The following is a 72,089-nucleotide window of genomic DNA, read 5'->3' as shown; positions in this document are numbered from 1 at the left end:
CTAACAATTCCAAAAAACTACTTATACACAGTGTAAGGGGATAAAGAATATATACATAAGGATATATGAATGAGTGATGGTACAGAGCAGCATAGGCAAGATACAGTAGATGATATCGAGTACAGTATATACATATGAGATGAGTATGTAAACCAAGTGGCATAGTTAAAGTGGCTAGTGATACATGTATTACATAAGGATGCAGTCGATGATATAGAGTACAGTATATACGTATACATATGAGATGAATAATGTAGGGTAAGTAACATTATATAAGGTAGCATTGTTTAAAGTGGCTAGTGATATATTTACATCATTTCCCATCAATTCCCATTATTAAAGTGGCTGGAGTTGAGTCAGTGTCATTGACAGTGTGTTGGCAGCAGCCACTCAATGTTAGTGGTGGCTGTTTAACAGTCTGATGGCCTTGAGATAGAAGCTGTTTTTCAGTCTCTCGGTCCCAGCTTTGATGCACCTGTACTGACCTCGCCTTCTGGATGATAGCGGGGTGAACAGGCAGTGGCTCGGGTGGTTGATGTCCTTGATGATCTTTATGGCCTTCCTGTAGCATCGGGTGGTGTAGGTGTCCTGGAGGGCAGGTAGTTTGCCCCCGGTGATGCGTTGTGCAGACCTCACTACCCTCTGGAGAGCCTTACGGTTGAGGGCGGTGCAGTTGCCATACCAGGCGGTGATACAGCCCGCCAGGATGCTCTCAATTGTGCATCTGTAGAAGTTTGTGAGTGCTTTTGGTGACAAGCCGAATTTCTTCAGCCTCCTGAGGTTGAAGAGGCGCTGCTGCGCCTTTTTCACGATGCTGTCTGTGTGAGTGGACCAATTCAGTTTGTCTGTGATGTGTATGCCGAGGAACTTAAAACTTGCTACCCTCTCCACTACTGTTCCATCGATGTGGATAGGGGGGGTGTTCCCTCTGCTGTTTCCTGAAGTCCACAATCATCTCCTTAGTTTTGTTGACGTTGAGTGTGAGGTTATTTTCCTGACACCACACTCCGAGGGCCCTCACCTCCTCCCTGTAGGCCATCTCGTCGTTGTTGGTAATCAAGCCTATCACTGTTGTGTCGTCCGCAAACTTGATGATTGAGTTGGAGGCGTGCGTGGCCACGCAGTCGTGGGTGAACAGGGAGTACAGGAGAGGGCTCAGAACGCACCCTTGTGGGGCCCCAGTGTTGAGGATCAGCGGCGAGGAGATGTTGTTGCCTACCCTCACCACCTGGGGGCGGCCCGTCAGGAAGTCCAGTACCCAGTTGCACAGGGCGGGGTCGAGACCCAGGGTCTCGAGCTTGATGACGAGCTTGGAGGGTACTATGGTGTTGAATGCCGAGCTGTAGTCGATGAACAGCATTCTCACATAGGTATTCCTCTTGTCCAGATGGGTTAGGGCAGTGTGCAGTGTGGTTGAGATTGCATCGTCTGTGGACCTATTTGGGCGGTAAGCAAATTGGAGTGGGTCTAGGGTGTCAGGTAGGGTGGAGGTGATATGGTCCTTGACTAGTCTCTCAAAGCACTTCATGATGACGGATGTGAGTGCTACGGGGCGGTAGTCGTTTAGCTCAGTTACCTTTGCTTTCTTGGGAACAGGAACAATGGTGGCCCTCTTGAAGCATGTGGGAACAGCAGACTGGTATAGGGATTGATTGAATATGTCCGTAAACACACCGGCCAACTGGTCTGCGCATGCTCTGAGGGCGCGGCTGGGGATGCCGTCTGGGCCTGCAGCCTTGCGAGGGTTAACACGTTTAAATGTCTTACTCACCTCGGCTGCAGTGAAGGAGAGACCGCATGTTTTCGTTGCAGGCCGTGTCAGTGGCACTGTATTGTCCTCAAAGCGGGCAAAAAAGTTATTTAGTCTGCCTGGGAGCAAGACATCCTGGTCCGTGACTGGGCTGGATTTCTTCCTGTAGTCCGTGATTGACTGTAGACCCTGCCACATGCCTCTTGTGTCTGAGCCGTCGAATTGAGATTCTACTTTGTCTCTGTACTGGCGCTTAGCTTGTTTGATAGCCTTGGGGAGGGAATAGCTGCACTGTTTGTATTCGGTCATGTTACCAGACACCTTGCCCTGATTAAAAGCAGTGGTTCGCGCTTTCAGTTTCACACGAATGCTGCCATCAATCCACGGTTTCTGGTTAGGGAATGTTTTAATCGTTGCTATGGGAACGACATCTTCAACGCACGTTCTAATGAACTCGCACACCGAATCAGCGTATTCGTCAATATTGTTATCTGACGCAATACGAAACATCTCCCAGTCCACGTGATGGAAGCAGTCTTGGAGTGTGGAGTCAGCTTGGTCGGACCAGCGTTGGACAGACCTCAGCGTGGGAGCCTCATGTTTTAGTTTCTGTCTGTAGGCAGGGATCAACAAAATGGAGTCGTGGTCAGCTTTTCCGAAAGGGGGGCGGGGCAGGGCCTTATATGCGTCGCGGAAGTTAGAGTAACAATGATCCAAGGTCTTTCCACCCCTGGTTGCGCAATCGATATGCTGATAAAATTTAGGGAGTCTTGTTTTCAGATTAGCCTTGTTAAAATCCCCAGCTACAATGAATGCAGCCTCCGGATAAGTCGTTTCCAGTTTGCAGAGAGTTAAATAAAGTTTGTTCAGAGCCATCGATGTGTCTGCTTGGGGGGGGATATATACGGCTGTGATTATAATCGAAGAGAATTCTCTTGGTAGATAATGCGGTCTACATTTGATTGTGAGGAATTCTAAAGTGTGAAGGATTAAAATATCAGGTGAACAGAAGGATTTGAGTTCCTGTATGTTTCTTTCATCACACCATGTCACGTTGGCCATAAGGCATACGCCCCCGCCCCTCTTCTTACCAGAAAGATGTTTGTTTCTGTCAGCGCGATGCGTGGAGAAACCCGTTGGCTGCACCGCTTCGGATAGCGTCTCTCCAGTGAGCCATGTTTCAGTGAAACAAAGAACGTTACAGTCTCTGATGTCCCTCTGGAATGCTACCCTTGCTCGGATTTCATCAGCCTTGTTGTCAAGAGACTGGACATTGGCAAGAAGAATGCTAGGGAGTGGTGCACGGTGTGCCCGTCTCCGGAGTCTGACCAGAAGACCGCCTCGTTTCCCTCTTTTTCGGAGTCGTTTTTTTGGGTCGCTGCATAGGATCCACTCCGTTGTCCTGTTTGTAAGGCAGAACACAGGATCCGCATCGCGAAAAACATATTCTTGGTCGTACTGATGGTGAGTTGACGCTGATCTTATATTCAGTAGTTCTTCTCGACTGTATGTAATGAAACCTAAGATGACCTGGGGTACTAATGTAAGAAATAACACGTAAAAAAACAAAAAACTGCATAGTTTCCTAGGAACGCGAAGCGAGGCGGCCATCTCTGTCGGCGCCGGAAGTCAGACTTGGTGTGTGTGTGGTTAATTCTTTACCCAAAAGTAAATGTGCTGAACATCTTTTTTAACACAATTCAATGACCCCAGCCGAGATTGGTTCTGTTGTAATTTACAAACGTACAAAACTGACATAGGAACAGACAGCATTGAGTAGCTGACCATTGAGTGATGTACACTTCTGTGCCTTTTAGTCCTATACGTCCTATACAAAGAGATACACTGGTACACTGGAAACATTGTGTACAGCCAGGAGTTGGAACCGGTTCAGGGAACAGAACTGAAAACCAGAAAATAAATACATTTTTCAAGGAACAGAATCAGAACTGGGAACGAAGATGATCTATACTGTTCCGGAACAGAACCATTATTTTAAAAACATGGGAACTGGTTAATAACGTTATTTTACGTTACAGGGGTTTCTTTCCAGTCACTCACGTGACAAAGCGTCTCTGCAAAGCCCTAACTCTGTCACTCAGAAACGTATTCCAGTGTCTGCCTGCCAGCTGCAAATCTTTGCCAGTGTGTGTACGTGTGTAGGCTATCTGCCCCTCCCCCTCTGAAGCATAGGCTACTGTAGCCTACTGACGTTACAAGTGTGATTCAGAAATTAGGGAGAGAGATTTTGAATTGGAGAAGAATGGATGAACCTTTTCAATGCTAGTTAAGGATACTATAGGTATCGCTTTTCACATTGGATTTATTAACAAAAACGTAAGACGTTTTTATTTTAATTCTGGTGCCGCTCTGCACACAGAAGCTTGTTAGCTAACTAGCTATCTAGTTCTGGTCCAATGTTAAGCCAACTCTCTGAAGTTCAAAGACATTCAAAGTTCCTTCATAGAAACCACTCCTCCGTAGGTATAGTTCTGTGTGACTAATTCAGATAGCGCATGTCATAACAAGATCCCCACCACTTCAAGCCACTCCTCCTCCTCCCCCCTCTCTCTCTCTCTCTCTCTCCCACCCTAAACTTGTCTGTACAATGCATGTAAACAACTATAGCTTGCCTGCTTCTCTGCGTCATAGCAAGCTGCTCTATCCTCACTGATTGGTGAAGTCATTTAATATCGAGACAATTTTTTTTTAAATAATTATTTCAGAGGTTTTAAAAAGGAACAGAAAAGAATTATATAAACCATTATTTGGAGGGATTTGAACCAGCTCATAACTTTATGTTGCTGGTCAGAACAGTGGAACGGAACAAAATAAATATGTTTCTGTTCAGAACAAAACGATTGGAAAATAATTTCACTTCCAACCCGTGTGTACAGCTAGTAATAGTTTTTTCAAACATTGTTAGCGACTGGATATTTCTAGACTGAAAACTCAAAGCCCAGGAGAAAAGGGAACTCTGTCAAAAAGGACACACATTCTGTGGCTATTTCACTTTGTAACTGAAATCATAGAGGACCCAAATGGCTCTAAAAATATCAATATCCACACCACCACTAACATATACATGTGAAAAGAAAATATGGAAATTCATTTGATTTAAAAGGCAATTTTCCAGAGTTCATTAGGTGGAAATGAAGCAGCGTGTCCAGAAATTGTGCATGCATGTTAGGACTGCAAAACAAAGGAAATGGGTTATGAAAAACGACTTATTTCTATTCCTGCATGGTAATGTGATTCTTTACAATTTATATTGGATCAACACGTCCACCTTGCATTGTGTGTCACATCTTTAATTTTACGTTTATGGAAATGAACTCTAGATAGAAAATGTGTCTAATTACAAAACAGATGGGCTTGCCTGTGGTCATACACCTCTCTCTCTCTCTCTCTCTCTCTCTCTCTCTCTCTCTCTCACACTCTCTCTCTCTCTCTCTCTCACTCACCTTCCTCTCTCTCTGGATGAAATTACCCATTTGCTTGGGTCTTCTAATTACAAACAATTTGTAAGCATGTGTCGGGCATATTTTACACTTGGCCCCAAGCCCCAACCATACAGACTATATAAACACAGCCACAGCAGGGAGAGGGAGACATCACATATTGTACTGTAACATGAAAGAAATCATATACACACATCCCCCCCAGTTCAGGTGTTGGGTATAGAAACATGAAAATGTTAATGATATATGCAACACAGATATGCTCCCAAAGATGATTTATTGGTGAGATGCTCAAGATATTTACACGGTTTCCAACCTCCCTGGGATCTTTGTTAGGACAAGTATCTGGCATACAGATATGCCATACTCTCACATACAGTGTATTCAGAAAGTATTCAGACCCCTTCACTTTTTCCTCATTTTGTTACGCTACAGCCATATTCTAAAATGGATTCAATTAAAACTTTCCTCACCAACGTACACACAATAACCCATATTGACAAAGCGAGAACGGGTTTTAGAAATTATTGCAAATTTATAGATAATAAAAAACAGAAATAGGACATCTACATAAGTATTCAGACCCTTTACTCAGAACTTTGTTGAAGCACCTTTGGCAGAGATTACAGTCTTGAGTCTTCTTGGGTATGACACTACAAGCTTGGCACACCCTATATTTGGGGAGTTTCTCCCATTCTTTTCTGCAGATCCTCTCAAGCTCTGTCAGGTTGGATGGGGAGTGTTGCTACGCAGCTATTTTCAGGTCTCTCCAGAGATGTTCTATCGGGTTAAAGTGCGGGCTCTTGCTGGGCCACTCAAGGACATGCAGAGACTTGTCCCGAAGCCACTCTTACGTTGGCTGTGTGCTTAGGGTAGTTGTCCTGTTGGAAGGTGAACCGTCACCCAGTCTGAGGTCCGGGGCACACTGGAGCAGGTTTTCACAAAGGATCTCTCTGTACTTTGCTCCGTTCATCTTTCCCTCAACCCTGACTAGTCTCCCAGTCCCTGACACTGAAAAACATCCCCACAGCATGATGCTGCCACCACCATGCTTCACTGTAGGGATGGTAACAGGTTTCCTCCAGACGTGTCGCTTGGCATTCAGGCCGCAGAGTTCAATCTTGGTTTCATCAGACCAGAGAATCTTGTTTATCGTGGTCTGAGAGGCTTTAGGTGCCTTTTGGGAAACTCCAAGCGGGCTGTCGTGTGTTTTTTTACTGAGGAGTGGCTTCCGTCTGGCCATTCTACTACAAAGACCTGATTGGTGGAGGGCTGCAGAGATGGTTGTCCTTCTGGAAGTTTTTCACATCTCCACAGAGGAACTCTGGAGCTCTGTCAGAGTGACCATCGGGTTCTTGGTCACCTCCCCGACCATGGCTCTTCTCCTCTGATTGCTCAGTTTGGCTGGGCGGCCAGCTCTAGGATCAGTCTTGGTGGTTCCAAATTTATTCCATGTAAGAATGATGGAGGCCACTGTGTTCTTGTGGACCTTGAATGGTGCAGAAATGTTTTGGTACTCTCCCCCAGATCTGTGCCTTGACATAATCCTGTCTCAGAGCTCTAATGACAAGTATTTAAACCCTTTGCTATGAGACTCGAAATTGAGCTCAGGTGCATCCTGTTCCCATTGATCATCCTTGAGATGTTTCTACAACTTGATTGGAGTCCACCTCTGGTAAATTCAATTGATTGGACATGATTTGGAAAGGCACACACCTGTCTATATAAGATCCCACAGTTGACAGTGCATGTCAGAGAAAAAACCAAGCCAAGAGTTCAAAGAAATTATGTAAATAAGGGATTTCTGTTTTTTATTTTTAATACATTTGCAAAAAAATCTCTTTGTCATAATGGGGTATTGTGTGTAGATTGATGAGTATTGTTTATTTAATATATTTTAGAACAAGGCTGTAACGTAACAAAATTTGGAAAAGGGTTAACCCTCACAAGACTGCTGGTCCAGACCATCAGAGCATGCGCAGACCAGCTGGCTGGAGTGTTTACGGACATATTCAATCTCTCCCTAACCCAGTCTGTTGTTCCCACTTGTTTCAAAATGTCCACCATTGTTCCTATACCCAAGAAAGCAAAGGTAACTGAACTATATTGCCACATAGCACTCATTTCTGTCATCATGAAGTGCTTTGAGAGGCCTTACCTGATACCTTACCTGACACCCTAGACCCACCCTAATTTGCATACCGCCCCAACAGATCCACAGATGCTGCAATCGCCATTGCACTGCACACTTCCCTATCCCATCTGGACAAGAAGAATACCTATGTGAGAATGCTGTTCATTGACTATAGCGCAGCCTTCAACACCATAGTACCCTCCAAGCTCATCACTAAGCTCGTGGGCCTGGGTTTGAACCCGCCCTGTGCAATTGTGTCCTGGACTTTGTCGTGGAAATGTCCTCTATTTACCAAATCATGAGCGCAAACCACAACACAAGTCAGAGTTAGTTATCAAAGTCCATCTTTAATTATATGAGCTCTATCACAACCCTGTGACTGTCAGATCAATTCAGTGTCTATCAATGAATTCTCTGAGAGCCCCCTCTACATTGCAACTGAGATCCTTTAATAGCAAAGATCCACCCCCCCTAGATGACATGACAAACCACAGGTCTTAGGAACTTACACAGAGAAAATACTTTACTTCAGAGAGGAGTATCCCCTAGCCAGACAGAGTTGGCTATAAATTATCCTTCAGTTTGGTCTCCTAAACAAAGCTCTTATTTCGTCCTTGATACAAAATGGTACCAAGACATTACCCCCACCCTATGATATATATCAAATTGTCATTTAGATACAACCAATCCTCCATATCAACAGGCATATATCAAATCCATCCTATCTTGACAAGATCACAGAGACACACTGACTGGCACGCAGACATTGTGGAGCCAAGAGATACTGTACACGCTTGACCTCTCCCCTCTCTCCGGCCCAAACAACTTAGTCTTGACATAGAACAGATACTGCAACCCCGCCACAGTATTATACAACAATAACATTCTGATGAGAAGTAACTTACAAACATATGATGAATATAAAACATCTTACCTGTGTTACCACCTAATTCTGATTATTCCCCAACATTCCCCTCTCAAGGGACTCAGTCCCTTCTGAAGAATCAGAATAGTAACATGGCACCTTACTAACAGTAGTTGCAGAGTATATAATACAATTAAAAAAGTCCATAATCAAAATGTAAAGATAATAAAGAATCAAATCCCTTCAATGTAATTATTCACCCTTCAGAAACTGAGTTTCTGGGCCGCCCCCAGGTGGTGAAGGTAGGAAACAACACCTCCACTACGCTGATCCTCAACACTGGGGCCTCACAAGAGTGTGTTCTCAGCCCCCTCCTCTACTCCCTGTTCACTCAGGACTGCGTGGCCACACGCATGCCTCCAACTCAATCATCAAGTTTGCAGACAACACAACTGTAGTAGGCCTGATTACCAACAGTGACGAAACAGCCTACAGGTAGGAGGTGAAGGCCCTGGCAGATTGGTGCCAAGAAAATAAAATCTCCCTCAACGTCAACAAAACAAAGTAGCTGATCGTGGACTTCAGGAGACAGCAGAGGGAGCACCCCTCTATCCACATCAACGGGCCGCAGTGGAGAAGGTGAAAAGCTTCAAGTTCCTCGGTGTACACATCACTGACAATCTGAAATGGTCCACCCACACAGACAGTGTGGTGAAGAAGGCGCATAGCACCTCTTTAACCTCAGGAGGCTGAAGAAATTCATCTAGACCCTCACAAACTTTTACAGATGTACAATTGAGAGCATCCTGTCGGCCTGTATCACCGCCTGATACGGCAACTGCACCGGCCGCAACCGCAGGGCTCTCCAGAGGGTGGTGAGAGAGAATACAGTAGACGGCCTAGTCAAACGTGTGATTTATGACCCTATGTCATGGGTTACGTGTGTATGCCAATATATGGGCATCCTGTCAGGACATCCTGGCGGGAAATTATCACGTGCTCTAGGGAGTGCCCATATATGGGCATCCTGTCAGGACCGTTCTCACGCCTTAGAGTGTTAATTTATGCTTATAGTGCATCTATTCCTTTGAAGCTGTAGAGTTAGTGTTTATTTAACAAGATAGTGCATCTGTATATGTTAAAGAATGTGTTTGCAGTTGATCTATCCTGGGGTGTGCGTGCGTGCGTTCATGTGTGCGTGTGTGTGTGCGTGTGTGTGTGTATGTGTGTGTGTGTGAGGGGGGTGTGTGTGTCTGTGTGTGAGGGGTATGTTTGTGTGTGTGTGTTTGTGTGGCTGGGTGTGTGTGTGTGTATGTCTCTGCAGGGGTGTTTGAAACAATGTGTTTTTATCTAAACAATTCAACAATAGGAGGGCATATATACATAACGATACCCAAACAACAGGTGATTTTTCCTAGGTTGGGGATCAAAAAAAGAAGGTTTATACCCCTTACAACCCAAAGGAGAGCTGCTCTCCAGGGGGGGTGTAACGAATCTCTTCGTCATCTGAGGAGGAGTAGGAAGGATCGGACCAATATGCAGCGTGGTAAGTGTCCATGTTAATCTATTAGACTGAACACACAAAACAAAATAACAAAGTGAATGGAAGAAACGAAACAGTTCTGTCAGGTGAATACACAAAACAGAAAACAACTACCCACAACCCATAGTGGGAAGACAGGCTGCCTAAGTATGGTTCTCAATCAGAGACAACGATTGACAGCTGCCTCTGATTGGGAACCATACCAGGCCAAACCCATAGAAATACAAACATAGAACAAAACATAGAATACCCACCCACATCACACCCTGACCAAACTAAAAATAGAAACATACAAAGCAATCTACGGTCAGGGCGTGACAGTACCCCCCCCCCCCCCAAAGGTGTGGACTCCGGCCGCAAAACCTAAACCCATAGCGGAGGGGCTGGGTGGGCATCTGTCCGTGGTGGCGGCTCTGGCTCGGGACGTGGACCCCACTCCACCATAGCCTTGGCCCACTTAAGTGGCGCCTTTGGAGCGGCGACCCTCGCCGCCGACCTCAGACTGGGGACCCTTGCAGCAGGCAAGCGCTGGACAGGAGGGAGAGACTCTGGCAGCTCCTGACTGATGGGCGGCTCTGGCAGCTCCTGACTGACGGGCGGCTCTGGCAGCTCCTGACTGACGGGCGGCTCTGGAAGCGCTGGACAGGAGGGAGACTCTGGAAGCGCTGGACAGGAGGGAGACTCTGAAAGTGCTGGACAGGAGGGAGACTCTGGAAGCGCTGGACAGGAGGGAGACTCTGGAAGCGCTGGACAGGAGGGAGACTCTGGAAGCGCTGGACAGGAGGGAGCACCTGGAGGGAGGTTACGGAGAGACAGCCTGGTGCGTGGGGCTGCCACAGGAGGCCTGGTGCATGGTGGAGGCACCGGATGGACCGGACCGTGGAGGCGCACTGGAGGTCTAGAGCACCGAACCTGCACAACCTGTCCTGGCTCAATGCCCACTCTAGCCCGGCCGATACGAGGAGCTGCGATGTAGCGCACCGGGCTATGTGTGCGCACTGGGGACACCATGCGCCTCACCACATAACATGGTGCCTGCCCGGTCAACCTCTCTCCACGGTAAGCACGGGGAGTTGGCTCAGGTCTCCTACCTGACTTAGCCACACTCCCTGTGTGACCCCCCCAATAACTTTTTGGGGCTGCCTCTCGTGCCTGTTGCGCTGCCGTGCTAACTCCTCATAATGCAGCCGCTTGGCTTTGGCTGCCTCCAGCTCTGCCTTGGGGCGGTGATATTCCCCAGCCTGTGCCCAGGGTCCCCTACCGTCCAAAATCTCCTCCCATGTCCAGGAGTCCAGAACCCTCTGCTCCTGGTTACCACGCTGCTTGGTGCAGTTGAATATTCAACTCACCTTCAAAAAGCTCCATGAGGAAGGAAGGATTCACAGATGATCTTTTTGGCTGTTGTGTCTTCACGCTGTTCCGTGCTGATGGCTGGTGTTTTGATTTAGGATAAGGCCGTTCGTACAGAAATGGTAGAATAGCGTCTGTTTCATCTGCTCCTCCGAAGTCCTTCAGAGTCCATAATGCATCATGTTTCATTTTGGAGGGGCTGTCCTCTGAAAACACAATATTAACTTTTTAAAATAGGGTACACACTTTTTGTTTTTAATGTATAAATATTATTATGGATTTTATTTTTGGACTTACGTCGAAAATAGCGTGAAGGGGACAGGCTACGTAAAGGACCTGGCGCTGTTTGCTTCTGAGAACCCTCATCTAATGTTGGCTGATCCAAATCAATTATTCCCGCTAGCAGATTTGTATCCTATATACGTTTTGAATTTTCCAAATCATTTATATATAATATATTTTATATATTTACATGAAACATATACATTTTAACTTGTAAAAATATGTGCAATTGTCATAAATACACTGCTCAAAAAAATAAAGGGAACACTAATATAACACATCCTAGATCTGAATGAATGAAATGACAACAAAATCACGCAAAAATTATCAATGGAAATCAAATTTATCAACTCATGGAGGTCTGGATTTGGAATCACACTCAAAATTAAAGTGGAAAACCACACTACAGGCTGATCCAACTTTGATGTAATGTCCTTAAAACAAGTCAAAATGAGTCTCAGTAGTGTGTGTGGCCTCCACGTGCTTGTATGACCTCCCTACAATGCCTGGGCATGCTCCTGATGAGGTGGTGGATGGTCTCCTGAGGGATCTCCTCCCAGACCTGGACTAAAGCTTCCACCAACTCCTGGACACTCTGTGGTGCAACGTGGCGTTGGTGGATGGAGCGAGACATGATTTCTCAGATCTGCTCAATTGGATTCAGGTCTGGGGAACGTCCATAGCATCAAAGCCTTTCTCTTGCAGGAACTGCTGACACACTCCAGCCACATGAGGTCTAGCATTGACTTGCATTAGGAAGAACCCAGGGCCAACCGCACCAGCATATGGTCTCACAAGGGGTCTGAGGATCTCATATCGGTACCTAATGGCAGTCAGGCTACCTCTGGCGAGCACATGGAGGGCTGTGCGGCCCCCCAACAAAATGCCACCCCACACCATGACTGACCCACCGCCAAACCGGTCATGCTGGAGGATGTTGCAGGCAGCAGAACATTCTCCACGGCGTCTCCAGACTGTCACGTCTGTCACATGTGCTCAGTGTGAACCTGCTTTCATCTGTGAAGAGCACAGGGCGCCAGTGGTGAAATTGCCAATCTTCCAATCTGTTCTCTGGCAAATGAAAAACGTCCTGCACGGTGTTGGGCTGTAAGCACAACCCCCACCTGTGGACGTCGGGCCCTCATACCACCCTCATGGAGTCTGTTTCTGACCGTTTGAGCAGACACATGCACATTTGTGGCCTGCTGGAGGTCATTTTGCAGGGCTCTGGCAGTGCTCCTCCTGCTCCTCCTTGCACAAAGGCGGAGGTAGCTGTCCTGCTGCTAGGTTGTTGCCCTCCTACGGCCTCCTCCACGTCTCCTGATGTACTGGCCTGTCTCCTGGTAGCGCCTCCATGCTCTGGACACTACGCTGACAGACACAGTAAACCTTCTTGCCACAGCTCGCATTGATGTGCCATCCTGGATGAGCTGCACTACCTGAGCCACTTGTGTGGGTTGTAGACTCCGTCTCATGCTACCACTAGAGTGAAAGCACCGCCAGCATTCAAAAGTGACCAAAACATCAGCCAGGAAGCATAGGAACTGAGAAGTGGTCTGTGGTTCCCACCTGCAGAACCACTCCTTTATCGGGGGTGTCTTGCTAATTGCCTATAATTTCCACCTCTTGTCTATTCCATTTGCACAACAGCATGTGAAATGTATTGTCAATCAGTGTTGCTTCCTAAGTGGACAGTTTGATTTCACAGTGTGATTGACTTGGAGTTACATTGTGTTGTTTAAGTGTTCCCTTTATTTTTTTGAGCAGTGTACATTCCTGAACAATCGATGTCCACCCGTTTTAGAATATCTGTAAAAATATATATAACACCGGTTTAATATTAGAGAGAGAGAGATAGTGCCCAACAGGGCATTATTTTCGTAAGATCCAAACAAATCCCAGAAAATACCTAACGCACCCCAAAATCGATTGTATTAATATCCTCACCTTCAAAATGATCCATCTGTATAGGCTTGCAGAAACGCAGGAAAAGAGTTTTCATCAGGACCTCTGTCCTGACCGAGCCAAAGTATGGAATGAATTTATAGAGTGTGAGGGGAAGTTCAGTGTTTTTCGGGCGACATCCTCTATGCAAAAATAAACCGATAGTAAAGGGGTTGTTTAGAAAATAAACATTGTTTTTCAGTAAAAAGCACACCTTGGGGGGGGGGGGGGGTCTGTCTAGACCTGTTATATGCAGGGATGGCGGCAATGCCTTTTTCTTCCTACATCCTTGGGGGATATAACGCCTGCTGTTTTTGGGGACACCCAGTGTGCATAATGAACCGTTAGTACCAGTGTTGATTAGAAATAACATTGTTTTTAAACGTTAGGGGGTGTCTAGACCGTTTATATTGTGGCTGTGGGGTTTGACTTTGAGCCCCCATTCTCTGGGGGGGAAATAATTTAGGATTTGAAAGGCTTGTGTGTTAAGGACACAAAAGTAGTAGTTCCAAACACTGCATGCTGACACACAACCTCGAAAAACCCATTGTTTTTTAAACACACACACATACATGCCCGCACACACGCGCACACCCATCTTTCCTGAAAGCTTTTGTCTCAGACATCCAGGGAGAGAGGGAGCGTGATATTCCAGGCGTTAAAGGTGAGATACATTTTTAAAACCCTTGATTTAATTCTAAAAATGTAGTACAGACCTTTTAAAACATGCTATAATTCTTCTGACTATTCCTTTCTTACAGAGAAAGGGGCCGGCTATAGGGTTAGCTCTGACATCCATCCGTTTCCAATTCACCATCGTCAAGACAGGCTCTCTTGCTCGCTAGATATCCCGCACATTCCACGTTCCGGAAGCTTTCATTCCATGGATAGATCATACGTCCTGCATGTAGACCCTGGGTATGTCTTAAGGATAGAAGCACCCAGCAACGTAATTGGATTTTGGAAAAGATTGTCCAGCTTGGTTAGGAATACATGACAATCATCACCACTTAAAGCTAAAGACATGCATAAAATAGTTCACATCCTTGCCGGCTTTGGAAAATACAAATGAACTAACAGATTTTGTAGCATTTGAACTATATTTGACATGTTACTGTGGTCTTTTCTTAAGTCAAAAAACATCTGTGTAAAGTGTACACTTTTGTTTCACAATAGATATGTTTAAGACCACCAAGAAACACCTGATTTAGGCCACTGCATTAATTATTAAGTTGGGTAGAAAATGAATCTGTTTAAGTCATAAGTAAAGGGCACAACTTAAAGAGTACAATTACCCTTTCAAAAAGAGGATGGCATGATTGACTGTGACAGCCACCCCCTGGAGAGCAGCTCTCCTTTGGGTTGTCAAGGGTATAAACTTATTTTTCTTTTGATCCCCAACCTAGGAAAAATCACCTGTTGTTTGGGTATCGTTATGTATATATGCCCTCCTATTGTTGAATTGTTTAGATAAAAACAGAGACATACACACACACACACACACACACACACACACACACACACACACACACACACACACACACACACACACACACACACCCAGCCACACACACACACACCCAGCCACACACACAAACACCCAGCCACACACACACACACCCAGCCACACACACACACACCCAGCCACACACACACACACACACCCCTCACACACACACACACACCCCTCACACACACACACACACCCCTCACACACACACCCCCCTCACACACCCAGCCACACACACACACACCCCTCACACACACACACACCCCTCACACACACACACACACCCCTCACACACACACACCCCTCACACACACACACACACACACACCCCTCACACACACCACCCGGAAAAAAACATTGTTTTGAAACACAATTGCATCCACACACAGACACGCACGCACACCCCAGGATAGATCAGCTGCAAACACATGCTTTAACATATACAGATGCACTATCTTGTTAAATAAACACTAACTCTAAAGCGTGACAGCTTCAAAGGAATAGATGCACTATATGCATAAATTAACACTCTAAGGCGTGAGAACGGACGACAGGATGTCCTGACAGGATGCCCATATATGGGCATACACACGTGACCCATGACATAGGGTCATAAATCACACGTTTGACGTGTGCCGTCTACTGTATTCTCTCTGTGGTGCGGTCTGCCCAACGCATCACAGAGGGAATTACTGGGCTCCCGAGTGGTGAAGCGGTCTAAGGCAGTGCATCTCAGTGCTGTAGGTGTCACTACAACCCCTGATTCAAATCCAGGCTGTATCACATCTGGCTCTGATCGGGAGTCCCATAGGGCTGTGCACAATTGGCCCAGTGTTGTCCAGGTTAGGCCGGGGTAGGCCACATTTTGTAAATAAGAATTTGTTCTTAACTGACTTGCCTAGTTAAATAAAGGTTAAGTGAAAATGTACAAAAATACTGCCAGCCCTCCAGGACACCTACAGCAAATTTTATTTTTATTTATTTATTTAACCTTTATTTAACCAGGTAGGCAAGTTGAGAACAAGTACTCATTTACAATTGCGTCCTGGCCAAGATAAAGCAAAGCAGTTCGACAGATACAACGACACAGAGTTACACATGGAGTAAAACAAACATACAGTCAATAATACAGTATAAACAAGTTTATATACGATGTGAGCAAATGAGGTGAGATAAGGGAGGTAAAGGCAAAAAAAGGCCATGGTGGCAAAGTAAATACAATATAGCAAGTAAAACACTGGAATGATAGATTTGAAGTGGAAGAATGTGCCAAGTAGAAATAAAAATAATGGGGTGCAAAGGAGCAAAATAAATAAATAAATTAAATATAGTAGGGAAAGAGGTAGTTGTTTGGGCTAAATTATAGGTGGGCTATGTACAGGTGCAGTAATCTGTGAGCTGCTCTGACAGTTGGTGCTTAAAGCTAGTGAGGGAGATAAGTGTTTCCAGTTTCAGAGATTTTTGTAGTTCGTTCCAGTCATTGGCAGCAGAGAACTGGAAGGAGGCGGCCAAAGAAATAATTGGTTTTGGGGGTGACCAGAGAGATATACCTGCTGGAGCGCGTGCTACAGGTGGGTGATGCTATGGTGACCAGCAAGCTGAGATAAGGGGGGACTTTACCTAGCAGGGTCTTGTAGATGACATGGAGCCAGTGGGTTTGGCGACGAGTATGAAGCGAGGGCCAGCCAACGAGAGCGTACAGGTTGCAATGGTGGGTAGTATATGGGGCTTTGGTGACAAAACGAATTGCACTGTGATAGACTGCATCCAATTTGTTGAGTAGGGTATTGGAGGCTATTTTGTAAATGACATCGCCAAAGTCGAGGATTGGTAGGATGGTCAGTTTTACAAGGGTATGTTTGGCAGCATGAGTGAAGGATGCTTTGTTGCGAAATAGGAAGCCAATTCTAGATTTAACTTTGGATTGGAGATGTTTGATATGGGTCTGGAAGGAGAGTTTACAGTCTAACCAGACACCTAGGTATTTGTAGTTGTCCACGTATTCTAAGTCAGAGCCAAATAATGTCACAGGAAGGCCAAAACGCATCAAGGAACATCAACCACCCGAGCCACGGCCTGTTGACCCCGCTATCATCCAGAAGGCGAGGTCAGTACAGGTGCATCAAAGCTGGGACCGAGAGACTGAAAAACAGCATCTATCTCAAGACCATCAGACTGTTAAATAGCCATCACTAGGCGGCTTCCATCTGGTTACTCAACCCTGCACCTTAGAGGCTGCTGCCCCATATACATAGACTTGGAATCACTGGTCACTTTAATAATGGAACACTGGTCACTTTAATAATGGAACACTGGTCACTTTAATAATGGAACACTGGTCACTTTAATAATGTTTACAGACTGTTTCATTCATTTCCTATGTATATACTGTACTCTACTGTATTTTAGTCAGTGCCACTCAGAAATTGCTTGTCCTGATATTTATATATTTCTTAATTCTATCCTTTTACTTTTAGATGTGTGTGTATTGTTGTGAATTGTTAGATACATACTGCACTGTTGGAGCTAGAAACACAAGCATTTTGATACAGCCGCAATAACATCTGCTAAATATGTTTAGGTGACCAATAAAATTTTATTTTATTTTTGATTTGATATGCTGAAACAGAAAAGGGCCTTGTACAAACTGTTGCCACTGAATTTTCTAGAATGTCACTGTACGCTGTAGTGTTAAGATTTCCCTTCACTGGAACTAAGGAGCCTAGCCTGTACCATGAAAAACAGCCCCAGACCATTATTCCTCCTCCACCAAACTTTACAGTTGGCACTATGCATTGGGGCAGGTTCTCCTGGCATCCACCAAACCCAGATTCGTCTGTTTGACTGCCAGATGCTGAAGTTTGATTCATCACTCCCGAGAACGCGTTTCCACTGCTCCAGTCCAATGGTGTCGAGCTTTACACCCCTCCAGCCGACGCTTGGCATTGCGCATGATGATCTTAGCCTTGTGTGTGGCTACTTGGCCATGGAAACCCATTTCATGAAGCTCCCAATGAACAGTTCTTCTGCTGACGTTGCTTCCAGAGGCAGTTTAGAACTTGGTAGTAGAACTTAGTAGAACTTGAGTGTTGCAACTGAGGACAGATGATTTGTACGTGCTATGCGCTTCAGCACTAGGCGGTCCCATTCTGTGAGCTTGTGTGGCCTACCACTTCACGGCTGAGCCGTTGTTGCTCCTAGACATTTCCACTTCACAATAACAGCACTTACAGTTGACCGGGGCAACTCTCGCAGGGCAGAAATTGGACGAACTGACTTGTTGGAAAGGTGGCATCCTATGACGGTGCCACGTTAAAAGTCATTGAACTCTTCGGTAAGACCATCCAACTGCAAATGTTTGTCTATGGAGATTGCATTGCTGTGTCCTTAATATTATGCACCTGTCAGCAACGGGTGTGGCTGAAATAGCCGAATCCACTCATTTCAAAGGGTGTCCACATACTTTTGTATATATAGTGTATTTTACCCTAGCCCAGCCCTAATCTTTCTACTGACTCAGTGTGGTCTGGTCTGAGGTGTTCAAGGTCACGCTGCTCGCTAATATAAACAGACCACAGGCAGGAGCCGCAGGAACCGTAGGGCTGAACTCTGATCTCTGGGTGATAGGTCGGCCTAATTGACACCTGGAGAGGCCTGTGGAGAGCTGAGCTATGTTCTGTTGAGTCAGATAGAGTCCTCCTGACATTAGGGCATCTTTCTCACCCTCCCTCATCCATCTCTTTTACCCTGCCCCTGAGCTTGATTTAATGATGCTTTGCTTTATCTTGGCCAGGTCGCAGTTGTAAATGAGAACTTGTTCTCAACTGACCTACCTGGTTAAATAAAGGTGAAATAAATATGTACTTCACACCATCCACAGCTCCACACCTGAATGGTGTCCACCTCCTTGCTGTCATGGCACTTTTCCAAGTCTGAGAGGTGTTTGGAGAAACAATCTTGAAGGACACAGAGGTGCTGAATGGTGGAAAACCTTGGTCGTGTGGTGTTGCCATGTTCTGCAGAATCACTTCTTGTCATCTGAAAAAGGACAAGAGGGAAGAGACACCTAAAGCCATTGTGACAGTCTTGGAGAGAAGCAGACATACTATTAACTAACCTAAAGGAGTGAGACACAATACATAATTCGACTACATCTTAAATCTAAACAACACTGCATCCCAGTTTGAATACCTTAAAGTTTCATAGTTCATTCTATCCCTCTACTTGGGCTATGTGGCATTGATGAACACAATACTGAAGAAAGAGACAATTTATTTTTATTTAACCTTTATTTTACTAGGCAAGTCAATTAAGAACAAATTCTTAATTACGATGGCCGCGTACCCCGGCCAAACCCAGACGAAGCTGGGTCAATTGTGCGCCGCCCTATGGGACTCCCAATCCCGGCCGGTTGTGATACAGCCTGGATTCAAAACAGGGTGTCTCTAGTGACGCCGCAGGTCTGATTCAACTAATCATGATTCTAAATGTATTTGAATCAGGTGTGCTAGTCTTGAAGTGGAAGAAATTCCTGCCCACGCACTGATTGAGCAAGGTTGTTCAATGGCAGATGGTCACCCCTGGTGTTGGGCCTGGTTGAATTGAAACAAGGGGATTGATTGAATAGTAGCGCCATCTAGTGGAATCAGTTGGTGACACATCTAACATTCTCACAAACTGAATACCAAGATGCGTTTCCACCAAATGGACTTGTTGAGGATGACGTAGTGACGTGGTACACATAAAAATATTTTTTGCGCTTAAATTCCCATGTAGCGAATAAAAAATACAAGTTAAATGGGTTGCCATCGACTTTTCAACTCTACTGATGCTTTAGCCACAAGATATTGCGTTAAATAGCGAATATGCCCACTCTGGCATTGGTACGTGCGCTCTAGCCAACCGTTTGCATATACAGTGCGGGTATAGCCTACATTAAGAGATTATTATGGACAAAAGAACGAGATTATGTGTATTTGTCAAACGGCAGCCAAGCATCGATCATCATGTCACCAGAATAAAACTATATTTATTGGAAAGTAGACCATCACGTTGCACTTTCACCACCCTGTGAAGTGGGAAGACCATACAACATACAAGTTTACTTTGACATGATGGTTATCATATCAATATTTGCGCATAAAAGGGTTTCCCACTGCAATTTCTTGCATAATTAATTTGATCAACACAAAAAGATCCCACCTTGACTATCTTATTTTGTTTTGTTGACATTTGGAAGGTTTACCAACAAATATGCTTTCCACCAGTCCTGCCATTACATTTTTTATCAGACATGTAGGTTACTTTACTCGCGTAAAAAGGTTGGATGGAAACCTGGTTAATAAACCTGGTTAATCCACAGAGTAACATGCGTATATTATCTTTATGCAGATTTTAGAATATTCGCATGAAAATCTGTCGCCAATTTGATGGAAACCTAGCTACTGCCAGGAGACAATTCAAAGCAGTGAAAACAGTATTTCAAGTTTTATTAGCACATGCACAGGATACAACAGTACAGTGAAATACTTCACGTGCTCTTCTCCAATAATGCACAATAGAGATAGTAATATAAGAAATAAAACACTTGAAGTGCGAGAGAAAAAAACCCTAAAAGAAACACGTGAATTAAGTTATATACAGGTCTTATAGACAGGTTCGTGCAGTGCCAGTACCTTGATACCAATGTGCTGTACTGGAGTGATCGCAGGATAAAACACGACCATGAAATGAAAGTCGTCAGGGGGCATCTTTGGTTTTAGAAGTGGGGGGGCATAATTATTATTATTTAATATATTTATTTGTATTTAAATATATATTTTTTTATCCAGTCGGATAATCACTCCAAACACCCTACCCGACCTCTCGGAGACGTCTGCATGGTCCTAAAGCACACAGTTGCCTCGTTTTGTATCACATTGCAATGATAAAACTAGGGGGGACCAAAATGCAATTTCAGAATGTGTGTGGGGACATGTCCACCCCGTCCCCAGTGAAAGTTGCGCCCCTTTTAATCGTTATAAACAATATATATAGTGTCAACTAATGGTAATATTAATCACTATAATCAATTAATTACGGCATGAGCGTATGTGTTGGGTGCATTGTAAAGAGTGAGTGTATACTGTATGTGAGGTGTCAGTAGTGACTGGGTGAGCATGGGTGCATGACTGTGTGTGTATGTGAGTACGAGTGAATGTGAAGAGTGTCAGTGTAAGTGTGTGTGGATGAGTTGTAGAGACCTGAGAATGGGCATAAAGAGTCTGTGCAGGTAGTCAGTGAGGATAGTCTGTGGGAGAGAGGGGGGGCAGTGGTAATTATCTTTTCAACAGTTTCCAGTTTCCTTTCTCAGACACCGCCTGGCATGAATGTGTTGGATGGCTTGGACCTCGCCCCCAGTGATGCGCTGGGCCGTCTGCACCACCCTTTGTAGGGCCTTGCGGTCGCTGGTAGAACAGTTGCCATAGCAGGCGGTGATACAACCTGCATCGATGGTACACCGGTAAAAGCTCCTGAGGATCTGAGGCCAAATCTCTTTAATCTCCTGAGGGGAAGGAGGCGTTGTCGTGCCTTCTTCACGACAGTGCTGGTGTGAGAGGACCATGTTAAGTCCTCAGTGATATGGACGCCGAAGAACTTGAAGCTCTCGACCCTCTTCACTGTGGCCCCGTCGATGTGGATGGGGTTGTGCACCCCCCAATGTTTCCTGTAGTCCACGATCAGCTCCTCGGTCTTGCTGACGATGAGGGATAGATTGTTGTCCTGACACCACACTGTCACATCTCTGACCTCCTCCCTGTAGGCCGACTCATTGCCGTCAGTTGCAGTAATAGTGTGTCGGTAGAATCACTGGGGAAGCCAGAAAAAAGGCCATATTACAATCAATGTGTTGTGATAATTGTGTTGTTTGCTCTATAAACGATTAGTTAATTTGCCTTGTGCCCATGATATATAGGCCTAAAGGCAGAGACAATAAGAAGACACAGTGGCAGAATAAATTCAACCACACCTTCGTTTCATCACAAAACCGGAGAGCAACCTCTGTCTGGTGAAGTCCACAAAGCACATTGTGTGTAACACAGTTACACGATCTGTAGCATGGTCAAGCAAGTTAATGTTTCCGGAACACTAAGCAACTATTGATTTAGAACCATGAAGAGTTACTGCAAGTCGCAAAGTATACAGGAGCTGCAGCCACTATTCCAGCACCATTTCAACTTTACAGTTTTTTTCGATTGCTAAACGACAGTGGGCACAACTGGAGTCACATGTGCAAAACTCTAACTACAGTCTGCACTACCAACAGTCACCTGAGCTAAACAGTTCACATCACCTGCAAAACTCATTCCAAGCAACACAACTCTTAACACATGGCTCAAAACACGCTCAGTGCAGCCAAACACTATGCACAACCCTCACTGAGATAACACACACTGTCACTCAGAACACACTGAGAGTCAAAACACTAGCATCACCAATACAGAAAATACTAACTTTTCATCTTTACAGTTTGAACCATTTCAGTGACTTCATACAAAGTCATATTTTCTTCAAAGAAAAGAGTGACATTCTTTCACATGATTTATTAAATTTTTTAGAACATAACAATTCTTTAAGGTAAATGAAAATTTGCAGTTTGCTTCAATAGTCTGTAGTAATTTACGGAATTACAGTAATGAGAAAAAAAAGGTAGAAACTAAAAGTACATACTGTAATTCGAACAAATAATTGAGGGGCTAATCCTGCCTCTCTCTAGCATCAGGCCACAGGTTTTCTTCAACATCACATCTAATGTTTTCTCTTGCCATGCACCTGGGGAAGAACCTTCTGGAGTGCCTTATCCATCCCTGGCAGTCCTCTGGACTCGTGTCCTCACATCCGGCACGCATGGCTTCCAAAAGAGACATTTGGTCATGTGGGTGGTGACCAAACACTTTCCACCTCCAGGCAGAGAAACTCCTCTATTGGGTTGAGGAAGGGTGAATATGCAGGCAGGTACAAAACCATAAATCTGTGATGTGCTGCAAACCAATCTGTGACAGCTGCAGAGTGGTGAAAAGCAACGTTATCGCAAACTATGACAAAAACTTGGGGGTTTCTTACTGGCTCCCCCTGTTCTGCTGGCACTAGCTGAGCATAGAGCTGTTCTAGGAAAGCTATAAGCCTTTCTGTGTTGTGTGGGCCAATGAGTGGTGTGTTGAGAAGCAAACCATCATTGGCCAATGCAGCACACATGGTGATATTTCCCCCCCTTTGGCCTGGAACCTCCACAGTGGCCCTTTGACCTATAACATTCCTTCCTCTGCGCCGTGTTTTGGCAAGGTTAAATCCAGCTTCATCGATAAATACAAATGAATGTGGTCTTTCTAGTGCTTCCACCTCCATTACTCTCTGAAAAACAGTAAGTGCACAGTTTTACTGTAGAAATGCTAGTGTTTTTTTTTTATTGTAAATATTTTGTATAGCTGTGTACGTAACCTCAGACGTCTTACCTGGACATAGTGGTATCTTTGCTCTTTTACCCGTTCACTGTTTCTCTCGAACGGTACAGTGTATAACTGTTTATTGTAACTTGGTGTTTCTTTAGGACTCGAGCAATAGTTGTTGTGCTGACAGAATTAACATTTTCAAATATATCATTATCAGCCAGCACTCTATCTTGAATCTCCCGCAGATTTATTGCATTGTTGACAACAACCATGTCAACAATAGCATTTTCCTGCGCATCTAAAAATATTTTTCCACTTCCCCCTGTTGGGGGCAGCCTTTGGGTCCTGTTGTAAAAATATATTTTACAGTCAAACTTACTGTAATATATATCTGTGTAAATATTCTATAATTGCAATACAAAATAGATTCCTGTAATGTTTTCATTTACTGTAAGGATGTAACTCTCACCTGTTTGCATGATGGAAAATTCGCAGTACAGATGCCACTGTGGATCTTTGCAGATTGGGTTGCACCCTCAACCCTGCCTCTCTCAATGAGAGACCATGGTTCACGACATGGTCTATAAGTGTAGCCCTTATTTCATCTGAAATAACAGCTCTTTGTCTTCTTTGTCTTCCTCCACGCATCCGCCCTCTCCCTGCCACCCTTCTCCCTCCACGAACCCATCTTCCTTGTTCCATTTCCAAAATGAGTCTTTCTGAGCTCTACCTATATATACTGTAATATGTGTGTGTGTTCACTAACAAGTCTAAAACAAGACACCTGCTTAGCCTTTCAGCTGAAATTGCAATCAGCAGTGTTTGAAAGGCACAAGGCTGAAATCTATTCCGTTTTGAATGTGTGGTTCACAGTTTTGACAGCAGTGTGTTAGCATTTGAACAAAGTGCTGTAAATCCACAGTGTTGTGCAGGTTGTGGTTAAAGTCATGGGATAAGTGTGTAGAGTTTTGAAAACTGTGTTCAAGCTATGAAAAACGAACTAGAGTTTGGTCCACATGAACTGCTGCTGTGCAGACTGTAGTTAGAGTTTTGCACATGTGACTCCAGTTGTGTCCACTGTCGTTTAGCAATCGGAAAAAACTGTAATGTTTCCGGAACACACCGGAAAGCAGCCTCTGTCTGGTGAAGTCCACAAAGCATATTGTGTGTAACACAGTTACACGATCTGTAGCATGGTCAAGCAAGTTAATGTTTCCGGAACACACCGGAGAGCAGCCTCTGTCCGGTGAAGTCCACAAAGCCCATTGTGTGTAACACAGTTACACGATCTGTAGCATGGTCAAGCAAGTTAATGTTTCCGGAACACTAAGCAACTATTGATTTAGAACCATGAAGAGTTACTGCAAGTCGCAAAGTATACAGGAGCTGCAGCCACTATTCCAGCACCATTTCAATTTCAACATTTCAGCATCATCAAACCACCTATGCTCAGTCTAATACAGTGACAACTAAAAGATACCAAAAACAATTTAGTCCAATCAACGTAAACTAAATATGATGTGGCTATCCATGTTTCTGATTTCTCTGTCTGTGTGTGTGTGTGTGTGTGTGTGTGTGTGTGTGTGTGTGTGTGTGTGTGTGTGTGTGTGTGTGTGTGTGTGTGTGCGAGTTGAAAGAACATATTAACTCACCCTAATTGAAGAGAAATGCCAATGCCATCCTCCTCTCTTTCATGTCGACAAAACGCTTGAATTTTTTTGCCTAACTTCCTTTCATGGACAACGTTGGCTAGTTAACATTAGCCTTCTACATCTAGCTACATATTTCTACAAAAAGATCTAGCTGCATAACTTCCATCCTCTCATGCCTCTCAGGATCAGAATCGTTGGCCAGTACGGAGAATTAAGTAAAACCAGAAGTCCAAATCGCTATCTCCATCCATGGCTAATTTAGGAAAGGGACCATTTTTGCTAGCTAGTCACTGGAGGACAACAGCACAACAAGATGCAACAAGTCAAATTGTTTCTGTCATTTACGTATGCTCTCGATGTGATTTGATAGGACTGATGCCAAATCCAACCTAGCTTCCCTTGACACTTATTTTTGGTGCACCAGGACCATTCCCAGTTGAGCTCACTCCGCTTAGCTCAACGTTGATTGGTTATTATTTTTTTACTTTTTCTTATCGAGGGAGGCCAAATGCTTGCTGGCTTCCTTTGCATTCAATGCAAGGCTACAATGCCATACTCTTTTGGATCAGACAACATCAGATAGATGGCCTACATATACAGAGGGGGCGCTGTTTCGTTTGCTCGGATGCTTTCTCAGGTGAGATACATTCAGCCTCTTGCAAAATGAAGGAAAATGATGAAACACAGAGAGACAAAAGATACATTATTTATATGTTTAAAAAAAACTTCTTGGTGAATTTTTGGGAGAAGCCTGGGTTCTCTTGGCATCCATAAATACATGCCACTGGTCAGATATCGGGCCAACCACCACCGTGTAGTCAACAAACTTGATGATGGAGTCGGAGTAGTAGCGGGTAAACAGGAATTACAGGAGGGGGCTAAGCACACATCCCCTGCAGGGGTCCCTGTGTTGAGGAGGGATGTTCCTTACCCTGCCAAGTCAACCAGCGTTTCTCTTAGCTCCTATTTTTCCCAGTCTCTGTTTTTTTCCCTCCTGTCCTGACGCTGTATCCGCCTGCCTGACCACTCTGCCTGTACTGTACGGGATCTTCCTGTCTGGGTTGGCGCCCCCCTTTGGGTTGTGCCGTGGCGGAGATCTTTGTGGGCTATACTCGGCCTTGTCTCAGGATGGTAAGTTGGTGGTTGAAGATATCCCTCTAGTGGTGTGGGGGCTGTTCTTTGGCAAAGTGGGTGGGGTTATAGCCTTCCTGTTTGGATGTGGCCACAGTTTCTCCTGACCCCTCCTGTCTCAGCCTCCAGTATTTATGCTGCAGTAGTTTATGTGTCGGGGGCTAGGGTCAGTTTGTTATATCTGGAGTTCTTCTCCTGTCTTATCCGGTGTCCTGTGTGAATTTAAGTATGCTCTCTCTAATTCTCTCTTACTTTCTCTCTCTCGGAGGACCTGAACCCTAGGACCATGCCTCAGGACTACCTGGCATGATGACTCCTTGCTGTCCCCAGTCCACCTGGCCGTGCTGCTGCTCCAGTTTCAACTATTCTGCCTGCGGCTATGGAATCCTGACCTGTTCACCGGACTTGCTACCTGTCCCAGACCTGCTGTTTTCAACTCTCTAGAGACAGCAGGAGTGGTAGAGATCTTAATGATCAGCTATGAAAAGCCAACTGACATTTACTCCTGAGGTGCTGACTTGCTGCACCTTCGACAACTACTGTGATTATTATTATTTGACCGTGCTGGTCATTTATGAACATTTGAACATCTTGGCCATGTTCCGTTATAATCTCCACCCGGCACAGCCAGAAGAGGACTGGCCACCCCTCATAGCCTGGTTCCTCTCTAGGTTTCTTCCTGGGTTTTGGCCTTTCTAGGGAGTTTTTCCTAGCCACCGTGCTTCTAAACCTGCATTGCTTGCTGTTTGGGGTTTTAGGCTGGGTTTCTGTACAGCACTTTGAGATATCAGCTGATGTACAATGGGCTATATAAATACATTTTATTTTATTTTATTTTATTCTTGTCACGAATCCCGCTTCCTGAGTCTGTGTTTGCCTGTGTTTCTGTCCTGGAGTGTGTTTCCGGTGTCCTGGAACGCATCCTGTCTGGTTGCCGGGCAAATTAGCTTGTTGGGAGATCGATGTTCACCCGCACCTGTATCCCATCAGTAATCTGCACACCTGTCCTGATCATCACCTCTCCCCTTCAAAAGCTCTGACCTGACATCCATTCCCTGCCAGATCGTTAGCCATGAACAGTATGTTGTGCCATAGTATCAGCCTCAAGTTGGATAGAATTTGTTTTGTTGTTTTGTACGTTTTGCTTGCCTTCAACTTACCTCCGTTTGTTCTGTCTTCAGTTACTCACCCGGATCATTTACCCCATTCCCGCCTGGTCATCGGAGGATTCCGCTTCCCCATTGGATCCACCTATTTACTCCCATCAACTCACCACCGCTGCCCGCTACGCCACCTGGATGTATCTACCCACTCACATTCACTTGTAAATAAATACTCACCTTCTTCCTACTCTCCTTGTCCTGGTCTGCTTCTGGGTTCGATTTTGAAGAAACGTGACAATTCTGACCTCGAGCCTGCCTATCTCCTTGTACTGTTTGGACTCTGACCTGGTTTATGAACTTTCGCTTGTCCCCGACCTGCCTTACAGTCTCTTGGGGTATGTCTCTATAAGCTTGGCACATCTAGCCACTGGGATTTTTGCCCATTCTTCAAGGCAAAACTGCTCCAGCTCCTTCAAGTTGGATGGGTTCTGCTGGTGTAGAACAACCACATATTCTCAATTGGATTGAAGTCTGAGTTTTGACTAGGCCATTCCAAGACATTTAAATGTTTCCCCTTAAACCACTCAAGTGTTGCTTCAGCAGTATGCTTAGGGTTATTGTCCTGCTGGAAGGTCTCAAATCTCTTGAAGACTGAAACAGGTTTCCCTCAAGAATTTCCCTGTATTTAGTGCCATCCATCATTCCTTCAATTCTGACCAGTTTCCCAGTCCCTGCCAATGAAAAACATACCCACAGCATGATGCTGCCACGACCATGCTTCACTGTGGGGATGGTGTTCTCTGGGTGATGAGAGGTGTGGGGTTTGCACCAGACATAGCGGTTTCCTTGATGTCCAAGAAGCTCAATTCTACCAGAGTACCATCTTCCATATGTTTGGAGAGTCTCCCACATGCCTGTTGGCGAACACCAAACGTGTTTGCTTATTTTTTTCTTTAAGCAATGGCTTTTTTCTGGCCCACTCTTCCATAAAGCCCAGCTCTGTGGAGTGTAAGGCTTAAAGTGGTCCTATGGACAGATACTCCAATCTCCTCTGTGGAGCTTTGCAGCTCCTTCAGGGTTATCTTTGGTCTCTTTGTTGCCTCTCTGATTAATGCCCTCCTTGCCTGGTATGTGAGTTTTGGTTGGCGGCCCTCTCTTGGCAGGTTTGTTGTGGTGCCATATTCTTTCCATTTTTTAATAATGGATTTAATGGTGCTCCATGGGATGTTCAAAGTTTCTGATATGTTTTTATAACCCAACCCTGATCTGTTTGGAGAGCTCCTTGGTCTTCATGGTGCCCCTTGCTTAGTGATGTTGCAGAATCTGGGGCCTTTCAGAACAGGTGTGTATATATACAGAGATCATGTGACAGATCATGAGACACAGATTGCACACACTTTATTTAACTAATTATGTGACTTCTGGAGGTAATTGGTTGCAGCAGATCTTATTTAGGGGCTTCATAGCAAAGGGGGTGAATACACGCACCACTTTTCCCTTTATTATTTTGTCGAATTCTTTGAAACAAGTCATTTTTTAAATTTCCCTTCACCAATTTGGACTAGTTTCTGTATGTCCATTACATAAAATCCAAATAAAAATCTATTTAAATTACAGGTTGTAATGCAACAAAGTAGGAAAAATGTGTGAATACTTTTGCAAGGCACTGAAGGTATTCCTCTTTTCTCAGTGGGAGAGGGCAATGTGGAGTGAAATTGAGATTGCATCATCTGTGGATCTGTTGGGGCGGTAGGCAAATGGGAGTGGGTCCAGGTTGTCTGGGATAATGGAGTTGATGTGTGCCATGACCAGCCTTTCAAAGCACTTCATTATTACAGATGGGTGCTACAGGGTGATAGTCATTGTGGCAGGATGCATTAGATTTTTTATAAACAGTAATGACGGTAGTCAGCTTGAAATGTGGGGATTACAGACTGGGACAAGGAGAGGTTGAACATGTCAGTGAAGAGGCCTGCCAGCTGGCCCGCCTTATTCCTGTATTGTCTTTTCACATATCCCTAACTGGGCAGTCACTGACAGTGCCATCTACAGGAAAACACTGGAATTACTTGAACATTCAGTGCAGAACAAGGAAAGGCCCTCAACTTGAGAAAGGTAACCTAAAGAAAATAATTTCAGCATAAGAATTGTAAATCAATTCAACCACTGGTGGCATAGACACTTATCCTTTCCTATATTTGACTTGTTCTCATCTTCCGATAGCTTCCGAAGACGGTTCTTTAACCGAGCTGTCTCCTGCAAAATATGTTTATCTTCTTGCTTAGTAGGACTACAGCAACTGCAATGAGAAAGCATTAAAGGGCCAATCTGCAGAGGGATGGGGCTTGAGAACTATAACCAAATCATAGACAGAGCTATGGATGCAAGGACCGACCATCCATAAGATCAAAATTATAGTTTGAATCATGTTTTGAAGAATTTCAGTCTTTGTTGACATTGACTTTGTTTACAAGCATTTGGGTATGACAGTTGAACTAAGCTCATGAAGCATGTACACGTTCTATTATTCTAGAATCAATGGCTATATAGGACAATCATTCATTTAACAGTCCAAACATTTATTTAGCAATTGCAGATTGCCCCTTTAACCCCTTACACTACATGACCAAAAGTATTTGGACACCTACTCATCAACCATCTCATTCCAAATCACAGGCATTCATATGGAGTTGGTCCTCCCTTTGCTCCTACAACAGCCTCCACTCTTCTGGGAAGGCTTTCCACTAGATGTTGGAAAATCGCTGCTATAACAGCCTCCACTCTTCTGGGAAGGCTTTCCACTAGATGTTGCAATATTTCTGCATGGACTTGCTTCCATTCAGCTACAAGAGCATAGTGATGTCGGGCACTGAATTTGGGCCATTAGGCCTGGCTCACAGTCCGTGTTCCAATTCATCACAAAGGTGTTCGATGAGGTTTAGGTCAGGGCTCTGTGCAGCCCAGTCAACTTCTTCCACACCGATCTCGACAAACCATTTCTGTATGCAACTCACTTTGTGCCCAGGGGCATTGTCATGCTGAAACAGGGAAGGGCCTAAAGAATTTCTACTTATGAGCTGTTCACATTTTTCCCACAAGGGGTCAGACTTTCCCATATCAATAACACAGCACCAATGTCATCCCAAGTATTGCCTATAGAGGAAGTTCGCCTCCCATTCATCAAACTCCTTTTATTCACATTGACAAAAGAGACATCAAATGAAGAGGCATGGGAAAAAGCAACAATGCATTTCAGGGCCCAGTCACTTGCTAATATATGCAAAGGCAGAATTAAGCAAGTGTAAGGGCTTTGTGTGTGTGTGTGTGTGCGTGCGTGTGTGTGTGCGTGCGTGCGTGTGTGTGCTTTTTCCTCCTTCACTACATGACAGTAACCCAAACTCCAAATTACCCAAGAAATCCCTTCAGGGCGATGTAACTGTAAAACCGGACAGCTATACAGCTATTCTATTTCATGTTCATGCCCTATGTTCTCTATTTACAGAATATAACTCCGGATATAGTATATGTGACACAGATTGGTTTCACATTAAATATTGAGGAAAGCAATAGTCATAAAGCTTTTCCATGTCCCCAATAGCAAATGGAAAATGTGTTTCTGAGCCTTTACATCCCTCTATTTCTGTCTCACTGGGACCCCAAAATGACGCCCCCCAAAAATGAATCCCAAATTACCTGTCTCATCCATGGGTGCGCACCCTTTCCCACCCAAATCAAAAGGGGGAAGTCACTAGAGGTCATGTCTGGGCACCCCCCAGGAGAATAGTAGGGTCTCTGTCTGCCCCCCCTCCCCTCCCGACTCTCCAACGGTTCTCTATAGTCCCTATAGCAACAGCCAGGGCAGTGAGAAGGCCCCAGACTGGGGCGTCCGACCAGATGCCCATAATTAATGTTATTATACCGAGGTGTCAGCCAGCCCTGCCAGTTTCCCTTCCATAGAGGCAGACACTCTCCCAGACCTGTCAGGACCCTGTACGGCTGGGTGAAAAAATGACCGGCCAGCGGAGGGTGGGGGTGTGAAAAATGACTGTCCAGTGCCTCACTGCCTGGGGCGACACTACTATAGAACATGCATGGAGTAGCTGCAGCGGTTATGATAGTAATGCTCCAGGGCAATGGTTCCAAAACCATTTCACCTTTTTAGTGCTGTGATCCGCTTACAACCTTTACATTTTTCATGTGACCCGCCATTTAGTCTTAATAATGACTGTAGCCATAACCCAGTCCTGAGTCACAACCCAGTAGGAAATGGACACCACCTACACACCAATGGGGCCCGACTCACCATTTAGTCTTAATAATGACTGTAGCCATAACCCAGTCCTGAGTCACAACCCAGTAGGAAATGGATACCACCTACACACCAATGGGGCCCGACTCACCATTTAGTCTTAATAATGACTGTAGCCATAACCCAGTCCTGAGTCACAACCCAGTAGGAAATGGACACCACCTACACACCAATGGGGCCCGACTCACCATTTAGTCTTAATAATGACTGTAGCCATAACCCAGTCCTGAGTCACAACCTAGTAGGAAATGGACACCACCTACACACCAATGGGGCCCGACTCACCATTTAGTCTTAATAATGACTGTAGCCATAACCCAGTCCTGAGTCACAACCCAGTAGGAAATGGACACCACCTGCACACCAATGGTGCCCGACTCACCATTTAGTCTTAATAATGACTGTAGCCATAACCCAGTCCTGAGTCACAACCCAGTAGGAAATGGATACCACCTACACACCAATGGGGCCCGACTCACCATTTAGTCTTAATAATGACTGTAGCCATAACCCAGTCCTGAGTCACAACCCAGTAGGAAATGGACACCACCTACACACCAATGGGGCCCGACTCACCATTTAGTCTTAATAATGACTGTAGCCATAACCCAGTCCTGAGTCACAACCTAGTAGGAAATGGACACCACCTACACACCAATGGGGCCCGACTCACCATTTAGTCTTAATAATGACTGTAGCCATAACCCAGTCCTGAGTCACAACCCAGTAGGAAATGGACACCACCTACACACCAATGGGGCCCGACCCACCATTTTGTCTTAATACTGACTGTAGCCATAACCCAGTCCTGTGTCACAACCCAGTAGGAAATGGACACCAACTGCACACCAATGGGGCCCGACTCACCATTTAGTCTTAATAATGACTGTAGCCATAACCCAGTCCTGAGTCACAACCTAGTAGGAAATGGACACCACCTACACACCAATGGGGCCCGACCCACCATTTAGTCTTAATAATGACTGTAGCCATAACCCAGTCCTGAGTCACAACCCAGTAGGAAATGGACACCACCTACACACCAATGGGGCCCGACTCACCATTTAGTCTTAATAATGACTGTAGCCATAATCCAGTCCTGAGTCACAACCCAGTAGGAAATGGACACCACCTACACACCAATGGGGCCCGACCCACCATTTAGTCTTAATAATGACTGTAGCCATAACCCAGTCCTGAGTCACAACCCAGTAGGAAATGGACACCACCTACACACCAATGGGGCCCGACTCACCATTTAGTCTTAATAATGACTGTAGCCATAACCCAGTCCTGAGTCACAACCTAGTAGGAAATGGACACCACCTACACACCAATGGGGCCCGACTCACCATTTAGTCTTAATAATGACTGTAGCCATAACCCAGTCCTGAGTCACAACCCAGTAGGAAATGGACACCACCTACACACCAATGGGGCCCGACCCACCATTTTGTCTTAATACTGACTGTAGCCATAACCCAGTCCTGAGTCACAACCCAGTAGGAAATGGACACCACCTGCACACCAATGGGGCCCGACTCACCATTTAGTCTTAATAATGACTGTAGCCATAACCCAGTCCTGAGTCACAACCTAGTAGGAAATGGACACCACCTACACACCAATGGGGCCCGACCCACCATTTAGTCTTAATAATGACTGTAGCCATAACCCAGTCCTGAGTCACAACCCAGTAGGAAATGGACACCACCTACACACCAATGGGGCCCGACTCACCATTTAGTCTTAATAATGACTGTAGCCATAATCCAGTCCTGAGTCACAACCCAGTAGGAAATGGACACCACCTACACACCAATGGGGCCCGACCCACCATTTAGTCTTAATAATGACTGTAGCCATAACCCAGTCCTGAGTCACAACCCAGTAGGAAATGGACACCACCTACACACCAATGGGGCCCGACCCACCATTTAGTCTTAATAATGACTGTAGTCATAACCCAGTCCTGAGTCACAACCCAGTAGGAAATGGACACAACCTGCACACCAATGGGGCCCGACTCACCATTTAGTCTTAATAATGACTGTAGCCATAACCCAGTCCTGAGTCACACACAACCCAGTAGGAAATGGACACCACCTACACACCAATGGGGCCCGACCCACCATTTAGTCTTAATAATGACTGTAGCCATAATCCAGTCCTGAGTCACAACCCAGTAGGAAATGGACACCACCTACACACCAATGGGGCCCGACCCACCATTTAGTCTTAATAATGACTGTAGCCATAATCCAGTCCTGAGTCACAACCCAGTAGGAAATGGACACCACCTACACACCAATGGGGCCCAACTCACCATTTAGTCTTAATAATGACTGTAGCCATAACCCATTCCTGAGTCACAACCCAGTAGGAAATGGACACCACCTACACACCAATGGGGCCCGACCCACCATTTAGTCTCAATAATGACTGTAGCCATAATCCAGTCCTGAGTCACAACCCAGTAGGAAATGGACACCACCTACACACCAATGGGGCCCGACTCACCATTTAGTCTTAATAATGACTGTAGCCATAACCCAGTCCTGAGTCACAACCCAGTAGGAAATGGACACCACCTACACACCAATGGGGCCGACCCCATACAAGGTTGACTGACACTGACTGTTGGGGAGTAGAGCGACCATCCCACGTTGCATCTTACAGCAAGAACCTAACAGCAAGAACCTTACATAGACATACCATATCTAACACTGGTGATATGGTGAAGCTCGAGTTACGTTTAAGTTGACCTTTGACATGCAGTGCATTTGTAATTGCATGAATAAATATGGACTATTAACCGTAGCGATGCTTGATTTTCAATTGTATCTTTAGAGCTGTCTTTTTGTACAGGTGATCCATTGGCTTCCCGAGAAAAATATGTGACAAAATACACATACAATTTCCCAAACAAAAGCATAGAAATGGCATGAGTATCGTACCTTCACGAGAGCTACAGAATAACCTATTAACCATTTTGGTTTGGATAGCAGCACACTTCAGAAGACCAATTAAGAACCACTCAGATTTAGACCATTTAAGTCAATACAACGATTAAGATATCATAACCTCTGGTTTTCTACAGGTCCAGCCCTAACCAGGTCGATCTTATCGACCCTGGTTGGGTTAAAGATGCATCCATCTGCTGTCCGGCAAAATGACATCAGAGGTCACCCAATGCACTGTCCTGGAGTTCATCAACACTCTCCCTGGTCACTGACACACTCACCGACCCTAAAGGTCAACGGGTCATCTGACCCTCTGGCCCTAGCCAGTCCCACTTGTCTGTGTAACGTAATGAGCTGTTTGACCACATCCTGTCATGACAAGAGTCTATTCAGTTCTGTGTTCCACAGGACCACAGTGAGTTCCAAGCATCTGTAGCAAGGTCTCCAGCCAGGCAGACAGTCTGTAAAAAGGGACTATGGGAGCCAGTGAAAAGGTAGGCAAGGTTTGTAAAAGGATGAACAACATAGTAGCCAGTTGGTGATCTAGTCAGTGGTGTGTATGGCTCAGTTGTTTCATATGTTTTTGTCTTGTGGGTTGTATCTCAGATGGGCCACCCAATAGAAAGTGGTCATCAAAAAAAGACAGTATACACAAACGCATAGACACAACACAGAATGTGAAGAAAGGAAATAAATGGATGTGTAGGACAGATGTAAGATCCTCATTTGACCTATTGTCACTGCAAAATAAACCTGCCACGTTTAGTCAGTAATGTTACTTGATCAGTAGTTCGGCTGTTGGACTGTTAGATGATCAAAAGTGGGCAACACAAAAAGCGCAACACTGTTAATATAACCGTGTGTTATTGTGGGTTTTCAAGGCATTTATGTCAATCCCGAAGCTCATCTGCATTTTCTGAGGTGCAGAAAGATTCTCAGCAACAAAAGAGTGATCAGATTAAGATCCTACATCTCTACCTATTTTCTAAAACACTACAACCCTTATTGCCTTATTCTGGTCCACAGCACCATAGCACCTTTGGAGTGTCTGTAAAGCACCTTTCTCCGAACATGATCCTGAGGACCCACAGAGTTGCATATATTTGTTCTAGCCCAGCTCTAACATAGTATGTGCTCTGGGTCCATTAGTCCTGGGGCTGTAACATAACTGTGCACATCACTGTGGGTTTGAAGACCACTGTTTCAGAGCGCTCAACGAGATTTATTCACTTTGAGGTCGGAGGTCAAAGAGCCAGACACCATTTTATGGGCCCTCGAATACAGAGAGGAGGGGGGCCACGGGGTGTCTGGGGGAGGCCAATTATAGGGTGGCTAGACACCACTGTCATGGGCCACTTCTCTCTTCTCTGTGGTGTTTCTCATGTTAACACTGAAGTCATCCTCTGGTCTTGAACATGTGAATGTGAAGTCAGTGATGGCTTATGTATTCAGGCATACTTATTTGTTCGTTTTTCATGTGACTGTTTTGGGGTAGTACTTCAGATCCTGAAGTGTGGTCAATAATAGGTATTTGTTTTGGTATGATATCACATTTTACAATAATGCGTAATAAACCGAAACCTGAACCTGGTTTTGGGGGAAAGGGCTGAAGTTAAATGTATAAAATAGGTTTGAAATATGTGACAGATGGATTTAAAGGAAAATCTAAACCTATTGTGTATCTTTTTGTTCTATGTCCTGAATGTATGATTGTCCTGTCATTTATTATGCAGCTTTCTTTTTGGTTGGGTTCTTTATCTCAATGGGATTATAAAAAAGCATAACAATTTGGAAGTTATTAGGATGGAATAAATGTCGATGGTGAATGAATTGAGAGGAGGGGTTGTGAGAAATAAAGTGAGTCTAGAAACGAGAAAGGGGGAGGGGGATACCTAGTCAGTTGTACGACTGAATGCATTCAACTGAAATGGGTCTTCCGCATTTAACCCAACCCCTCTGAATCAGCGAGGTGCGGAGGGCTGCCTTAATCGACATCGTACAAGGTAAAAATCTGTCGTTCTGCCCCTGAGCAAGGCAGTTAACCCACTGTTCCCCGGGGCGCCGATGACGTGATCCATGATAAGAGAAAAATAAGTAAGGGTAAAATAATAACAGAGACTTCATACATCGAATGAGATGAAACTATATGGATAGGGTTAGGGTTGGGTGAAGATGTAAGGATACAGGAAGTAAAGGTCTGATACAAAGTGCTGATAATACACTTTCATGCAAATGTCCTAATAAATCAAACACAAAAATCTGTTTAATGATGGTTTATTACAGATTAGATTAGAAAACATATTGTCCGTTAAATGTACACAGAATGAAAATGTGTCTTTGGCGCTTGGGTTTACGGTAAAATGAGACAAATATACACAAATATACACATGACACACATTGAGCATTTACATGTCAGTTCATCAAAGTATTTTTTCTCTGTTCAATGAGCCTGCGCTCAATCACACCTTCCCTTCACCTAGTACATGGTTTAAACACAGACGAGTGTGAACTCCAATGCCCCGCCCTCATTGGTTGGCTGTATAACATAGCTTTCCATTTGGTGCGTTGCAGGTTTAACATTAGGGGACTGTATCTCTGCGGTACCAAAACAAATCAGTGGCTCATCGTGAGCATAAAACATATCAACAAACGTGGGCTCTTCTATATGACTTAGAAATGATCATGCCCATAGATTTGCACCTGCCCCAACTCTACCCATGGGAGCAAATAGTTCAGTCATCATTTTCATATTAAAAGGTGAACCAATATTTTGAACTTCAGCTCGTTCATCGGCTATACGGTACAGGTGTCACTCAGAAAGTAAAGTAAAGGTTATAGATTTCCATGGTCTCCTATTATTTGTGATATCTGCCTTGAGCCAGCTTTTGTAGACGTCATGTTAATTTTCGTAAAAACCTAGTATTTTTTCGATGAACCCATTTAATTTCTGTAGGCTACAAAAGTACTAATTTAAGTTTCCATAGTGATGGTGAGTATAGGCCTAGTGTCTCCTTTGTGACTAAAATGACTTCTGAAATCAATTATCCTATTTTTCTACACAAAATAGGCATTTTGTCTTGTAATACGTCTTGTCCAAATTGGCTTCCTTGTGTGAAGTTATGGCCTACGCCTTGTAACCTAGGATACTTACAGTTTTATGGTGGTAAGAGCAGGCCTAGGCCAGTCTATGGCTACTTTTATTTAAGCTGTTTTTGTTGTATCATTTTAGACATCCGCAACGACTGACACGATGACGAGCTCCTCAATCCCTGAATCTGAAAAGAGTGAAGAACTCTCCCACGACAGAGAGCGCGTTTGTCTTGTGTAATGAGCTGCGCGACACGCCTTGAATTGTAATGGATGCTTGAGCTTTGAGCTTGAACTTGACCGTCGAAATGTGCCTCGTGGGAACGCATGCGCGGGTTTGCCCTGTCCTTTTATGAAGCACAAGTTGGTGTCAACTCTTATTATCGTACAATCCATCCCGCTTCAAATTAAGGGACAAGAGGTGCTGTGGAGCTAGTCTCTCTCGCACTCAAGGCAGGGGAGGAATTAACAGCTCTCTCTGTGAAGAAGCCTTTGGGTAAGTTTATTTTACAGGCATGTTTACTTGAGGCGTAATATTTTGACCAAGCCTGCTTGTGAAACGTTAAACGAGATATGTATTTTTTTATTTTTTTAAATACTGTATGAATATCTAAGTAGGGCTATGCTAAATATTAGCCTATCATAGTCAGTTTGACAACTTTTATAGAGCATCATTAAGATTTGCAAGAGTGTGACGTTCGGCTTGCATGTATCCTAAATACTTTTACAAAAGTAGGCTAGGCCTATTCGGACGAAATTCGTTTCGACTTTTCATCTTCTTTTAGAAAATGTCGTTAACATATTTTCTTATTTCCTTGCAGATGACTTTCAGGCATAACATCAGGTAATTAAAACATGCATTCACTCTTTGCAATATAGGTAGTTCTTTTTTTTAAAACAGAGAAACATATTCCATATTTTTGCAGTAGGTTGTTATTAGTTAATCATCTTCAACACATAAAGTATTCAATGTATACATTTCAAAATACAGCAAGTAGACAATAATGTATTTGTCTTATACTTATTCATAAACCTCTGTTAATTAGCTCCCAAAAATGTTTGACACATATCTTGCTACATTTAGTCCACGATTCAGTGTTCGAATTCTTATCAGGATCGTTCAAATTATTATGTCAATATCATAAAACTGCATATCAAACTTCATTTTTGTCTTATAAATCAGTGCCAAAATACCTGTATATAAACTTGATATAAATAATCATGAGCATACTGAGATTACGCAATCTCTCAATTTTCTCTCAACATTGTTGATAAACAGTAGCCCAGTCTACATTATACAGCCAAATAGCTAGTGTTACACTTGCAGCAAAGTTGGCACCAATGCTTAAACATGAACCTGTCTTACTTTTACATTTCAGTTCTACTAGTTATTTATTATATTCCCCTCTGAAAACAACAGGTGTAAGGTTCGCTCAGTTAATAACAGGTAGGTTACAGTAGCCTAGTGAATGTGGCCCTAAACTGAGGCTGTGTTGAGGCCTACTGTTACTACCAATAAGGGTGCACCAATTGAAGGCCCGGACATGCTCACTTGAATTCATCATGACTTGTTGACCGCCAGAAACATTGACATCTCTCTTGATGTTTTGAACTTTGATGGCACCATGCTGCCACCAGAAGTTACAACACATTCTTATCTTCTTAATCAGAAGATGATTGTGGAATATTTTCTATCAACGGGGAGGATAGTTTGGTAAACCATGAAATGGCTTCTGCCATAATGTGCGTGGATGCTGTAGTCCGACGAAAACGCAAATATTGTAGTGCCGCGCTATTCAATTAATACATGCCCGCAGGAACCAAAATACTGATGTTTTTATTTTCTCCTTGGCCAGAGACTTCACTCACCTGTTGTCCCTGGTCTGAATTCCCTGATTTAGAGAATGAAAATCAAAAGTGTTTGGCCCTCCCCCTCTACGACTGTTACTGAATAGACATGGTGATGCTCTTCACTTGGTGGTCTACATTTTATCCTCCATCAAGATAATACATGTATTGTGGTTAAGTTACATTATACAGACAGACAGAGAACTTGTAGTTTTGATCTTTACACTTTTTGTCTCTAGATTGATCATAGTTTTTGTTATATTGTTTTCACTGTTTTCCCAAGTCAAATTGTTACACACAAAATAGACATAATAATCTATTAGCTCTCTGTACAAGATTTCAATTCTGTATTTAAATACACTTGTTTTACTATTGTGATCAATTCTACCTCAAGAGAAAAAATGAGATGACAGTAGCCTAACCTGTTAATCTTGTTGAGTAACGGTGTGAGAGACAACCGTTTTAAGGCTTCACACCATGATGTATAAACACATTATACAGACTCTTATAACTAAATCAAATAGCTGCATTGATGATGTTAAACAATTTGCAGTTATTCTACGGCGAACTAGGTATTTTTGACACATTTAAACTACATTTTGAAGTTGAACTGCAAAATCACCGAACTTCATTGTAATAAATATGGTATTTTCTGGTATACTGTCAGTTTTTATTTTGAACATATAATTTATCATATAATCTGTTGTTATTTTTTGAAAAGGCAGACTTAACTGGCGAGTCTATGACCTTTTTTCTTTGACGTCATTTTGAATCGATCGCATGTCATGTACCTACAGAATACCTTTACAGTCTCACTATATAATTTATTCCGTCATATTGGTCATGATACAAGAGGCATAATCCCCCCAAAAGGACCGCTACGTTATTTGAACAGCATTGATTCATAGAACACGCTCCTTTGCAACGAAATGGAAGCGGTATGTCTTCCCCTTTGTGAAATATCATTTCTATATTATGAACTTCCAAAATGTGTCACTTCTGAAAATTATAATGTGAAATCAAATCACATCAATTCTAACTTTATTCGAAACGCATTTATATAAATACACTTTAAAATAGACACGTCTCCGTTTATGTTACCTTCCTTTTATCTTATAACCCTAAAAAACGTATCGTCTCTATTTTATCAGGATGTTTTTTTTAATGCGTTGTTAAAACTGTTCATTTCTAAGAAATTGCAACCAAAAACAATAGGCCTTCTGGTTAGTTACTTTGTGAGTCGTGTAGCAAATAGGTCTATTTCTCAAAAAAATAAATAGCCTACCATTTAAAATGTCAAATGAAGCGTTTGATGCAAGTTTCAGACGAAACGAGTTTTGTTATAAATTAGGTTACCAAAACATCATCCTCATTAATATGGTCTCAGGATTTAAATGGCCTGTTGAAATGAAAGTAAACTCACCACAATTCTGTGCTCCTGCTGAGTCTATAGATATATTGTTAATTTGTCACTGAATTACAGCATGATCTGCACAACTGAGTTGGTGCATTTCTTTACACTTGTTAGTTTTCCTTAGGATCAGTTCAGTTGGTGCTAATCTAACACTTACAACGATCTTCAGCCAATACAATCGAATATCTATTTGACTTTGGTGACATTTTGTGGTGACATTTTAACATGTTGTCTTGCTTACATCTTTACTTAATTACAAAAGCGTAGTGTTCACTAAAGACTCAGAATGAAGCACTGGATAAAGTAGGGAACCGAGAAAATGCAGCATTTAGATTTCTGTGACCGATTTCTGTGACCCAAGTTGTTGAAGGTGTGTGTTTGAAATGTAATCTGACAAATGTACCGTGTGTACGCTGCTTATCTTTCGTTTTAAAAATGAGAAGGCAAGCAAGCAAATTAAATATTTTCATGGATGATACAGTGTGTAATATACGTCAGACTAATAGGATACACTAAATTACGGATTTGTGTGAAGGGGGCATTAGCCTATATCTCACACCAATATTCACAATATAGCTATCGCTCATTAACACTAGCTGTTTAACATGTTTATTCGTGTAACCAAAATAACTGTCAAGTTTACGTGCTGTATTATACTGTAATGAGGAAATGAATTTAGACGTACGGTTGAAACTACAACGTAGTCCAATCCAGACGTCCTCTATCGCCAGAGAGTGTCGCTGTTTCTATCATTCGTGTAAAGTAGTCTGACCTAGGACACAGTTTCATAGTGATGCATTTTTATAAATGTTTTGTTTTACCTTTATTTAACTAGGCAAGTCAGTTAAGAACAAATTCTTATTTTTAATGACGGCCTATGAACAGTGGGTTAACTGCCTTGTTCAGGGGCAGAACGACATTCCCGTGTCCCTTTGCATCAGATAAGTATTGCAAATGCATGCAAATCAAATGTGTTCGATGGATGTATGTGTTTTGTCCATGTGTTAGCTTTGACAATGACTCCACACCTTGTTGTTTTTCCTCCATTCATTCCGAGAGATAGGTGGTTCTGTATCTAATTTCTTTGGATTAGGGTTAGATAGCTTGCTACATTCTTAGCATCAAATCCATTATTTGAGAAACATTCATATTGTACGTTCATATCGTAATAACATATGCTCACAAAGCCTTTTATGTTGAATTCATTCATTCAGTAGTTTGTTGGTTATGTAGACGGTTAGCCCTACAATCATTCCTTATTATTGAAATGTGATGTAAATATAAGTAGGCTACCATAGGCCTATAGGCTAAGATGAGTAGCCTTTGGAAGAAATAGTCCCAGGCCCACTGATGGAATAGATACATTCGAGCGTATTTGGTTTGATTAATAGCACAACATTGGTTTGATTAATAGCACAACATTGCTGGATATTTTGTACAAAAAAATGTAATGATGAAGATAATGAGCTGCTGAATTCTCGTTCGTAAACAAGTACAACTAGGATCCTTAAAGTTTCCGTATATAGGCTATTGCTATCAGATTCTGCAAATGTACAGAAACATTATAATCCATTTATATTTTTCGTTTTTCTAACAGGAGTAACAAGCCTATACAAATATAAATTAGAATAGAACTGTTTCCATAGTTATTAGTTCCATGTGTGTGTGTGTGTGTGTGTGTGTGTGTGTGTGTGTGTGTGTGTAAGTCATTTACCCTGAGCTTTTTCCTCCTTCACTTCACTGTAACCATCTCGTTTGCCCTGTTATATTTAAACTGCCGTTGTTTCTTGTTTTCATCCCACATTGAACCATCTTAAATAACACTAATATACCCAGAAAGAGCCTCAGGTAGGGCTAGTAGGTAGGAGTAGGTAGGCTAGCCCAGTGTGTAGAAGGATAGGCCCTGAGCATATTCCATAAAGCAAGGCCGAATCATTCGTATAGGCCCTACACGTAAGCTCATCGGATAGCATCCCCTGACCATGCGTGTACCATAATGCGCATTTATAGCTTAGTTGTTTTCTAATTTCCCGCGACAAGCGCTGCACCTATCACTTCACTGTGCAACAGAAGACAGAGAGGCAGAAGTGTCATCACCAGGCAGTAATTATCACACTAACATTGAACTTGAGCATCAACACCATCGCTATGGTGGCGTTTCTGTCACGTCCCTAAATCCTGGCAGATTGCCAGGAGGATCACATCGAAATAAACAACAGCACCGGCAAGCGTTTATTCCCATCTTAACGGTCCTACATCATTCTGAAGCTAAGGAAAGCAAAATAATACATAATTGGAACTGTTTTCTAGGGAATGCAAGGTAGGCTATGGCATAGGCTATTAGGTCTGGCATATGAGCATGTGATGGTGCTGATATTCTTTTCACACCAACATCCTTTGTATTGTTCCATATTTCTGCAAACAGTCATCTTTTGACAAATGTGATACGTCGCCTTGCTCCTCCTCCCCCCTCTCCATCCATTCATCCCCTCCTCTCCCCTCTCTATCTCGTTTGCTGCACTCTCCCTCTTTATCGCTGTCTTCCTCACGCACCCTTTGCTCTCTCTCTCTCTCGCTCGCTCGCTCTCTCCTCTACGCTCTAGTCGGTTGTGTCTAGTGGAACAAAAACGGTATGGAACGTACATTTTGAGAGGCGCAGAGAATAGGCGATCACGCAGAGTAGGAACAAAAGCCGTCAGTTGTGAAAGGACCAAACAGTGGAGCTCCAGTGTTTGGGTTTCTGGCCACGTTCGCCACTGACGCGTGAGAGGAGGGGACCGACAGTTTCCAACCGCTCTCTCTCATCTAGGCTGGGGAGAATACTGTGTTAGACTCAATAGCACAATAACCCTATGTTTAGGGTCTCTCTTTCTTGCCATTCAAGCACAAGTAATCCATTTTTGAGGAAAATGTTAGTAGGAGGGACGTCATTGATGAGATTGATGAGCTATAGAAACTTTTGTAATAGGCCTATATTATCAAAAAGGAACTCTGACACTATTTTGGATTATCAAAAGAGGCCCTTGTTGTAAGTATGAAATCTTTTCTGTTGGTAATATTGTTAGATTGTTAGGCTAAGAGTTTCGTTCACCTGGTGATTGATGCATTTCTATTTGCATTTCATCAGGAATCATTTGGTTAGTTTTGGGTCAATATATATTTGAAAATGTCCAGTTGTTATTTGCAACACAAAGTGTTATTATGACTATTATTGTGATTATTATTATGATCAATAGGCCTACCACGACTTCTCTAAACTAAATGTAACTTTGTAACTTAAATCCCAAACATCATCGCCTAATAAAGATTAGAAAGGCCACCCCGTGTAGCAGTTTGGAGGTAGGCTACAGAGTTCAGTTGGGGGATTGTTCAGATCCTGGGAAAGTGTTTCGGGGCCTACGGAGTGGCGTGCTGTCGCTAGACCATCTTGTTCTGGGGACCCCGAGTCTCCCAGCGGTTATTGTTATGCTAATGTGTTCCAGCTCGTCATTGAACTTGATGTTGACTTCTTTCATTTCGGCTAATTTTTCTCGGTCACTTGTTTGTGGGAAAATCTTCAAGGGGTCTGCAGGCTGTCAATACAATGCACGCCAAGCCAAGGAGGATTTGAGTAGGCCTGTGGACTGATTTAGGCCTCCACACTTGTTTCTAAACCTAATTTGAACGAGGTTACTGTAATTTCTCAACCTGAAATTGTCTCGTCACTTTTTCACTCAAATGAACAGGGATTTATTTTGAGTATGGAAGTTAAACTGTATTTCCCTGGCTGATAATCGTTGAATTTATTATGCTAATATCCTATGATTATTCTGAGCGCGGCGTTAAGAAGATATGCATCTGAATATAATTGAGCATTTATGCCGTGGCATGGAATGAATCAAATTAATTTAATATAACAGTCATTTTCTGTTAAATGCTATTTCCAGTTATGTAATTTAGCGGCAACAGGTGCGGATAGTGCAGGCTTTAGCCTTTGTATTGTAGGCCTAGGCTACAGTATGGCTATAGTCTACGCGTGAATATCAAATTCTTTATTGACAAATAGAATGCAATTTGCCATATATAAACTTGTGTTTTGTGAAATGTTGAATTATGGGGACTGAATTTGGAGGATAGAAATGAAGAAAATGAATATACATACATGCTAAATTCTATTTAGAACAACAAAGAGTAGGCCTATGCATATTTTGCTTTATGCTTATATAGTGATTTTGTATTATTTGTGTTTGCGTAATTTAGTAGACCTTGAGCTCTCGTACTGATTCTTTGAGCTCTCGTACTGATTCTTTGAGCTCTCGTACTGATTCTTTGAGCTCTCGTACTGATTCTTTGAGCTCTCGTACTGAATCTTTGAGCTCTCCTACTGATTCTTTGAGTTCTCGTACTGTATTTATGCTCATGCTCAGATGCTGGTGCTGGTAATCACACTTATGCCTTACAGTAAAGCGCATGCTCAAAGGGCTGCAGGCTTTGCTCATCCAATCAAAATTCGATACGATGATCTCAAATCATCAAATTGCGTCACGCTGATATGCCCACGTCAAGGGATGTCTTGTGATAGGGTGATACTCTGTTTTTCTAATGTTGTCTTCACATGGTTACAAGTACTTTGTCTTCCCTGAATGTTAGTAGGCCAAAACATATGAGGAATGCTGTAAGGACATGTCAGACATGGACAAACAACCTTTCTCATGTTATAAAACCCATGCCGGATAGCCCTCGATTATAGTCATACCATGCCTTTATTTGAATTCCTTAGGATGCAGTCGCGTTTCTTTATAATTATTCTGAGCCTATACAAAACGTGTACTCCACATCAATATACCTGCCTCCCAAGGTGTATCTCAGTGATAACGATTTGACTCATGTGCAATAATCAGATACGCTATCTGAATCAAGCATGTATATTTCGTTCTGTTTAAATCTCCCTTTTCTCTATTGGTAGTTGTGCAGGCATTGTAGAGCACACGCGTGCGCTAGAGAGTATATGCCTTTCAAACTATATGAGTACAGTGAGTTTCTCTTCTGCCTCGTTTCAGTACATCGGACAGTTCCCTTTATCAAAAGATGTAGGTTGTTCATTATCATGCAATCTCATGATCTCTTTCTAGGCTAAAATGTCCGCCCTAACATGCTTGATAGCGAGGTACATCCGGACTGAATACACTATAAGCAGTATGCCTACAGCAAGCACACTGCAGAGGACATGTGTAGAATGGGTCTAGCTGTATTGCAGCCCAGTGGACAGAGAGCGTGAATAGAGGCTGAGTGTGGTGGATTCATCTGCTTTAACGAAATGAGTTAGAGGCAATTTGTAAGTCATTGCTTTTGCAAAGCTTTTCAGTGAGGGCCTCCTGGTGCTTTCATGTAGATTAGAATGAACACAGTCCTACTTACGTATGTGTTGGTGTAATGAAATGTGTTTTTGCGATGTTTTTAGAACGTGTTTTTGGCTGTGGTTCGATCATGTGTAGGGAGAGAAAGGATGTTCTGGTTCACACCTTCCTATAACAAGTCGTCATGGTGTAGAATGTCAAATTGTTGGCTTTGAATTGGGGGATCGTAGGTTGGAAATCATGTGGATGAAAATCCCATTCGCATGTTTATAGTGAGAAAACGGAAGGAGCAGCTGTGACGAACATTACTAGCTGCTGAGATCAACAGGTGAGAGAGAATGTAGGCCAGCCAGCTAGTTAGTTGACCCAATTCACTGCTGCTTATGTGAGGCATGAATTAGCAAGAGCTTGTTAGCTGGATCTCTCTGAAGACGAGAAGCTCAGAAATGAATATTTGGAAGTTTTCGCAAGTAGGCTAATTGGATAGAATCTTTGAAGCACACGTTTGGAATATGTATGTACGAAAGAGATTTTCTGAGGTTCTATAAGTAGCCTATGCCTAAAACACAGCTCCGTTGTTACAGCATTCTTTTTACTTTGAATAGGCCTACATATTTTTGGTATTTTGTTCAAAACGTAGGCTACTTATGCCTTAGCGACTTTTTCAAAGACAATATGAAGTTGACGAAAAAGCCCAAACCAAACACGGTCTCTTTCTTTCTTATTATAATTCGTAGATAGGGCTATACCTCAGAAAAACTCATTGAAATTTTAAAAAGGACAGTGATTTTTGGTTAAACGTAGCCCTTGTTTCGTGAGTAGCCTATGTATTGGTTATATTTTGGACAGTGTAATTTAGGAATTTTCACAGTTGTGATGTCTATCATATTTTCCACTTGACTTCCCCTGATTATTTTCATGCCTTTTATATTATAAAACATTTTATATTTGACCAAACTGTGATTACTATGTCAAAATATATGGGGTGTATACATCGAAATACTAGGCTATTCGTTTGTATTGAAAATACAATATTGGAGAACATATGCAAGGCCAATTTAAGTGATTAAAAAATATATTATCTAAGAAAGACATTTGTATTTTTGCCCGGTAAAAACGTATACACGACACCATAAAGTGCAATTTCATTAGGTAGTTTTGGGGATGCCTATGCCACCCAAGACAGTGGCCTATTTTCAGGCCTATTTTCTACTGAAAATAGTCCCCTGTCGTAACGGTGTGTGTCACAGGCATCCCCAAAACCACTTAATGAAATTGCACTTCATGGTGTCGTGTATACGTTATTGAAACACTATCTTCTTAAATTCTGTGTTTTGAATTTTAAATCGTTGATAAAGCCTCTATGCCTGGTTTGATCTGTTTCATTCAGCGCATATTTCCAAGATAGACCACTGAGCATTTTAAATACGTATGTATAGGCCTATTTAGCTTATGTCAACCACAGCTGTAAAGGTGTGAAACCATTCTGACTAACTAGCAGTGTTGCATGGGATACTCAAGCTAATGCTCAATATCCCGATTGACATCCATATGCTCTTGCTGTAAATGTCAGGGTTGTAAAAGCCTTGGCTCGCTGGTCGACTTGCCTATGCTGAGAGTGGGTTAGGTGTATATACATTTTATATACGCTCGTGGAGAATATAATAGGCTCTTTCAGTTATATGACTACACCACAATAACGAATTTACATAGTGGAATGCACCATGAAGTGGCTATTTACATTTTACTGTGTGTGTGTGTGTGTGTGTGTGTGTGTGTGTGTGTGTGTGTGTGTGTGTGTGTGTGTGTGTGTGTGTGTGTGTGTGTGTGTGTGTGTGTGTGTGTGTGTGTGTGTGAGTGTGTGTGTGTGGTTGTCAGGGCGGTTTGGGATTGGTAGGCTGGGAGCGCTGGGGAGTTAACCACTGAGCATATTGTGAGCTCTCTCATGCTCGTCAGTTGCAGCCTGTGAGTCAAGGTGGAGACACCGTTCTGTAGCCTATGGATATATGCCTTGGTCTATTCTCATATAGTCTACTTTCTTCAACTTGACACTGAAACTTTGATTTGCCTTATAGGCTATCTACACATTCTAACTAAAAACACATTTTAGACATTGGAAAGAGAATGAACGAAAACTAAGAACTGTACCGGTACATCTGTGAGTATGCTGTCTTTATTTGAAGATGTGCATTATTTTGTATTGTATTGTCAAAGTAGGTTATAGGCTATAGATACTATTCTGAGCTGTATTAGGCCTTGTGTGAAATGACATTTTGAGGATGAGCGGAGATAGCCCATAGAAGTTCATTTTGCCTATTGATGGTTTTAGGTACGCAGCTTTTCGTATACCCTCGGCATTTTCTCTCTTTCTTGCCAATATTAGCAATAACAACATCCTAAACATGTTCGTTTCTGGGAATTGGGGGCAATTAGGCTGTTATTCTGCAATGTAGGTGCATGCATTGCCTATCCAATAGTTTTGAATTTGGCCTATGTAGTTTATCTGAAAGGATAAGCCACTCTAAAGAAACCTCTGTCTTGTTTTGAAGATGACCTTTTATCGTTTGAAAAATGTGTGATATTTTTAAGATTCAAGTCGGTAAGTCTTTGAATTTGATCGATAACCAGACTTGTGTATTTGAGTGCGTGTGTGTGTGTGTGTGTGTGTTGTCGGCTACGTAGAGAAAATTCCATAACATATCTACATAAATACACAAATAAATATATAAATGGCATGCGTACATATGCTGGGAACCCAGCGTTGTGGTCTATGGCGCTATACGGTGTGTTGGTGGTGAGGGGGAGCCTCTCGAGTCTCTTGCTCCAGCGACTGTTTCTGCTCCATGTGACCACGAACAGCGGCTCCGTCTACGCAGCGGACCCTTTAAGCGAGGACGGGTTAGTTTGTGTCTTTGGTTATCTAGCTGTATGAGTTATAATTTCATAAAGCTAGAGAACCGAAAGTATAAACTAATCCCAAGGACTTCAGAAGCCGGGGCTGCGGCGAGGTGACTATGTCAGGGCGGGGAGAAGGTATACGCGGGCGCTGGATGCTGCGCAAGCCTATGCCGACGTGGGGAGGCAAGTCGATTCCTGCCTGCTAAAATACGAAAAACAGCGTTGAATGTTGTGCATTCAAATAGGTGTGAAATTATATAAAGGAATCAGTTTAACCTGATGTATCTTCAATACGAGCTATACGCTGGATGCGCTGTCAATGGGAAGCGAACGCTCGAGGATCGTGATGAAGGGGCCTAATGTAAATATTTGATGGTTATTCAGTTACTTTATAAGCGGAAAGGTCAATGAGGTAGGCCTATATAGAAATGACTTGTTACACCGTTTTTATGACAGGATTATTGCTGTTAGATCTGGAGAAAAAGAATAAATAGTTAAAACACACATTTCATCCGATTGGTCAATTCCGAGGAATCACGTGGTTCTGGAAGCAGCGATATGAGATTTCTCTATGGAATGTATAGCCTCAGTAGTGGGTTTAAATATATTTAAAATGATCGTGATATTCAAACCAATATATGTATCTTCCTTCTATAGCCTACCTGTATTTTAGGCCAAAAAGTAGGCTATGATGGGGGGAAACATGGGAAACAATAAGTTGCATAGCTTACTCCCTATGCTACCTCATCTTTTTAAGAACAGTCATGGAATATTATATAGGAGTAACAATAGTCTTCATGTCATTTTCAAACGTTAGCTTTTATGCTACCTGTCAAGAACTGAGGGACAGATGAATGTTGTTGGCTACAGCAGCCTATTGTAGGGTGAATTGGAAATGTATCATGTGTTGGGCTAGATGTCTGAAGTGGGATACAGATGATGGAAATCCACTCAAATAACAGTACGAATAACAATACTACAATAAAACACTTCACTGGATATATTACTACAACAACCAGGGGCCCGGTTGCATAAAACACCTTACATTTTCCCCTTATCTTTTCACTTAAAGTTTCCTTAACTTTAAATGGGGAATTTGTCCCTTAAATTAAGTGAAAAGGTAAAGGGCGCCCATGAGGTCCCTTAACTCTGCATCATTCAATATGGATATCAATGTAATCAGCGTCTGTGGAGGTGAATGTTGCTTTCATCTGCCCTGGTTACAAAAGGAAAACATCAACCAGCTACTGTGTCTAGCTACTTAGCTAAACTATGGAAGGTCCATGGCTACAAAGCTAGCTGGCCAGCTATAGCTACTCTGTACGATAGCTTGACTTCTAAGAAAGTAATATAAACAAGTCCCAAAATAAATAACTATAAGAAACTTGGTTCATTATCTTCTGAAGCCATTTGGTTATCCTGTAGAAGTTCTATCTCACAAAATGAAAGCCATCTCTTTGAGGAGACATTTAGTCAATGAATCAGGCCATCTCCATGGTAACTGGATACTCTTTCTGCCATACATGCCTTCAAACTACCATAAAATCCCTTATGTATGCCCTTACCTAAGGAAATATTTTAGGGGTTCAATGCAACACCCTTAAACAATTCCCTTAAGATAAAACTATTCCTTAAGGGAAACACTTAAGATGTTTTATTCAACCAGGCCCAAAGCCTACTTTACAGGGAGTCCCTAATGTAAACTGGATCTCTTTCCTCCATTGGAAAACCCTAAGACTGTCCCACTTTAGCTACTACATGCTGTCCTACTTTAGCTAGCTATGGTTGGTAAAGTGGGACAAAAAAATATATATATTGGCAACTCTTTTTAAATGTTTTTTTGATGCGCCAGTACACCCTATGCACATTTACATCACAATTCTTCCCAGTGCATTGTTTAGGACAATTTAATAACCTTGACATCAAAACCATAAAAAGCTATGTCCCTGATCTTACTGAGTGCTTGAAGCTTGCTCCACCCCTCTCTATGATGTCACACCAATGAAATGATGTGAGTTTGAGCATGTGAAATCTCTGTAATGGCTTTACTAACAGTCCTTTTGATTTCCTCTTGTCAGACCATGAAATGAACAGTCAGGTGTCCCAGTTTATAGGATATCCCATTCTTTCCGAATTCACCCAACATGTTTTTAGGAGAGAGACACAGGCCTGGCCTCTGTGTAGGGTGATGAGGAGGGCTATTTTGAATGCACACAAACCAGATGTGAGGTTGAACGTTGACGTGTTGTAGCTGGATAGTTCCTGTACTGTTTACTGTAGGCACAGCATGTATGCAAATCACTCTCTCCACAAGAAGAACAGGGTGTATATTGGCTACTTTGTACTGTATGAAAGATGGAGATATATCCCCTATTCAGCTGCAAAATACTCAGTACAAGGTTTGTGTGGCCCTTGTGTGGAGAAGTAGTGAAATGAATGTATATAGCTGGTCAGTGACAGATTCTCAACATGTTATGTAGCCTGTAGTGTTTTCTTCCTGCTCAATATTCACCGACAATGAACACATAACTGGTGCCAGCTTACTGCTGGAGGTGCTGAAGTTCTTGAAGTAGACATTGATTGCATAAAAACAAAGGCTTCGTCTAAGGTTGCAAAATTCCGTGAACGTTCAATACATTTCCTGGTATTCCAGAAATCCTGGTTGGCATTTCGTTAAAGCTTCTCAACTCAACAAATTGGATGCAGTCTATCACAGTGCCATCCGTTCTGTCACCAAAGCCCCATGTGCTACCCACCGCTACGACCTGTACACTTTCGTTGGCTGTTCCTCGCTTCATATTCGTCGCCAAACCCACTGGCTCCAGGTCATCTACAAGTCTCTGCTAGGTAAAGCCCCGCCTTATCTCAGCTCACTGGTCACCATAGCAGCCCCCACCCGTAGCACGCGCTCCAGCAGGTATTTCTCACTGGTCACCCCCATAGCGAATTCTTCCTTTGGCCACCTTTCCTTCCAGTTCTCTGCTGCCAATGACTAGAGCAAACTGCAAAAATCACTGAAGCTGGAGACTCATATCTCCCTCACTAGCTTTAAGCACCAGCTGTCAGAGCAGCTCACAGATCACTGCACCTGTACATAGCCCATCTGTAAATAGCCCATCCAATTACCTCATCCCCATACTGTATTTATTTATTTATCTTGCTCCTTTGCACCCCAATATCTCTACTAGCACATTCATATATACATATATATGTGTATAAATATATTTTTTTACATATATATATATATATATATATATACATATATATGTATTCTGCACATCTACCATTCCAGTGTTTAATTGCTATATTGTAATTACTTCACCACCATGGCCTATTTATTGCCTTCCCTCCCGTATCCTATCTCCCTGCACACACTGTATATATACTTTTTCAACTGTTTTATTGACTGTATGTTTGTTTATTCCATGTGTAACTCTGTGTTGTTGTATGTGTCGAACTGCTTTACTTTATCTTGGCCAGGTCTCAGTTGCAAATGAGAACTTGTTCTCAACTAGCCTACCTGGTTAAATAAAGGTGAAATAATAAATAAATAAAAGCCATGGAATTGATTGAAGTTACCAGAATTATTAAGCCCTAGCTGCATCTGAATTTGCACCCAGTGCAATATAGTGCACTATTTTGACCAGAGCCATATGGGCCCTAGTCAAATGTAGTGTACTATACAGTGCATAGTGTGCCATTTCAAACAAAACCATTCAGTATTCAAGTCCAAGTGCAAAGTGAAATTGGCAGAAAACTCTCTCAGTTTGAGTACTGTCATTCTGAGGAGATGATACAACAGTTTTTGTATAGAATAGAACCAAGTTCTTTTTAATATATATATATTTTTTAACCTTTATTTAACTAGGCAAGTCAGTTAAGAACAAATTCTTATTTGCATTGACGACTTAGGAACAGTGGGTTAACTGCCTGTTCAGGGGCAGAAGTAGCACAGTACAGAATAGTTTGTCTATTCATTTGAATCTTAGAATGATCATAATGATCTATCATAACCCATATTATATTTGGAGGATGAGGAACATAGCTCAGTCTTATGTATGTGTGTGTATACATAAGATATGCTACTGGGTAGTTGAATGTTAGGTGTAGAATTGAAATGAGAATGTAGGTAGAAGAGTAGGAGTCTCATTGGGCGATGTATGGAGGATTAAGACTGATCTACACGGACTCTTCCTCAATCTGTGTATGTTTTCCTCAGAAAGGGAACAAAAGAAAAGCTATATTAGGTCTACTTAAATGCAATTGAACAATCATGGCCTTACTGACACCTATCTTTGCCATTGTAGAAATTTGGTGGACAACTATCAGAATTATTATCTGAATTTAAGCTTTGGTACAGTATCTTAGCAACTAGCTTCGACACATGTGAGTTGGCTAAATTCTATGCAGGAGTATTTCAAACTGTGTGGTTCAGATTTGGCCCTATTATTCATTATGACCTATATACATAAATTTCTTAAAATGATCATGGAATAACATTTTATTTACAATACTGGCTGCAAGCTATGGGTTCCGTTAGCATAGCTTAACAATGGCATGAAAATATTTGTGAGATTCTCTCCATATTTAATAAGATGTATTGCATAGGCTGATCCATGAAGTGTTCTTAATTGATAGAATACATTATGTATTAGTACATGATTTAATTGACATTATTTCATTTATTCAGTCCTACATATGCTTGTTGTATCCAAATCCTCCCCTATCCTTCATATATATATTTTTTTAACCTTTATTTAACTAGGCAAGTTAGTTAAGAACAATTGTTATTTTCAATGACAGCCTAGGAACAGTGGGTTAACTGCCTTGCTCAGGGGCAGAACGACAGATTTTTACCTTGTCAGCTCGGGGAATAGATCTTGCAACCTTACGGTTACTAGTCCAACGCTCTAGCCACTAGGCTACCATATGCTTAATAATGGCTAATAATCTCAATCATTTTTTATTTCAGGAAGAAGTCAGAGTGAGTGTACATACTGAAAGGTGCAACCCTGTCAGGAAACAAAATGGTTGGTCATGTTACTTGGGGGTCTCAGAGACCAGGGACTGGGAAGAGGAAGAGGGCCCAAGTAAAACCTACAAAGAACAACCATCAATTCACAGGTAAGCAATACTATAGATAAAAACATCACATATGTCATATTTTCAGTGCTTGACTTTGACTGAAATAGCTGCCGGGACTGTTTATACACTCAACAAAAATATAAACGCAACATGTAAAGTATTGGTCCCATGTTTCATGATCTGAAATTAAAGATCTGAGTAATGTTTTACACGCACAAAACGTGTATTTCTCTTACATTTTGTGCACAAATCTGTTTATATCCCTGTTTGTGAGCATTTCTCATTTGCCAAGATAATCCATCCACCTGACAGGTGTGGCATATCAAGAAGCTGATTAAACAGCATGATCATTACACAGGTGCACCTTGTGCCGGGGACAATACAATTTGCAGTTTTGTCACACAACACAATGATGTCATTTTTTAGGGTGAGTGCAATTGGCATGCTGACTGCAGGAATGTCCACCAGAGCTGTTGCCAGAGAATGTAATATTAATTTATTTCTCATAAGCTGCCTTCAACTTTGGCAGTACTTCCAACCGGCCTCACAAGCGCAAACCACATGTATGGCGTTGTGTGGGCAAGCGGTCTGCTGATGTCAATCCTGTGAACAGTATCCCATGGTGGTGGTGGGATTATGGTATGGGCAGGCATAAACTACAGGCAATGAACACAAGTGCATTTTATTGATGGCAATTTGAATGCACAGAGATACCGTGACGAGACTCAGAGGCCCATTGTCGTGTCATTCATCCGCCACCATCACCTCATGTTTCAGCATGATAATGCACGGCCCCATGTCGCAAGGATCTGTACACAATTCCTGAAAGCTGAAAATGTCCCAGTTCTTCCAGGGCCTACATACGCAACAGACATGTCACCCATTGAGCATGTTTGGGATGCTCTGGATTGCCAATATCCAGCAAGTTCGCACAGCCATTGAAGAGGAGTGGGACAACATTCCACATGCCACAATCAACAGCCTGATCAATCTATGCGAAGGAGATGTGACTCACTGCATGAGGCAAATGGTGGTTATTCTGATCCACGCCCCTACTTTTGAAATCCATAGATTAGACCTGATGAATTTATTTTTATTGACTGATTTTCTAATATGAACTATAACTCAGTAAAACTCTAACTCTTTGAAATTGTTGCATGTTGTATTTATGTTTTTGTTCATATTTAGGTGCAGAAGCGCCACAATACTTTTGAGCTAATATCCTAGTGCATCATAACATACTGTACCTAATAATAACTGAACTATCTCTCTCTAGTCTATTTCTCTCTAACTCTCTATAGCTAATATCCTATAACATGAACAGGAGCTCAAGCAGTAGAACATTTGAGGTGCTGGTATTCAGCTCCGGTGAGATCCTTCCCAAATGACCTTTTGGTCTTCCTATTTTGGTGCATAATATTGAGGTGTTATTATCACGGTGTGAAAGAACAGGCGCAGACTTAAAGCGTTGGCCCTAAGAGTAGGCCTATATACTTTGATTGAGAACTCTGTGAGTTATACACATGAAACTCTTGCTTGTACATTAGGTACTGTGGTGTAGCTACTAGCTAATGCAATCACTGGTCAAGTCATTGGTCATGCCAGTGTCTTGTTCTGCTACAGAATATCTTTCGATTGTGCAGAAATGGAGTCAAAGTTAGTCCATTACGTTATTGAGATAAGCTTGTTTAACTAGTGGTCGTATAGTTGTCTCAGTTAATAGGTCATCTTGTGTTTTGGGAAGAGGCTATGTAAGAACACAAAGCTGTGTGTGTGGATGGGGGAGTGTTTGTGGGGAGCTAGTAAGGGCGTGTGTGTGTGTGTGTGTGCGTGTGCGTGTGCGTGTGCGTGTGCGTGTGCATGTGAGTGTGTGTGTGTTTGTGTGTGTGTGTGTGTGTGTGTGCGCGTGCGCATGTGTGAGTGTGTGTGTTTGTGTGTGTGTGTATGTTTGTTTTGAGGACAAAGGTGACGGATAGATACTTTATACCACTATTTGGCAGTTTGGTAGCTTTCCACACACAGTACATAATAATATAATAATTTGAAAGGTACTTAAATAGTTTATATTTATTTAATTTAAGACTTCATTTCAAAACATTCAGTGATCAAGTTCATGTGGAAAATACTATTTGCATGGTAAAATAAAGACCTTCTCAGGAATTAATATCAGCCTATTGAGTATTTGTATGGTTAAAATAAAGACCTTCTCAGGAATTAATATCGGCCTATAGAGTATTAGCATGGTTAAAATAAAGACCTTCTCAGGAATTAATATCGGCCTATAGAGTATTAGCATGGTTTAAATAAAGACCTTCTCAGGAATTAATATCGGCCTATAGAGTATTTGTATGGTTAAAATAAAGACCTTCTCAGGAATTAATATCGGCCTATAGAGTATTAGCATGGTTAAAATAAAGACCTTCTCAGGAATTAATATCGGCCTATAGATTATTAGCATGGTTAAAATAAAGACCTTCTCAGGAATTAATATCGGCCTATAGAGTATTAGCATGGTTAAAATAAAGACCTTCTCAGGAATTAATATCGGCCTATAGAGTATTTGTATGGTTAAAATAAAGACCTTCTCAGGAATTAATATCGGCCTATTGAGTATTTGTATGGTTAAAAATAAAGACCTTCTCAGGAATTAATATCGGCCTATAGAGTATTAGCATGGTTAAAATAAAGACCTTCTCAGGAATTAATATCGGCCTATAGAGTATTAGCATGGTTAAAATAAAGACCTTCTCAGGAATTAATATCAGCCTATAGAGTATTTGTATGGTTAAAATAAAGACCTTCTCAGGAATTAATATCGGCCTATAGAGTATTAGCATGGTTAAAATAAAGACCTTCTCAGGAATTAATATCGGCCTATAGAGTATTAGCATGGTTAAAATAAAGACCTTCTCAGGAATTAATATCGGCCTATAGAGTATTAGCATGGTTAAAATAAAGACCTTCTCAGGAATTAATATCGGCCTATAGAGTATTTGCTGTCCACCCCAAATGTACCAGTATTTTGCTGTCTAATATTTCAGTTAAAATTTGAAGGCTGCAGGAGTTGGGTCAACAGTGATTGTTCCTCAAACTCCTCAAATCTCACTCTCTCTCTCTCTCTCTCTCTCTCTCTCTCTCTCTCTCTCTCTCTCTCTCTCTCTCTCACTCACTCACTCACTCACTCACTCTCTCTCTCTCTCTCTCTCTGTCTCTCTCTCTCTCTCTCTGTCTCTCTCTCTCTCTCTCTGTCTCTCTCTCTCTCTCTCTCTCTCTCTCTCTCTCGCTCTCTCACTCTCTCTCTCTTTCTCTCTGTGTCTCTCTCTCTCTCTCTCTCTCACACACACACACACACACACACACACACACACACACACACACACACACACACACACACACACACACACACACACACACACACACACACACACACACACACACACACACACACACACACACACACACACACACTTCTTTTTATCCTTTTTAAATACTCTGATCCAATTTGTCAGGTGGCTTGCTATGGCTGATAAGGTGCAGGGGAGTTGGGTGTGTAATTCATATTTTAGAGCCTGTGCTGCAGTTCCTTATCCCTTCAAGTGAGTAGGGTGACAGGGGCTCACCCTGGGTTTGGGACTGCTCATGTGGAAAGGCTGTTCGGGTGGCTTTCTCCATTTCACCCCTAACCCCCCCCTCAGAACCCCTCATATTGTCCTCTTTTTCTCATTCTTCCTCTGTTCCTTTTTCTATTCATATAACCCTGATTTGTTCATATTTTGTTCACTTGTTAAGGAATAGTCATATTTTCTTAGGTGTCATTTTCATAATATGACAGTGTTGTTGTTGATGTGTATATCAGAGTAGACCTACATTAACAACTATCAGAAATAGCATGGTATTTCCCATACTATTACGGTTGGTCAGTAGACATAAAGCTCGCTAAGCCATCAGGCTTCAGTTCTTTTGAAATATTTAAAGATGTGCTTGAAGAAATTACAAAGAGTACCTGAACAACAAGACCAGGCCCAAGGTCAAATCGTCATGGCTTCCAACCTTAGGGCACTCAATTGGAAGCGAGCTCATTTGAATTTGGCGAGGGTCTTTGACTTGGCCAAGATTTTCTCTGGCTTTTATACTACTGTGTACAAGGACCACTCTCTGCTGCTGTTCTTATGCCCTGAGCATTACGCAGTCTGATGGGAGATAAATATCAGCAGATAATGAAGCGAATGGAGGGTGTATGGTGGTATGTGTGTGTGTGTGTGTGTGTATGTGTGTGTTTGTCATGAGGGGAGCACTAATGTAGTTACTGCATTAATACGTTTCAGAAAAACTTGCACACCTTTAGCCATTTTTTGGGGCTTTTTTCTCATTTCAACCGCAACAAAATATATTATAAAAATTAACTAATTGTCTCACAACAAGTTATATGTTTGATTGAAATGACAGAGAAAAAATATTCCAGGGAAAGCAATACAATGGCCTGTGAGTCAAATTTGCACATGTGAGGTGTGGTTGAGGAGAGAGAGAGATTGGAGGAGAGGGAGAAAAAGCGAGAGAGAGAGAGAGAAAGAAAGAGAGAGCTCTTTGGAATCTCTATGCAAACTAGGACTGGAATAATGAGATGTATTTATGAAGCGAAAGTAAGAGTGTGTGGGGGTAGGAGGGTGGAGGTGGAGGGAGGGGGATTTGTGGCAGCTTTTGAAAGGCAGCAGGCTGCAGACTGAATGGTAGACCAGGAGGGAGAGGGAAGACAGACAGACGGGGGGGGGGGGGGGGGGGTAGTGGCAGTGGCCCCATTGGTGCAGCCCATCCACCAGAGCAGCTGTGAAAAGGGGTCTCGTCTTTTTCCCACGCCCGGCAAGACGCAAAACAGTAGTTCAGCTCGCTAGGGTCAAGTCCCATCGCTAATATATACACACACACACACACACACACACACACACACACACACACACACACACACACACACACACACACACACACACACACACACACACACACACACACACACACACACACACACACTCATACGCACACAGAGAGAGAAAAAAATGTGTGTATGAAAGTTGTGCAAATTAACGAGCTGTCTGAGAGGCACTCTGATATGGAGACACCTGCCATTCTCCCAGGACACACTGCAGCTCACTTAGGGCCACTGGGATCAACGGGGAGACAAATCATTCCTAAATTTAACTTGAATTTACAATCTTGGAAGAACAAAAACACTGTAAATGTGGATGATTTTTTATTTTAACTGCCCAGTACTGTACAGTATAAATATTGTTATATGTTGCATTTGTAATGTAATGTTATTATTAGGAACAGTATGTTATGATGCACTAGAGAGAGCTAGTTCAGTTATTATTAGGTAGAGTATGTTATGATGCACTAGAGAGAGATAGTTCAGTTATTATTAGGTAGAGTATGTTATGATGCACTAGAGAGAGATAGTTCAGTTATTATTAGGAACAGTATGTTATGATGCACTAGAGAGAGATAGTTCAGTTATTATTAGGTACAGTATGTTATGATGCACTAGAGAGAGATAGTTCAGTTATTATTAGGTACAGTATGTTATGATGCACTAGAGAGATAGTTCAGTTATTATTAGGAACAGTATGTTATGATGCACTAGAGAGAGATAGTTCAGTTATTATTAGGAACAGTATGTTATGATGCACTAGAGAGAGATAGTTCAGTTATTATTAGGAACAGTATGTTATGATGCACTAGAGAGAGATAGTTCAGTTATTATTAGGTACAGTATGTTATGATGCACTAGAGAGAGATAGTTCAGTTATTATTAGGTACAGTATGTTATGATGCACTAGAGAGAGATAGTTCAGTTATTATTAGGAACAGTATGTTATGATGCACTAGAGAAAGATAGTTCAGTTATTATTAGGTACAGTATGTTATGATGCACTAGAGAGAGATAGTTCAGTTATTATTAGGAACAGTATGTTATGATGCACCAGAGAGAGATAGTTCAGTTATTATTAGGTACAGTATGTTATGATGCACTAGAGAGAGATAGTTCAGTTATTATTAGGTACAGTATGTTATGATGCACTAGAGAGAGATAGTTCAGTTATTATTAGGTACAGTATGTTATGATGCACTAGAGAGAGATAGTTCAGTTATTATTAGGAACAGTATGTTATGATGCACTAGAGAGAGATAGTTCAGTTATTATTAGGTACAGTATGTTATGATGCACTAGAGAGAGCTAGTTCAGTTCTTATTAGGTACAGTATGTTATGATGCACTAGAGAGAGATAGTTCAGTTATTATTAGGAACAGTATGTTATGATGCACTAGAGAGAGATAGTTCAGTTATTATTAGGTACAGTATGTTATGATGCACTAGAGAGAGATAGTTCAGTTATTATTAGGAACAGTATGTTATGATGCACTAGAGAGAGATAGTTCAGTTATTATTAGGAACAGTATGTTATGATGCACTAGAGAGAGATAGTTCAGTTATTATTAGGAACAGTATGTTATGATGCACTAGAGAGAGATAGTTCAGTTATTATTAGGTACAGTATGTTATGATGCACTAGAGAGAGATAGTTCAGTTATTATTAGGTACAGTATGTTATGATGCACTAGAGAGAGATAGTTCAGTTATTATTAGGAACAGTATGTTATGATGCACTAGAGAAAGATAGTTCAGTTATTATTAGGTACAGTATGTTATGATGCACTAGAGAGAGATAGTTCAGTTATTATTAGGAACAGTATGTTATGATGCACTAGAGAGAGATAGTTCAGTTATTATTAGGTACAGTATGTTATGATGCACTAGAGAGAGATAGTTCAGTTATTATTAGGTACAGTATGTTATGATGCACTAGAGAGAGATAGTTCAGTTATTATTAGGTACAGTATGTTATGATGCACTAGAGAGAGATAGTTCAGTTATTATTAGGAACAGTATGTTATGATGCACTAGAGAGAGATAGTTCAGTTATTATTAGGTACAGTATGTTATGATGCACTAGAGAGAGCTAGTTCAGTTCTTATTAGGTACAGTATGTTATGATGCACTAGAGAGAGATAGTTCAGTTATTATTAGGAACAGTATGTTATGATGCACTAGAGAGAGATAGTTCAGTTATTATTAGGTACAGTATGTTATGATGCACTAGAGAGAGATAGTTCAGTTATTATTAGGAACAGAATGTTATGATGCACTAGAGAGAGCTAGTTCATTTAAGTTATGTTGATAGCTGTTATACTTTATGGTGTCCATTCTCACCCCCCACTTTGCACCCCCTGCAGACAAACTTGGCCTTGTGCTAGATCTGGGAACCATAGCTGTGAGCTTGGTTGTGACACACTCACTCACTCACTCACTCACTCACTCACTCACTCACTCACTCACTCACTCACTCACTCACTCACACACACACACACACACACACACACACACACACACACACACACACACACACACACACACACACACACACACACACACACACACACACACACACACACACTCACTCACTCACTCACTCACTCACTCACTCACTCACTCACTCACTCACTCACCTTCAATCCCTGTCCAAATATTGGGGTTATGGATGCGAGAGGGAAGGGGGGCATTTTAGTATTCAGCTATAAACACAATACTAAATACCATCTGTGATTCATGCAAGAATTATATCGCTGGACTAGGCTCTACGATAACAATAGTGATATAAGAGAGAGGGAGAGAGCATTTTTGCAGTGTCGAGGGTGTTGCTGCCGCTTCGTATTCACTCTGATATCAGAGCACATTTAATTTTGTAACATGTTAAAATGTTTTAGGCTTTTAAAACCTGCCTAATAGGATTGACAGATTCATACAGTCCACAAATATTCTACCATGATTTCATTGTTTGATCTGAGCCGTGATATAGATGGCAGAAATGGTGACTTTCTTTGTACTGATCCTTGTAGTGGCATCGACACCCAGAGCGGTGTCACACACATTGTTCTCCCCCTCCATTTTCTCACTGCCTGTACACTACCCAGAATGGTGTCGCACTCAAATCACTCCCCGCTGCCCTCCTCCGCTGCATCCATGCTACCCGGGGATGTGTCACACTAATATCGCTCCCCCCTGACTCGATTACCCACCCCAACTTTACATTCCGAAAAATCAAAGACACACACCCGCCAGTCCTCAGAGTAAACAGAGACTAAGCACTCATCCCTCTCTCCTTCTCTCCTCCCCTCCCTCGGGCAGAGGTAGAGGACAGCGATGGGGCCCTCCTCCTAATTAGCTCTGTGTAAAGAAGTATTGTGACAGTCAGTGTGCACATTGAGAGGATTGTGAGGGGATGTATAGTCTGTTTATTGGGTTTGTTAGTGGAGTTTATACCCTGCTGTTTGAATAGAATACACTCCCTCTAGTCTTTGAAGTGACAGGAGTGAAGAGAGAGACCGACAAGGCTTTCAGAATAGTACATATAATAGGTCATATGCTGTGTGTTTTTTTATTTTTACAAATGGCACTTTAAAGTGTAGCTTCATTAGTATACAAATATATGTGATTTTTATAGTCAGAAATATTTGGTATTCTGGGTGCTGTGTGTTTCTGACAGTCTGACATTCCCTCTGCACTGCAGCTATGAGGCAATATACTGGGTGTGGAGAGGAAAGGAGAGCTGAAGAGATGGGGGGGAAAGGAGACATGAGGGGAGGGGAAAGAGGGGAAATGAAGAGGGGAGGCGAGAGAAGGTTAGAGTTAGAGAGCTGCCTGTCTAGTCTGAGCCTACAAGCTGTCAATCAAAACGGAGACAGACAAAAAGGAGAGAAATACGTTTCTTTCCAGATTTGACCTCAATTCCCTCTTCATTTATCGCTCTATCTCTCACATTCCCCTTTTGTTATTTCCTCGCTTTGTCTTGCGTTCTCGCTTGTTTTTATGTGGTGTTTAGTATGTTTTAGTTGAATTAGCTGGAACTGGTTACTCTCCTTTTCTCGTTCCTCTTGGTTGAAGGGTGTGGGGTCTTTCCCCTGTTTTAGCAGTGTGATCCTTTACTGCAGGACAAAGCTCCCCCCCCTCCAACCACAGGGGTCCATTAGCCCCCCAGTGAGAGAGAGGGCCTCTACCCCTATTAACTAGCTCCCCCTGTAACCACAGACCAATAAATATGTTGTTTTGCCACCTGCAATGCTGGTGATATATTTGTTGTTTTTTGAGACTTTTGGAGAAACCCTGTGAGCTTTCGGATGAGATGATATTACTTCACCCCTTAATACTCTGCATACTCCTATTCAGTTGAACCTGTAGCCCTCCTATTATTCTCCCCTTCTCTGTATCTCTCTCTTCCTCCTGCTCCCATTCCTCCTGCTCCCATTCCTCCTGCTCCCATTCCTCCTACTCCCATTCCTCCTGCTCCCATTCCTCCTGCTCCCATTCCTCCTGCTCCCATTCCTCCTACTCCCATTCCTGCTGCTCCCAAACCTCCTGCTCCCATTCCTCCTGCTCCCATTCCTCCTACTCCCATTCCTGCTGCTCCCATTCCTCCTACTCCCATTCCTCCTGCTCCCATTTCTCCTGCTCCCATTCCTCCTGCTCCCATTCCTCCTGCTCCCAAACCTGCTGCTCCCAAACCACCTGCTCCCATTCCTCCTGCTCCCAAACCTCCTGTTCCCATTTCTCCTACTCCCATTCCTGCTGCTCCCAAACCTCCTGCTCCCATTCCTCCTACTCCCATTCCTGCTGCTCCCAAACCTCCTGCTCCCATTCCTCCTGCTCCCATTCCTCCTGCTCCCATTCCTCCTACTCCCATTCCTCCTACTCCCATTCCTGCTGCTCCCAAACCTCCTGCTCCCATTCCTCCTGCTCCCATTCCTCCTGCTCCCATTCCTCCTACTCCCATTCCTATTTTTCCTCAAGTCCAAAGCCATGGACCCTGGGCTACTCACCCCTCAGTGCTGACACACAGATTCAATTCAATTCAAGGGCTTTATTGGCATGGGACACATGTGTTAACATTGCCAAAGCAAGTGAGGTAGATAATATACAAAAGTGAAATAAACAATAAAAATTAACAGTAAACATTACACATACAGAAGTTTCAAAACAATAAAGACATTACAAATGTCATATTATATATATACAGTGTTTTAACAATGTACAAATGGTTAAAGGACACAAGATAAAAATAAATAAGCATAAATATGGGTTGTATTTACAATGGTGTTTGTTCTTCACTGGTTGCCCTTTTCTCATGGCAACAGGTCACAAATCTTGCTGCTGTGATGGCACACTGGAATTTCACCCAGTAGATATGGGAGTTTATCAAAATTGGATTTGTTTTTGAATTCTTTGTGGATCTGTGTAATCTGAGAAATATGTCTCTCTAATATGGTCATACATTGGGCAGGAGGTTAGGAAGTGCAGCTCAGTTTCCACCTCACTTTGTGGGCAGTGAGCACATAGCCTGTCTTCTCTTGAGAGCCATGTCTGCCTACGGCTGCCTTTCTCAATAGCAAGGCTATGCTCACTGAGTCTGTACATATTCAAAGCTTTCCTTAATTTTGGGTCAGTCACAGTGGTCAGGTATTTTGCCGCTGTGTACACTCTGATTAAGGCCAAATAGCATTCTAGTTTGCTCTGCTTTTTTGTTAATACTTTCCAATGTGTCAAGTAATTATCTTTTTGTTTTCTCATGATTTGGTTGGGTCTAGTTGTGCTGCTGTCCTGGGGCTCTGTAGGGTGTGTTTGTGTTTGTGAACAGAGCCCCAGGACCAGCTTGCTTAGGGGACTCCTCTCCAGGTTCATCTCTCTGTAGGTGATGGCTTTGTTATGGAAGGTTTGGGAACCACTTCCTTTTAGGTGGTTATTGAATTGATCGGCTCTTTTCTGGATTTTGATAATTATTGGGTATCGGCCTAATTCTGCTCTGCATGCATTATTTGGTGTTCTACGTTGTACACGGAGGATATTTTTGCAGAATTCTGCGTGCGGAGTCTCAATTTGGTGTTTGTCCCATTTTGTGAAGTCTTGGATGGTGAGCGGACCCCAGACCTCACAACCATAAAGGGCAATGGGCTCTATGACTGATTCAAGTATTTTTAGCCAAATCCTAATTGGTATGTTGAAATTTATGTTCCTTTTGATGGCATAGAATGCCCTTCTTGCCTTGTCTCTCAGATCGTTCACAGATTTGTGGAAGTTACCCCTCTCTCTCTCTCTCTCTCTCTCTCTCTCTCTCTCTCTCTCTCTGTCTCTCTGTCTCTGTCTCTGTCTCTGTCTCTGTCTCTGTCTCTGTCTCTGTCTCTCTCTGTCTCTGTCTCTGTCTCTCTCTGTCTCTGTCTCTGTCTCTCTCTGTCTCTGTCTCTCTCTGTCTCTCTCTGTCTCTCTCTCCCTCTCCCCTTTGCATTTCATCTCTCAACCCTCCCTCTCTGTCTCTGTCTCTGTCTCTGTCTCTGTCTCTGTCTCTGTCTCTGTCTCTGTCTCTGTCTCTGTCTCTGTCTCTCTCTGTCTCTGTCTCTGTCTCTCTCTGTCTCTCTCTCCCTCTCCCCTTTGCATTTCATCTCTCAACCCTTCCCTCTCTGTCTCTGTCTCTGTCTCTGTCTCTGTCTCTGTCTCTGTCTCTGTCTCTGTCTCTGTCTCTGTCTCTGTCTCTGTCTCTGTCTCTGTCTCTGTCTCTGTCTCTGTCTCTGTCTCTGTCTCTGTCTCTGTCTCTCTCTGTCTCTCTCTGTCTCTGTCTCTGTCTCTCTCTGTCTCTCTCTGTCTCTGTCTCTCTCTGTCTCTCTCTCCCTCTCCCCTTTGCATTTTATCTCTCAACCCTCCCTCTCTGCTCCTGTCTTTATAATGCAGTGCCTTTATTCCGTGCTTGGTGGAGGGCTGCCTTGAACTAACATTGTCCCTCAGCCCGCCTCTGGTGGGGAGCACTATTGTGTGTGGGGGAATGGGGAGTTAACATCCATGTCTGAGCCCTCGCAATGGGAGTATTGTGTCTGAATCTTCCTCCACATAACCCCCCTTTGCATAGGCCATGGTGGCTGCACCCCTGACCTCTCTGGTCCCTACTATTTTCTGTCTTAAGCAAACACACTCCCACATAAGAATGCATTGATATGTGAAGGACACACAGATAAACTGCAGTTTTCCACTGAAATACACAGTCAACAAAAACTTGCATACCACTACCAACCTAGATGTCCTGCACATCTGCCTTACTTTTCAAGTCTCCCAAACGTCTCTTACAACCATAGCTATGTTCATCATCATGCTTACCATCCCCATAGGTCGACATCTCCTGGCCCCTGGATCTTATAGGCTACATACATACATTGGGTGTGTGGTTGTGGTGGGAGGCCCAGGCCAGCTCTTTCACAGTGTAGGGAAAGAAAGACAAACGGCCGATGTGTACATAAAGGAATGTCCATTCTGCTATTACCATCAGAACAGGACTCAAGACACCATCAGAATTGAATATCCCATCAATGCACTTGGGGATGACAGACAGGGAGACCGTTTCAGAAGACTCTGGGAGGTTATCAGAGAGATATTAGTGTGATTACTGAAATGAAGAATTCTAAATCAACCCTAAAAAGGTTGCTTTGCAAGCTTTGTTATCATTGTGTAATACATTGTATATGCCAATAAAACGTGTTATTATGAGCATAAGGTCAACGTGTCCATCGCATGTCTTTTCATTTCTGTAGTGTCTGTTTGTGTTTAGTAGAGCCTTGAGGCAACGTTACTAAAGCACTAGTTGGTGTTTGCTTCCCACATCTCCATCATCAAAGTGCTGCTGTAACACATTTGCATGAAAGCGGAGAGTTGTCGAATGCTAAAGGTAAAAAACAAACACCTTCTCTGTATTTTCCTTTCACAGATGGAGAATGTGAAAAAGAAAGAGAGTGGGCGGATGGAGTGAAGGATGAAGGCTGGGTAGACGACTGAACAGAGAGAGAGAGAGGCTCTTACGCGGCTGTTCATCCATTCATCGCCATGGGCTCTTGTCCTCGTCTCTCCTCCCCTGCTCCACCCTCCCATCCCAGGGCCCTTTGAAGCGAGTGCGGCCCCAAAAGGGAGCTCCTGAGTGGGCTGCTGAGGCATGAATAAGTCCCTGCTGGTTACCAGCACCTCTGGAGATGACGGCAAGAGAAATCAATATTGTAGAAGAGAATGTGGAGAACAGAGTGGGGTTGTCCAGGTTAGCCCACGGCCTAAGGGCCTGGAGACCTCCAGAGGAGGCCCATCTTGACCTCGCTCAGCCCCAGCCAAGGCTCCTCAGACTGGGCCTGGGTCCCAAACCACACTGGGTGTGTGTGGTTCTGCTGGAAGGGGCCTCCCAACAAACACCACACGATACACAGTTATTATTATTATTTTCTTAGAATGCTAAAGGGGATTTCCCTCTCTCTTTATTTCTGCTTTCTTAGAAAAAGATTGACGTACTCCCCCACCTGCACCCTGTAGCTGTGTGTGAATGCTGGTGGGGGGGGTTCTGGTTTTTGATCCAGACTTCAGATCCACTCACTGCTTATTCCCGGGGACGCTTTTACATTTGTCAAAGAGACAGTAACGTCTCATTTTTACACTTCTATATTTCTTTTCTACACTGGCGTGCTTCCTCCACGGCGATATACAAACCACAACAACCACTGAAATCCATTTCGTTTTATCGGGCTCTTCAATGTTCAATTCCAATTGAATTTTTCAATTGGCATGATCAAAGAACATAGAATGAAAGACAACAACCCATGAAAAGTAAAACCCAGGTCAGATTCCCTATAAATATACTTCATTCATTTTGACCAGCTAGAAAAAAAAGGGACATAAAGGATCCAGGAAAACACAAGGCCATCTACAGGAGCAGTACAGATAACTGGACACTCCCTGGAAAACACAAGGCCATCAACAGGAGCAGTACAGATAACTGGACACTCCCTGGAAAACACAAGGCCATCAACAGGAGCAGTACAGATAACTGGACACTCCCTGGAAAACACAAGGCCATCAACAGGAGCAGTACAGATAACTGGACACTCCCTGGAAAACACAAGGCCATCAACAGGAGCAGTACAGATAACTGGACACTCCCTGGAAAACACAAGGCCATCAACAGGAGCAGTACAGATAACTGGACACTCCCTGGAAAACACAAGGCCATCAACAGGAGCAGTACAGATAACTGGACACTCCCTGGAAAACACAAGGCCATCAACAGGAGCAGTACAGATAACTGGACACTCCCTGGAAAACACAAGGCCATCAACAGGAGCAGTACAGATAACTGGACACTCCCTGGAAAACACAAGGCCATCAACAGGAGCAGTACAGATAACTGGACACTCCCTGGAAAACACAAGGCCATCAACAGGAGCAGTACAGACAACTGGACACTCCCTGGAAAACACAAGGCCATCAACAGGAGCAGTACAGATAACTGGACACTCCCCGGAAAACACAAGGCCATCAACAGGAGCAGTACAGATAACTGGACACTCACTGGAAAACACAAGGCCATCAACAGGAGCAGTACAGATAACTGGACAGTCCCTGGAAAACACAAGGTCATCAACAGGAGCAGTACAGATAACTGGAAACTCACTGGAAAACACAAGGCCATCAACAGGAGCAGTACAGATAACTGGACACTCCCTGGAAAACACAAGGCCATCAACAGGAGCAGTACAGATAAATGGAAACTCCCTGGAAAACACAAGGCCATCAACAGGAGCAGTACAGATAACTGGAAACTCCCTGGAAAACACAAGGCCATCAACAGGAGCAGTACACATAACTGGAAACTCCCTGGAAAACGCAAGGCCATCAACAGGAGCAGTACAGATAACTGGACACTCCCTGGAAAACACAAGGCCATCAACAGGAGCAGTACAGATAACTGGACACTCCCTGAAAAACACAAGGCCATCAACAGGAGCAGTACAGATAACCGGACACTCCCTGGAAAACACAAGGCCATCAACAGGAGCAGTACAGATAACCGGACACTCCCTGGAAAACACAAGGCCATCAACAGGAGCAGTACAGACAACTGGACACTCCCTGGAAAACACAAGGCCATCAACAGGGGCAGTACAGATAACTGGACACTCCCTGGAAAACACAAGGCCATCAACAGGAGCAGTACAGATAACTGGAAACTCCCTGGAAAACACAAGGCCATCAAACGGAGCAGTACAGATAACTGGAAACTCCCTGGAAAACACAAGGCCATCAACAGGAGCAGTACAGATAACTGGAAACTCCCTGGAAAACACAAGGCCATCAAACGGAGCAGTACAGATAACTGGAAACTCCCTGGAAAACACAAGGCCATCAACAGGAGCAGTACAGATAACTGGACACTCCCTGGAAAACACAAGGCCATCAACAGGAGCAGTACAGATAACTGGACACTCCCCGGAAAACACAAGGCCATCAACAGGAGCAGTACAGATAACTGGACACTCCCCGGAAAACACAAGGCCATCAACAGGAGCAGTACAGATAACTGGACACTCCCTGGAAAACACAAGGCCATCAACAGGAGCAGTACAGATAACTGGACACTCCCTGGAAAACACAAGGCCATCAACAGGAGCAGTACAGATAACTGGACACTCCCTGGAAAACACAAGGCCATCAACAGGAGCAGTACAGATAACTGGACACTCCCTGGAAAACACAAGGCCATCAACAGGAGCAGTACAGATAACTGGAAACTCCCTGGAAAACACAAGGCCATCAACAGGAGCAGTACAGATAAATGGAAACTCCCTGGAAAACACAAGGCCATCAACAGGAGCAGTACAGATAACTGGACACTCCCTGGAAAACACAAGGCCATCAACAGGAGCAGTACAGATAACTGGACACTCCCTGGAAAACACAAGGCCATCAACAGGAGCAGTACAGCTAACTGGACACTCCCTGGAAAACACAAGGCCATCAACAGGAGCAGTACAGATAACTGGACACTCCCTGGAAAACACAAGGCCATCAACAGGAGCAGTACAGATAACTGGACACTCCCTGGAAAACACAAGGCCATCAACAGGAGCAGTACAGATAACTGGACACTCCCTGGAAAACACAAGGCCATCAATAGGAGCAGTACAGCAAACTGGACACTCCCTGGAAAACACAAGGCCATCAACAGGAGCAGTACAGATAACCGGACACTCCCTGGAAAACACAAGGCCATCAACAGGAGCAGTACAGACAACTGGACACTCCCTGGAAAACACAAGGCCATCAACAGGGGCAGTACAGATAACTGGACACTCCCTGGAAAACACAAGTCCATCAACAGGAGCAGTACAGATAACTGGACACTCACTGGAAAACACAAGGCCATCAACAGGAGCAGTACAGAGAACTGGACACTCCCTGGAAAACACAAGGCCATCAACAGGGGCAGTACAGATAACTGGACACTCCCTGGAAAACACAAGGCCATCAAACGGAGCAGTACAGATAACTGGAAACTCCCTGGAAAACACAAGGCCATCAACAGGAGCAGTACAGATAACTGGACACTCCCTGGAAAACACAAGGCCATCAACAGGAGCAGTACAGATAACTGGACACTCCCCGGAAAACACAAGGCCATCAACAGGAGCAGTACAGATAACTGGACACTCCCCGGAAAACACAAGGCCATCAACAGGAGCAGTACAGATAACTGGACACTCCCTGGAAAACACAAGGCCATCAACAGGAGCAGTACAGATAACTGGACACTCCCTGGAAAACACAAGGCCATCAACAGGAGCAGTACAGATAACTGGACACTCCCTGGAAAACACAAGGCCATCAACAGGAGCAGTACAGATAACTCGAAACTCCCTGGAAAACACAAGGCCATCAACAGGAGCAGTACAGATAACTGGACACTCCCTGGAAAACACAAGGCCATCAACAGGAGAGGTACAGATAACTGGACACCCTGGAAAACACAAGGCCATCAACAGGAGCAGTACAGATAACCGGACACTCCCTGGAAAACACAAGGCCATCAACAGGAGCAGTACAGATAACTGGACACTCCCTGGAAAACACAAGGCCATCAACAGGAGCAGTACAGATAACTGGAAACTCCCTGGAAAACACAAGGCCATCAACAGGAGCAGTACAGATAACTGGAAACTCCCTGGAAAACACAAGGCCATCAACAGGAGCAGTACAGATAACTGGACACTCCCTGGAAAACACAAGGCCATCAACAGGAGCAGTACAGATAACTGGAAACTCCCTGGAAAACACAAGGCCATCAACAGGAGCAGTACAGATAACTGGACACTCCCTGGAAAACACAAGGCCATCAACAGGAGCAGTACAGATAACTGGACACTCCCCGGAAAACACAAGGCCATCAACAGGAGCAGTACAGATAACTGGACACTCCCCGGAAAACACAAGGCCATCAACAGGAGCAGTACAGATAACTGGACACTCCCCGGAAAACACAAGGCCATCAACAGGAGCAGTACAGATAACTGGACACTCCCTGGAAAACACAAGGCCATCAACAGGAGCAGTACAGATAACTGGACACTCCCTGGAAAACACAAGGCCATCAACAGGAGCAGTACAGATAACTGGACACTCCCTGGAAAACACAAGGCCATCAACAGGAGCAGTACAGATAACTGGACACTCCCTGGAAAACACAAGGCCATCAACAGGAGCAGTACAGATAACTGGACACTCCCTGGAAAACACAAGGCCATCAATAGGAGCAGTACAGCAAACTGGACACTCCCTGGAAAACACAAGGCCATCAACAGGAGCAGTACAGATAACCGGACACTCCCTGGAAAACACAAGGCCATCAACAGGAGCAGTACAGACAACTGGACACTCCCTGGAAAACACAAGGCCATCAACAGGGGCAGTACAGATAACTGGACACTCCCTGGAAAACACAAGTCCATCAACAGGAGCAGTACAGATAACTGGACACTCACTGGAAAACACAAGGCCATCAACAGGAGCAGTACAGAGAACTGGACACTCCCTGGAAAA

General features: G+C 43.2%; 1 long non-coding RNA gene across 2 annotated transcripts; it reads left to right on the top strand.

Annotated features, from left to right (window-relative positions):
- The first annotated feature begins 43,350 nt into the window (after nt 1–43,350).
- On the top strand, nt 43,351–68,002 carry LOC109871634 (uncharacterized). Of its 2 annotated transcripts, none has more exons than XR_004205874.1 (3): nt 43,351–43,803; nt 53,982–54,133; nt 66,946–68,002. It is a non-coding gene; the product is annotated as an uncharacterized LOC109871634 (long non-coding RNA). The 2 variants fall into 2 exon arrangements; XR_004205873.1 differs by lacking the exon at nt 43,351–43,803 and adding an exon at nt 48,082–48,269.
- The last annotated feature ends 4,087 nt before the right edge of the window (nt 68,003–72,089 follow it).

This window comes from Oncorhynchus kisutch, linkage group LG27, assembly GCF_002021735.2.
Source record: "Oncorhynchus kisutch isolate 150728-3 linkage group LG27, Okis_V2, whole genome shotgun sequence".
In the NCBI taxonomy this organism is placed as follows: domain Eukaryota; kingdom Metazoa; phylum Chordata; class Actinopteri; order Salmoniformes; family Salmonidae; genus Oncorhynchus; species Oncorhynchus kisutch.
Note: the sequence above shows the minus strand (reverse complement) of the source record. Positions and strands in the feature narration are given on the sequence as shown.